The following is a 72,089-nucleotide window of genomic DNA, read 5'->3' on the forward strand; positions in this document are numbered from 1 at the left end:
GAGGCATAAGACAAGGAGACTCGCTCTCCCTGTTTCTTTTCACTCTGGTCATGGAAGGTCTCAGTAGACTCCTCACAACAGACTTAGGCTAGGGCCAATTCAAAGGATTTCCTACGAGCAATCTCAACCTTGAAATAACTCATTTGCTTTTTGCAGATGACTGCATAATATTTGGCCGTAACTCGATCGAGAACACTCACAATCTTAAACATATCTTGGGTACTTTCTGTACAGCTTCGGGGCAAATGATAAACTACTCGAAGAACTCACACCCAAAATTCAAAAGGATGATAATGCGATCTCTCAAAGTCAAATACGCATCCACCTCGGAGAAGTACTTGGGTTCACAACTGTTCATAAGAGCAAAAAACGAAAGTCTTTAACGAGCTGGTTGACCAAATCAATCAAAAACTTTCTAAGTGGAATCACTCATTTCTATCGCAAGCTGGTCGCACGGTTGTTATAGTGGCAATCGCGGCGGCCGTACCCCGATACCAGATGAAATGCTTTGCCATTCCAAAAGGCGTAATCAAATGCATCATGACACTTCAAAAGTCGTTCTTGTGGGGTAAGTCGAAGGGTATATGTACTAAAGCTTGGTCCTCCATTTGCCTCCCGAAGAAGATGGGAGGCCTAGGACTCCACCTGCCGGAGATGGATACCAGAGCTCTCCTCAGCAAACTAGCATGGAGGATAAAGACTGAACCAAAAGCGGCATGGGTACAATTATTGAAAGCCAAATATTATCCAAAAACTGACTACCCAGGACCGACAAAACATCACCACTCGTGGATCTGGAAAAATATACGAAAACATCTTGATCTTATTAGTTATCTTTCTACTTGGGAAGTCCACAAAGGTGATAATATTAATATATGGACCGATAACTGGATCCCGAACATGAACTCACCAATCATGAACAACAACAATTCGAATCTCACAAAGGTTTCACAACTCATGTCGAATAATACCTGGAATGAAAGCATGTTGAATGCAACTTTCGACACCACAACCTCCAACCTGATCAAAGCGATACCTATTGACGATGAAGGAGAAGATAATATGAAATGGTCTCTTACAGAATCGGGTAAGTACACGGTTAAATCCATGTATCAATACCTGAATAATAGGAATATCACTATATCCACAACCTCTCAGAACTGGAACTTCATATGGTCCTTGCCCACCATAGCTCGTATCCAATTATTCATATGGAAAATATGCACCAAGGCGCTCCCGGTTCGAGAACGAATAGGAAAATATATAGATAACAACCTTAGTTTTCCTAACTGTGCAGAAATAGAATCTATAGAGCATGCGCTCTTACATTGCCCTAGAGCGAAGAATATCTGGTTTAAATTCAACATCATCTTAGAAAATATACGTTCTCTAGAGGACTGGATATTTTCATGGAAAGACCCGACCCAACTCAGCTCGACAAGCAATGAAACTTACTTTGCTACCATCTTGTGAAAAATCTGAAAAATGAGATGCGACAGCTGTTTCTAATTTGAGATTACAGAGCTCAAAACGGTCATTAACATGATCAATTGGTTCCCGAAAAACGCAAAAAGTCCTCACACTAAAAGCACTACACCCAAAGAAAAATGGCAACCGCCCACAACACCATATATCAAGATCAATGTGGACGCCTCCTTTAAGACAGTTGATGTAAACATCGGTATAAGTATGATAGCTCGTGACTCGGAGTCCAAATTTATAGAAGCGTGTGGGATGACTTCCAGAGCCAGAAATAGCGAAGAAAGCGAAGCTCTGACAATCCTTCAAGGCCTCATCTGGGCATAAAATAACAGCTACAGATCAATCATCATCGAAAGAGATAATAGTAATCTCATTAAGCACTTACTTGACAGTAGTCATTTAGTGCAATGGCAATCACATATCCATATTCGAAGGATTAAAGAAATACAAAGAAGGTTGGACAGTGTCCGCTTCAAAAACATAAACAGACAACTGAATTCTCAAGCAGACAGACTCGCCAAATGGGCAAAGAAGAAGAATAGGTCAAAGACTTGGAAGACTGTCCCTTATCTTTTAATCAATATGTATTGTAATAGAGTTTTGAAGTAATTATTAATGCAATGTTTCAAAAAAAAAAACCTAATAATATTTGTTTGACAATTAACGTACACGTAATTGTATTTTCAAGTACGGGGCCTTATCAAGTACGGGGACTTGAGGAAGCAAGCATCTATTTTCTCTCTCTCCTAACAACCACGTTATCGGAAAGCTCACTCACCCACTCTGCCATCTAACAATGCTTTCTAAAAGTCAACGGATACAAGTAATGAAATGGAAGTGATGAGATCTCGAGAATGTCGATGCCTTCAATAAAATAAACGCTTAAACAACTTCTAAACTTAGCTTTCTACTCGGAATACTTTATTTCTCACAACACTTACACACACAAACACAAAATAACACATAAACTAGATTTTTTTTTTTTTCACTTTTTTCCACTTTATTTTTTGTTCGTAATAAAACAAATATGAACACTAGTATTCTCAACAAACAACTTTTTCTTCTTTCTCACTTTGCTTTCACATTCTTTTTCTATACTTTTCATGCCTTCATTCTCGAGAATAATATGATGAATGGGTGGTGGAGTCTCGATCCGTCTACCTAAAATTCACACCACTATCGAGCTTCATGGACTACAAGAGTAAGGTTAATTCGCTATCCTCATGTCACTCTTGGTGGCTAAGAAAGTTGAGTTCATGAGATCTTTTAAGTTTTTTTAAAATTTGCGAGGTTGAGTAGCTCTTCATTCTACTCGAAGTTAGCGCAGAAGAGTACACTCGAAAATAATAGAAAGACTCAGATATCTCACATGGGTTTAAGTCTCCACTAATGACTATTCTACGTCCCTTAGAAATATTTCTTCTTCCTTAGGATGTTACTCACGTGATAAGACAACAAATACTAAAAAACTTAACATTCCTGAAAAAGACTAAGAGCATCAATAACATTCACCAAAAAAGAAACACATGCATCAACATACTTAACCATAGCATTAGACTCATACCAAATCTACGTGAAATTTTCAAATATGATCGAATTTATTGGGCCCCATGGCCTTTTCATACCCATGGTGATGAGGCCAAAAGGTCATACCCCCATCCCCAAACTTAAAATTAACATTGTCCTCAATGTTCTAAGCGTACAACTCAGGGAAAGATATGAGGAACATTAATTTAAAACTGTGAGTGTGGAAGGATATTACCATAGCCGGAGGAGATAAAAGATAATACCATCAGAACTCATGTATAAGCAGGTTGGAAGTTGATGTCAAGCTCGCCACCATCTCCAAAACTTGGAACAAACCACGTCTTAGAAGTAAAACAAGTAAGAAATGCTCCTAAGATCAACAAGAAATGTGAGAATGAAGCAAATAAGATCATGACCATATAAAATGACTTCTAACGCGGGTAAACACGATTGTATTGAGCCAGACAATTAACCGTTGATTCTCTTACTTTCACAAGAACACGCGTTATGTCTCGTGGAGGATTTTCATAGATGATACCACAAACATCAAGACCCATCTCAATTAGTGAAATGATCATACATTAAGAGACTGAAATTTTGGGGTCAATCTAAAGAAAGCTATATATCGGTGCTAATCGTCTCACAACCGAGTCAAGAGGTCAGTGGAAGGCAAGAAGTCATCTGCAAGTTTAGTGAATAGAACATCCACTACGTCCATAGACATTCACAAACAGACGTGTGAAATGTCCCAAAATGGATCAACAACCAAGTCTGAGATCATGTGGAAGGTCGAACTAGACTCTAAGGGTAATGATATAGGCTCGGGGACCAAGTCAAGGTCCATGCTTTCCTTAGGTAAATGGTGCGACAAACTATCCAACATGTCTCTAACTAATACGTCATTAATATTCTCAAAAGTATCAGGAGCCTCGCAGTCAATTATAATATCATGCCTTCTTAATGTTGCATTTAAGACTGACTCCTTACAAGTATCAAAACTCGGATAGTTTAGAATCGTTGTTTTATTTGAAATAGTCAACGAGGTTATGGGCCCCGATCCTATACAAAGAAAGAATCTAGATGTTCAAAAAGAAAAAATAATGAGGCCAAACTAACAATGTGTGACAATACTAACGACTATGCTAATAAAAACAATGTTACTCTCTAATTATACCTCACTCTAATCACACCTTGTTTATCCTCTCTTGCTATCTTCATTAGATCGTCGGGAAACATTTCTGGTAGTATCTCGGTAAACCCCGTACTAAGTCTCAGTTTCGAAAGGAAATCCGCCGCCTGATTCGTTTCTCGAAACACGTGTACTATTGAGCACACCTCTAGCCGTGACCACATGTTATGAATTTCTCTAACTATCCTCGTGAGTCGCCAAAGTGGTTCCTTCTGTGGGTTCATAAGTAACTGTATCGTAAGTGCAGAGTCGGTGGCGATCTTTATTTTTGCTTGTGTTGTTGGATTGCCAATTTGAGTCCCAGTCGCACCCATTGCAATTCGTGCATTAATTATCACCGGATGTCTTTCCGTTGAAGTTGCTGCCGCCAATATCGGATCCCCTTCGTTATTCCTTAGGATTGCACCGTATCCTCCCCAAGTATCAGTAAAAGCCCCGTCTGTGTTTATAATCACCTCATCACCTGTTGGGCCTTGCCATCTATAAGTCGTTGGTGCCTTTATCGATAGTGGTATGTCAAGGTTCCAACGTGTAAGGATTTGTTGGGCCTCACTAGTAAATTTCAGAGGTTTTTTCCACGCAGCCACTTTGATTTTTACATCGCTGGTCACTGCTTGTAAGATCTGACTCGTTTGTTTGCTAACTCCTCGAAACACCCTATTATTCCGCTCTATCCAGATGTGGTAAATGTATCCTGTAAAGATTAGACATCCCATTCTAGCAAGCAATGAATTACCTTGGAAATTGTGGACACACCAATTAATTTCTTCCTCCCATCTTCCTGTATGATAGTTTAGAATCGTGTCATCCCCAAACTTGCTCATAGAGCCATCATCTTGAACATCAACGTCTAATGTAGTCCTATCATGGTGAGATGACACCGGTTGAGGAAACAAGACAACTAGGTCACCAGTTCGTTTAGGCTCTAAGGTCCTCTCAGTAGATTCGTCGACATTTAACTTAGTACTAGGGTTAGACGTATTAACCTCGTCATCGTACCTAGTGTTGGGTTTTGTGTCTCCTATTGTTGGTAGCGGAATCTCAGACATCTAGTATGTCTAACACTGGTATCTCCAGGATCTCATGCATAAGCTAATAATACACTAAGAGTTAGAGATTACCTTAATCGCTAAATTGTCCCACAAATCTATCCTATCGAATGCGAAGACCAAGAGCTCCAATTATTGCTTCTCTACTGAAGACACCAGAATAATCAACTTGATCTCTCACCTTGATGCTTGCTAGAACTCCAATGGTGGTCTGATGAAGAATTCCTTCTTCTTTTTTACTAGTTAGATAACTTGGGAATAATCTCTCTTTCTTTCTCTACTTGATGTTGTAGAGTTAGAAAGCTCCTTCAGAATTTTCCACAGCTTATTCAAGTCTTAAGAGACATTATATAAACCCTTAAGTTAGAAACCTTGATTAGGTTTCCTAAAAGTCCCTTTTGAATATGATTTAGGAAATACTGAAAAATAGAAACTAGTTTCTATTTTCTCAACTTCCTAAGTTATGACCGCCCATACCATGCCCAATTGGTCAGATCTGGCTGGCCCATTAGGGCAACCGTCCAGCCAAGGCCGACCCCTTTTTGGGCCCAAAAACTTCTCTTTTATGCCCTGACCCAAATCCCCTTTATTTGGGCCTTTTGTGATATCTTTGGCTGAACTTCTTTTAGGTCTTTGGGATATATTTATGGGTCTTACCCATCTATATATGTCTCATCCCACTAGCCATATCATCCGATCCAATTGTCATTCTTTGGTGTAATCAGATGTAGGATCCGGTCGAACTTTGTCGCTAATTACTTAGTAATTCGACGATCGTTGTTGGTTTCTAGCAAAACATTACGATCCCTAAATCGTCCGGACTTGATGATCTTCTTCATCAATTGTCCTATCTGACAAATTACTTGCATTGCATCTTTGGTCGAAGGGCAATGCTCGATTCCCGTGTCAATTTTCGCTTCTCACCTGATACATCACATCTTTCAGACTTTCTCATCCCGAGCACAACTCTCAAAATAAATTATTAACTTTTAATCCATTTGCGCGCGGCCACGCATTTTTAGTTGTTACTCATCGAGTGGCCTCGAGATACTTTTCTTAATTTAATTAGGACGACACAATCCATTCTTGTACTCCCACTCAGCTTCATATCTATCTTGTCTTTCGCAGTATGCGTTTTTATAATCGCCTTTCACGGTGCACCGTTTGGCGGAACCAAAGTCAGACATTCCTTACATAAGATGAGTGGAACACTCATATTTTAAGGAATCTCTCCAATCTTGTCAATGAGAAGCGTTTGACGTTCATCACTGTTGATGTACTTCTCGTTTGAGGGTTATCCAGTGTATAATTCCTATTATACACCCACGTAGTTGAGTTGAATACACTATTCCTATATCCCATGAAATAGAGCTATCTCGTCGACTCACGTGCTAGTCTTCGTAAGTCATTATTGTCCATAGAATGACCTGGACTAGGGAGATGATAATGAAATATTCGAAGTTCACTTAATAGGGTTTCACTCATCAGATCACGTATCTGACAAACCTATATTAAATGTTTTATTATCTTTGGACTGTCGTTCAAATACTAAACCAAATTTAGACGACTGCGAAATAACTAACTTATTTCTTGATAACGAGAATTTGTAAATTTGAGTCTCTTCCGTAAAACCCTTTTTACCCACTCAATTTACCGGTCAAGGTTTCAGTAAATACCTTATGCTTTAGACCCTTGTATGAATTCATTCGTACTCTGCCTTAGGTGACAGTTTAGTTGACAATTTATGTTGTCAGTTTAAACTTTGCTAATTATCAGTTTAATTGAGGGTCGCTTTCTTTAATATTGATAATCTCTAATAACCCCTTACTAGTGTTAAGGCTTTAATCTCATTCTTTTGTTTGTAGAGTCTGCAACGGTTCCCGATATGAAACACTTTCAAGCCCACTTTTCTCCCATGTCTGAAAGTTTGCAGTGTGTGACATGTTCAACTTTTATACTACTTCATCCTACAACCTTTTAAGATGTCCGTAAGTAGTGGTTCAGACTACCTACTTCTGAACTTGGATGTCGACGTCTCTTAGAGATGTCTTAATGCTAATCATGTCCTACATGACCGATTTTTATGTTTCAGGCATAAAATCTTTCTCATGCGTGCTTGCTCATCAATGCCATTTAGACTCTGACTCTTGCTTTGCTCTCTGTCATGAGTTTGGGTTTAATTTCTCTTATAGAGTTTTTGAGTTCGAATTTTAGAATTTTTGGCGCACCAAGTTTTCTTATCTCAATCCTATCATCCTCTTGATCTATGCTTATATATCCTTAATGCCCAATCGTATTTCATCCTCTTGTATGTGTGATCTTTTATCGAGTTAGTTCTTTAACTATTTACAACATCTTTATGTTGTTCTCAACTGCTGGTACGTACTCTGCATACGAACCTAGAAAAGCATGTTACTCCCACTTACCTTCTTGATACCTCGAGGTTCAAGATTCTCTTCATTCTTTAGGAATAAAAAATCTTTGATTTCCTCGTTGAATCGAAGATTCCAACTCTTCCTTGTTTCAATCCTTCATTGGATTCCCGAAGCATTTATGAATTACTAACTTCTTGAGTCGTATGACCTTATACTTCTATAATATTATTAGGACGATTTTTGACTATGTTAGTGTATACAAAATTAGACTGAAGAGCTCTCGTTCATAGTCTCTTTGTATGAACCTTGTTAGAAGTGACTCGAATATGGATTGGTATCGAACCCGATTTACTGAGACAAAGCTGGTATGCGAAGCAGGGCTGTGAGGCAGAGCTGGACTCCGAGACAGAGCTGGAATGCGGAAGCTAGGCTTATGTCGATCATTAGTGTTATCCGTGTATAATGTCGGTTGTAGAGAGAGAGTCGGTTGTAGAGAGTCGGTGAGGCGGTGGGATTAGGGTTTAGTGGTTATATAAACTAAACCCTAAGAAGAAGTAGCACAATCTCACGAATCTCTTGTGTAAACTTGTTTGCTTATCATAGTGGAAATCATCGCGCCGTTGTCGCCGTGGAGTAGGTCTCACCAACCGAACCACGTAAATCTCCGTGTTCTCTGTTCTTGATTGTTCTTTACTATTTCTATTGCTTGTCTTGATTACTTCTATTGTTCACATTAAACCCCGATTGGCATAACAAACTGGTATTAGAGCTCTGGTTTTGAGGTTTCTCTGAAGGCTAAATACGAGATAGAGAAGTTCGATGGAAGTAACAAGTTTAATATTTGGAAGATTAAGATGCGAGCAGTATTAGTTCAACAGGGTTTGCTGGAGACGTTGAATGGGAAGGCTGCACTCGCGAATCACTTTCAGAAGCAGAGAAGGAAGATCTCATGGAGATAGCTCATGGTCTGATTCTACTCTGTTTGAGCAATGGGGTCTTGCGGGAAGTAGGGACGGAAACTGCAGCCGATGGGCTATGGAGTAAGCTGGTGACAAGGTATATGACGAAATTTCTAACTAATCGTTTGTATCTAAAGAAGAAATTATTTAGTTTTTAGAGATTAGAAGGGCAATCGTTGAAAGACCATATGGATGAACTCAACCGAGTATTCTTAGATTTGGCAAATATAAATGTCAAGTTCGAAGAAGAAGATAAGGCAGTACTATTGCTTGCATCCCTGCCACCATTATATGAAATCTTTGTTGATTCTTTTATGTCTGGAAAAACAACTACAACCTTTGAGGATGTTAAAGCAACATTGAACTCGAAGCAGTTGAGACGGAGTTCAATGGAAGAAAGCAGTTCAGGTGGTGGTTTGGTTGTGAGGGGAAGGTTGCAGCATGTGGTCGATGGGAAGGGCCGTTCACGGTCTAAATCGAAACCTAAGAAGTACAGATGCTTTAATTGTAAGAAGGAGGGACACTTCAAGAAGAACTGTCCCGAGCTTAGGAAGAAGCCAGGTGAGGCAGCAGTCATCGAAGAAGATGATGGTAGTGTCTTGGCAATAATTAAAGAATGTGATGAAGCTGTGGTTTCCTTTTGGTTACAGGCCAAAATCCTAGAGTTGGTTTTCGTCTCTGCGCATGTCTATTATCTCTTTAGTAAGATTTTAATCTTCTTAGTTTGTAAGATAAACTTTTGAACTTAAGGGTTTGTGAACAACAATTTGGAATACTCTCATTTCCCTGAGATAATCTCGATCTAAGTAACTCTCAACTACTTGAGAGTCCGCCTGCGAATCACATTCGTTTTGTGCGGTAGGTAACTGGAGTTATTTTACCTTTTATTTCCTTTCGCAAGGAGCTGCGGTTATCTGTTCTTAACAGTTTTGTTTCTCTTGGTCCAACTTATTCGACCTGTACGTTTCTCATGGTCAAACTAATCCTAAACTTAAGGCATTTCTCCGCAGGATAGTAAATATATATGATATACTCATCAAGGAGACAAATAGTATCGAACATGAAGCTCAAAAAGTAACAATAAATCATCTAATAAAACTTTACTCAGTTTCTTAAAAATCACATGATGTCTCTGAATCATCGACACATATGTCGGACAATATCAAATAAAAGTAACAACGAGTATTTAGGAGATACAACTCCAAATAACTACCTAAAGAAAGAAGGAAGACCACTAAAGAAACTCCTCCAAGGCTAACTATGACTCAAGCAGGTGGCACTTCCCGATTCCCTTGTCTTGAAAAATAAAAGGTTGGGTCAGACCCCAACAAGTAGATTTCGAAACCTCTAAAGCCTCAATAGGCAGTTTTAAGAGCTACCAAAACAAACAGACAACCACATATCATGTGAAGATGTCCAAGTATAGTATCCGATTTGTGACCATTAGAAATAAAGTGTACCACATATGTAACAAACAACAAAAAGCGACATGACGAGTTGGTGTCCACCTTATGTAAGAGTGTGGTCCACAAGGTCATTCATTGTGTTAGCGCCGACCCCATACGCTCCATACCTATATCACATCCGGTAGAGAGGGTCGAACCAACCACAAAACTCTTACAACCCTTCACCAACTCCATCACGCCACACATACATAATATCACACCATTTGTAATAAACAACCAAAAGCAATATGACAAGTTGGTATCCACGTCGTATGAAAGTGTGGTCCACAAGGTAATCCATTGTGTTAGCGCCGACCCCATACGCTCCATATCCATATCACATCCGGTAGAGAGGGTCGAACCAACCACAAAACTCTCACAACCCTCCACCAACTCCATCACATCACACACATATAATAGCATCACACCACAACATACATAAATCAAAATCATATTCGTTAGTATATTCCGACATACGAGTTTCATATCTATAATGTTTGCAAGTAATGAATCAAAGATGATAATAGCCTAAAATTCTCATATTAGTTCTAGGACATGATCATGTATCTATATAAAGAGTATTGCTAAATAGTGAGAGACATCTAACTATAAGAGTTATATGCTAAAATTATGGCAAATAAAGGGGTTTAGCCTTAAATATCATTGTAGTACATGAATGTAGCATGAGAATGTTAATAGAGATTGTATGGTTCATCAAGTATGACATTAGGGCAAATATCCTACAAAACCTCAAACACATAGATGGAATTTCATAGTGATCTAAAATGAATTTGTAGAAATGAAGGATCTACAACTTCTAATATATACATTTGTGTGAAGAACCCTAAACTATGTTCAAGTAATACTAAAACCTAGGGGTTGTAGTGTTATCTAATTTGTCTAGGTTTTCTATAAAAATGACTATTAAAGCCCTAGAGAGATAGAAATCTACCTCAGATCCCATGCTAATCAAGCCCCAAGTAAAGAACAACAAAGAAAATAATCACCAAGCTCTAAACTCCAAGCCCTTCTTCTTCTCCTTCCTTCTTAGCCTTTCTCTCTCTAGAACCCTTAAACTCTCATTCCCTCTCTATACTTACGGCTGCTGCTTGAGAAGAAATAAAAGGTAAGTGGGAAAATGGGGAGTAGGGTTTAGGGAATTAAAAGAGGGTCCTATAAAGACCAATGCTATTTACACCCACTATTTAGGTGGGGGCACTACAGGTTAACTGTTCTTAACAGTTTTGTTTCTCTTGGTCGAACTTATTCGACCTGTACGTTTCTCATGGTCGAACTAATCCGACTCGTACTTTTCTCCCACTTATTTTTGTAGTAATTACGCTGATTAATAGAACAATACCATCACGAGCAACAAACACTTTGTTCTCTGATGGGTCGTGAAAACCCTAAATTTTTCTAAAGAAATTGCGTCTGATTTAGCTAATTTTGTGTCTTTCTTAGATTAGCTGTCAGACGGATTTGGTACTATTTGGGAAGTTGTGTCTAGTCATAGTGTTTTCAAAGGACATGACTTTATCCGTATCCTTCAATTTTATCCCTTCTGGACGCTCCACTTTGGATAGGTTAGTAGTGTAATGAGGATCAACCTCTGTTTTTTACTCAAGAATTCTATCTTGTCAATTGATTATTTGCTTTGAAAGAAACCTTTTTTCTTTCTCGAGGCGTACTTGATTATATTGGACATCTTGCCCACATCTTAAGGATGTGTTTGTTTTATGAGTCATATGTATCTTCTAATTTAGATCATCCGATTCGTTGATGTGTCTGTCATAATCAATTTAGAATCTTTTCCATATAAGTTGTTAATTTAGCACTTTTATGACATCTCAATATAGAAATAAACTTCTTTATTGACTCTCCATAATACTTAGTACAGAGATGATGTTTCAAAAATAAAAACAAATTTAATCTAGACTAGTGCCTAAAGAAGACTTCGATCCCTTTCAGCATCCTTTGTTCCCTCTTGGATCTTTTTTTCTTTAGCCAAATACTCAGTTCCCAGTCCCTCCTGTACATTCATAACGTCAAGAGCATTAGGTATGATATATCAAAATGGGATAGAATTTTTTAAATTAACAATCATTGCTTATACCTGAAACGGTAACCACTGTTCCGTTCTTCTTGTCCTCCAAGAACTTAGGGCAGTCTCTTTTGCAGTGGCACTTGTCATCAGAGTAGAAACATCTGGATTCGGAAGGAATAACCTTGACCATAGCTTTGGCAACTTTTTGCCTTTTCCTTTGGACGTTAGTCTCTTCTTCTGTTTTATCCTTTTGTCCTTTTGAACCATTAGGGCCTCGTTCTTTGGTTCTACTATGCTCTTTTCAGCTGCTATAAGCATTACCTGAAGTTCCTCTAAGGACTTATTCCATCCATCCCTTTCATAGTTCGTCTTAAATAGACTAAAACCATCCTGGAGGGAATGATGGATCTTATCGGCTGCCAACTTTTGGCAGAATAGATTTCCTGGCTTATCTAGTCTACCAATGAGTTCAATCATTTGCTCAACATAAGACCCTACTGGTTTTCCTTTCTCCAGGCGCATGTTAAGTAGTGTTCTGGTGGATATATACCTTCCCAGTCTCAGCTTCTTTTGAAACAATTCCTCAAGTTCTGGATTCATGAGGCGGGCATCCATATTGTTGAACTGTTCTCGACAAACAGTATCAGTGGGTGTCACCATCATGCACGCTACTAGTTCTGCTGCCTTCCGATTATCATCTTCATGTTCTTTCTCCTTAGCAATTGATCCAATTTCGGTATTGAAGTGTCTACGACTTTTAGCTCGCCTTCCAATTTGAGAAGTATTTATCGATTCCTTCCTTCATGGATGGAGTTGCTCAGTACCTCTTTGAGGTATGAGCTTAAGCCGAACTTGTTCTCTTTTGTCATCTTAAAACTACATAAAAGAATTGCAAAGTTTTAAACTCGTTATCGTTTTGGAAAAATTCAGTTTTCCCACATTATTCAATATAAAACCGTCCCTGATTTAATAACGTGATTCCAAGATCCAATTCCTCTGATGTTAAGCGGACTAGGGCCCTGCCCTTAACCCCGTCGTCCTGGGTGAGTGAACTACTCACTGATCATACTCTTATGACTCTTGGTTGATAGTTTGCATTAGTGAATGCCTAATCTATCCTTTTGCCTCGAGTATCCAAAACTCTTTTGCTGATCTCGTTGAGAAAAAACCATTTAGATACGTAGACCTCTGCCATAGGTCTACCCGCATTGTCCCAAGATAAAGGAGGTTCCCTACGGAGGCAGACCCACCTTCCTTGATCGAGGGATCAAAGGGTATCTTAATTTGGGTAGACGTTTTCTCAAAATTACTATTACGGACTTTTACGTTTCGTCTAGTATGTGTTATAGTGAACTATTTACCTAACTAACATCCGCGACATAAAACGTAAATAAATAAGTAAATGCACGCGAGAAAATAAATCAAACACATATGGATCCTAGTATGACCCTAGTCCTAAAATATCTAATCTTCTTTAGGATTCTTCTTATTTCGCCTTTTAGTTCGCATAGATCGCCGTCCTGGAACCTCCATTGAATTCTCCCACTCGCCTTTGGATCATATCTTGAGCTTCTTCAATGGACTCATAGACCCTAAACTTTAATTACAAGACTCGAACGACACGCAGCTCGTATAAACTTGAAATTAAAATTAATACAAATTGCACCCATCCGTGCTTAAAACAAGAAAGAAAAGAAAAACAACTTTCTATGGTCATACTAGTTCCCGCATTCACATCACATGCATTCATATAATATTCAAGACCAACAATTATATATGCATGATTATCCGGGAGATACTTTTGCCGACATCTCTATCTCACACTACGGACCTTAAGGCTATATATTCGTAGAATTTGACTAATGTTACGTTCCGGTTTTATCTTTTATTATTTCCAAAATCAAGTTTTAAGAAAACTTCTGTTTGGGCCTCTGGAATGCCCGGGTCAATTTCAGAAAAATTGGTTTCACTATTACTGATTTCCAAAATCAGCTTTAAGAAAAAACTTTTTCCGGGCCTTCGGGGCCTGAGACAATTTCGGTAAAATTTGGGTGGTACTGGAAGAAAATTAGACTATTGTCGGAAAAACTCCCACTCGGGTCAAGACCCGTAAAATTTCGGCCCATAGACCTAGGTCAACCTCGGAGTGGCTCGGGACATCCCTTGATCAAGGTCCAAGACCATAAGGTCAAGGCCCAACATGTTGGTCCGGGCCAAAGAAACCTAGGTTGTGCATAGGTTCGGCCCGAGCATGTTTTGGCTCAAGTCCGAGAGCTTGGGTTGTGTTTAGCACGGTCTGCCCGAGACTAGATGCGTCAAGACATAGGCCAGACGCATATGAGTCTCGACTTGAGCATAGGACGCTTCTAGCATAAGGTCGAGCCTAGTACGACATCCTAGACGCGTCTAACCGAGATGCATTAGGTCACCTGGGGCACGTCCTAGACGCGCCCATGCCCAAAGACGCTCTCGGGTTTCTTGGGCACGACCAAGACGCGTCTGCGTCTGGCCACGCGTCCTGGCCATCAACTATAGAAACTTCTAATTTTTTTCTTCTTTTACTTCTCCAAGCTGTTGTTCCATCTTTTAGGATACTTCTAAAAACACCAAATTTGATTTTCAAACTGTTTCTAAAATCATCGAAGATCAACTCTTTTGAAAACACTTTTCAAAACCAAAATCGAATCTTTTGACACTCTTTTCAATCATCAACTTTGAAAGTCAATTTGAATAACTTTAAATCACATTCAAACTAAACAAATTGAAGCCTAAAACACTTTTAGACATATCTAACTATCAAAACAAGTATAGATTTGGTCTGAAACTTAGCCAAAATTAGCTATATGCAAGAGGCTCTGACGCCACTGTCGGGTTTGGTGTCTCCTAGTGTTGGTAGCAAATCTCAGACATCTAGTACGTTTAACACTAGTATCCCTAGGATCTCATGCATAAGCTAATAATAACTAAGAGCTAGAGATGACCTTAATCGCTATATTTTCCCTCGAACCTTTCCAATCGAATGTGAAGACCAAGAGCTCCAATTGTTGCTCCTCTAGTCAAGACACCCGAATAATCAACTTGATATCCCACCTTGATGCTTGCTAGAAATCTAATGGTGGTTTGATGAAGAACTCCTTCTTCTTTTGACTAGTTAGATAGCTTGGGAATAATTTTTTTTTCTCTACTTGATGTTGTAAAGTTAGAAAGCTCCTTGAGAATTTTCCACACCTTATTCAAGTCTTAAGAGACATTATATAGAACCCTAAGTTAGAGTAAAATCCTAATTAGGTTTCCTAAAAGTCCCTTTTGAATAAGATTAAGGAAATACTCAAAAACAGAAACTAGTTTCTATTTTCTCAACTTCCTAAGTTATGGCTGCCGATACCATGCCCAATTTGGCAGATCCGGCCGGCCCCATTAGGGCAACCAACCAGCCAAGGCCGACCCCTTTCCGGGCCCAAAAACTTCTATTTTATGCCTTGACCCAAATCCCCTTTATTTGGGCCTTTTGTGCTATCTTTGCCTAAACTTCTTTTAGGCCTATGGGACATATTTATGGGTCTCACCCATCTATATATGTCTCATCCCACTAGCCATATCATCCGATCAAATCGTTATTCTTGGGTGTAACCCGCTGTAGGATCGGGTGGAAGTTAGCCGCGAATTACTTAATAATTCGACGATCGTTGTTGGTTTATAGCAAAACATTACGATTCCTAAATCGTCCGGACTTGATGATCTTCTTTATCAATTGTCCTATCCGACAAATTGCTTGAATTGCATCTTTGATCGAAGGACATCTCCTTCACCTAGTACCCTCTTGAGTTTGGGGCAGTGAGGCCCCTTCCTCGTCATCGAATAACTGTGACTCAACCATCTTTACTTGTTGAGTTAAGGACTCAATCCTCTGACATAACTTCGTCATCTCTCTAAGATAATCCTCAGACTCTGATTGGGATCCATCCTCAAGAATCACTTCATATTATTTCCATTGCATAGTTTTAATCACAACATAATACAATTTAAGAGGAATTGATCGAAAGACCAAATAGTTTTTGAGAAATAAAACCTAAATCCACAGTAGGAGACAAATTAGTTGCAGATCCAATAGATAGTTTCTTGTCAATTAAAAATAGAAATTACAAAACTGTTTGTACTTTACACGATATTTACAAACTTGCCACTAAAGAAATTTCGTGTTTATGGTGTATTTCGGGTAAAATTACATATTTACCATTCACTAAAATAATGACAAGTCAGTTAACAAATGAAAATTATAAAATTGTTTGTACTTTACACACTATTTACGGATTTTCCATTGAAGAAAATCGTGTATATATGTTGTGTTTCTCGTAAAATTACATATTGTCCATTGAAACTTTCTTTCCTTGTATTTTGGCAGATTTTTGATGTACAATAATGTACTGTACTTTACACGTGATTATGTCTTATACACTTTTCAAATTTCTTACACTTTCTTAGAAGAAAGTATAGGAAATTTTAATGTACATAACTAAATGTACTGTACATATGTTTATATCATATACACTTTTCAAATTTCTTACACTTTCTGGGAAGAAAGTATTGAATATTTTGTTATGTACTGCACATTATTAAATGTACTGTAAATATTGTGAGGGTAGGAAATCGCGGGTCAAGAAGTCAGCTGGACCGGGTCGTTGACCGGATGTCGAACCTCCACCTGTTAATATTTTTGCGGGCATCGACGACGTTTTTGGGCTTAACCTGTGTAACACAAGGGACAAGAACACACGTGACCGTAAGTCCCTTGGGACACCGGGATGGTGCTGGTCTAAGGGGGTTCCGACGGTCAAGTCGGTAAGTTTGCAAGAGAAGTAATCGAGGCGTAAATGATCTCCTTGGAAATATCACTGTTGGTTGGTGGTCGGAGTTTAGGCACAGCTCGTAGAGTGGTCGGAGCTTGCTCTCTACGGATTAACTGACTCGTTAAAAAGAGGGTGTGTCACAATACTCGTGGATGAGACAACCTTGTGGAGATAAAGTAATTTGCATACTTCGTTAGGAGAGAGAAAGACGGGTCATCCTCCCTTTATGAGTGGTCATAGGAAAGAGACATGTCGTCCTCCTTTGAATGTAGGTCAACCTCCTTTGATGAGTAGTCGTACGAGAGATAAATATGTGTCGACCTCCTTTTGATCAGTCGTATGTGGTAAATAGATATTTGATTAGTCGATCACAGAGAAGGAATAAGACGATGATAGTGGTGGAAGTGTCGTAGACACCTGGTTGATTCCTCTGTATGAGAGAGAAAGTGGTGATGAATATTCGATGACCGATGATCGATGATCGAGCGTTTTAGTGTGAAGCGGGATGACTAGTAGTCAATGTATTCGCATATGAGAGAGAAAGTAGTGGGGTGTCTTAGGTGATAACCAGATGATATTAGAGTGCTTGATAGTGATATCAGTGGAGTATGGGTATGTTCGGCGATCACTAGATCATCCAGTGTTTGAGTCGGTTGGATGTCCTGCATCATTCTAGGTTCCGTCCTTTTATAGTGTCGTGGAACGACTGTTACCCAGTGATGAGTTGTCATCTCTAAGGGTGGCAACGCATGGGTTGTCATCATTAATATGGATTTCATATCCCCCTAACGGATATATCCAGGATATTGTCATCTTGAATGACTGTAACGTCTCTTCAACGGATATAAGGCAGGAAGTCCGTTGAGGATTTGAGGGCGGACCTCTTTATCCGGGGCCGGATGTGCTTCTGTACTTAGATCTGCTGAGGAGGTGAGGGCAGACCTATTCTCCCAAGGCTGGAAGTGCTTACGTGTTTCAGCCAGGTGAGGAGGCGAGGGCGGACCTCTTCCTCCAGGGGTGGAAGTGCTTCTTTACTATGGCGTTGCTTCGGGGTGCCCGAAGATAAATGGGTCGGGCCCATTAGCCATTAGTTCATGGGATTGGTCACCGAGTAAGCCCATCAATCGTGAATTTTTTGGAGCACTCCTGGTGACGTATTTTGGTCCATAAAAATAAGATTATGTCTCGTACACTTTTCGAATTTGTTACACTTTCTGGGAAGAAAGTATAAGACATTTTGTTATGTACAGTACATAATCAAATGTCATGTACTGTACATATGATTATGTCATATATACTTTTCAAATTTCTTACACTTTCAAGGAAAAAAAATATAGGACAATTTGTTGTGTATAGTACATAATCTAATGAATTACAACTAATGAATAACAAAGCATTTCCCCTTTATTGATCATCACCATCGACATCATACAAAATAAAAGAGGAAAAAAAATACACAATTCTTCTCGATATCATCATCATCCTCGTACATACACCTGCAACTAAATTATTTCATTTTCAATCTTTCAAACTTCCAGATCTTTTACACGAAAAAAAAATCAAATTTGTTTAAATAAACTCTAGATCTGTACAAGAAAAATATTCTTTGTAACTTTGATGTTGAATTCTTTAGATTCTGCTAAAAAGAATCTTTTAAATTCCATAATCTTTGCTTCATCAATTTCGTCATGAAAACTAACGGAAGAAGACCAGTCAATTTTTTATAAAGAAAAAGACATGAAAAAATATAGAGAAAAAATTGCATGGGCTCGACTTTGGGGAATAAAGAAAAATCCCCGGAGAATAAATTCTCTGGGAATCCATGTTTCTTTGTAAAATCTCTCGGGAATATTTTCCTATGGGGTATACATAAAAAATTTACAATTAACTTCTTTCTTTTTCCATACTATTTCTTCTTCTTTGGAAAAAGAACTCTTCTATGTCATCTCCTCTATTACTTCTAGCCAAACTTTTTGTTCTTCTTTCTCCATCACTTTTCTTACTTATTTTCCCTAATCTCCAACCCTCTACCCTTATTTCTCTAAAACCAAAAACAAAGTTAAAGAGATAAAAAGGGGAAAAAGAATTCTAAACCCTAGAAATCATCAAACAAAATCTCTTCAAGCTTTAAATCCATCTTTCATTGGACGTACAAAGCAAGTTTCTTTATCCATTAATCTTCTCCAAAAGAGGTAAACACATTCGAAACCCTAGAAATCAGTTAATTTTGAGTCTTAAACCATATTTTTCATCACTTCTAAACATATTAGGTTTGTTCTCCATGTTTTTAGGGTTTAATGATTAGAAGAAAACAAAGCTTTGGAGAAAAAAATGAAAAAAAAAAATTGGTTTAAGTTTATAAAAGTTCCTTTTAAATTCTTTTATGGGATTTTCTAAAAATTTAACTTTTTTTAACTCCAAAATTGAAAGCCCTATAGCAACAAATAGAAATGACGAAAGTAAAGAAGACATATTAGCTAGTCTAGTTTCCGAAAGGAAAACTAGATTTGGTTTGATAAATATCAGAAACTATTTTAAAGTCTCTCTAGTCGGGTCGTTCCCTAATACCCGACAATTCCAAGCTAGTAGACTCATTGATCCGACGACATTGGGGTTGCCGACACCCTTTTATCTGACTGGTCTGACATTAACTGAATCGCATTCCTCTATTCTGATGCTTCTCTGGTTGTTCATGCACTTGAACCGATTCTGCCCCTTGAGTAGCAGGATTGGACAAGGACCCAATGCCACGAACAAAGGTGGTCTTCTCCATTAGAGTTGTCCTGTCAGAATGAGACGAACAAAGGTGGTCATCTCCATTAGTGTTGTCCTGTGACGAGTGAGTCAATAGTTCACCAAAAGTGTTAGAAATAAATGAATTATTGGGATGAAGTTCAGTAGAGGTAGTTTCATCAGAAGAAACTGATCCACTCCCAGAGAACGGAGTGAAGTCTTTTCCGCATGAGCCAAATTCTCTCGTCAGATTTCAGACGTTAAGGACTTTCAAAGATTCCTTGTACTTAGACACCATGGCCTTTACAACTAATGCTCTTTGAGCCTCCGTTAGTTGTTGTTTCAGCAAATCCCCAAAAGCCAAAAGGATCGGACAAAACTTTGAGGCGTGGCCTATGATTCCACAAGAAACACAAAATTGAGGGAGTTTTTCAATACGTATCTTAATGACAATCAATTTCGTGTTCGATAAGCGGAGATAAACTCGATGGGGCAAGGGTTTAAGACATTCAATTCTAATTTGACCAAATACACTCCACGTATTAGCATCTTTGACGATGGTTGGAATGAATGTACCAATAATGGAGGGCGTCACTCGGTTAACAGTTGAACGGTTAAAAAGGGCAAGAGGGATACCATGGAGTTGAGTCTAAAATCATGTTTTGTCAATTTCATGCTCACTCGGACCCAGATGTCTACCTTTCTAAATAACGACGAGTTCATCTTGTATTCCACATGGGGACTCTCGATAGCAAGATCAAGTTCAGACTTCAGATGCCGTCATGAACTTAGGTGCTGTTTGTTTTTTTATTTGTGTCTGAATCTGAATTGGCTGAATTTGAATTGTCTGAACTGAATTGGCTGAATCTGAATTGGCTGAATTGATATGCAAGTTTGATGTTTGTATTCTAAATCTGAACCAAGAGGTCTGAATTAAAATATTGACATTTATACCCCTTATTGGACAAAAACACCTAATTTTATTTCTTATACTTCTCTCTTAATAAAAAACCTTATTAACCAAAACAAATAAAAAAAACCTATTAACCAAAACAAATAAAAAGCCCTAATCCTCTCGTTTTCCTTCTCTATTGTCTCTCTCATCAGTCCAAAACAAATAAAAAAAACCCTAATCCCCTCTTTCTCTACTGTCTCTCTCATCATTCCAGAACAAATAAAGAACCATAATCCTCCCTTTCTCTTTCTCTACTGTATCTCTCATCAGTTTTTTCTCCCTCTAATGGAAGATCCGACCTCTCTTTCATTCGCCCCCTCTCTCTCTCTCTAATGGAAGAATCGACTCTCTAAATCACTCTCTCTCTTGAAGATCCGGTCTCTTTCAGTCGGTGATGGTCGTGGTGTGGTGGTTCTCTGTTGTCGGTGGTGTGGTGGTTCTCTGTTGTCGGTGGTGGTGGTTCTCTACTGTTAGTGGGATCTCTCTTAACGATCGTGGTTGTCTACTGTTGGCGGTGATTGTCTACTGTTGGCGGTGGTTGTCTACTGGTGGTGGTGGTGGTGGTGGTGGTTGGGTACTACTGGTGGTGGTGGTGGTGGTGGTTGGGTACTACTGGTGGTGGTGGTGGTGGTGGTTGCATACTGGTGGTGGCGGTAAAATATTTAATGAGAAAAAAATTCTAATTAATGAGGGCATAAGAGTCATTCAATACATTTCAGATATTGGGACAATATTTTAGACTTGTTTTTAAGTCTGAAAAATGTCGAACACTTTTCAGCTTTTTCAGACATGGAACAAATTCAGCTAACTTTTCAGTTTTTCTATAACTAAAAATCAAACATCTGAAATCCGAAATAAGATCCAATTCAGATTTCAGATCTGAAAAAATAAAAAACAAACAACACCTTAATGAGAAAAACATTCTGTTCACTTTTCACACCAAAATCGACGTGCACCAACTGCATCCAGGATAGATATACCATGAACCTTGATTGAACCTTGATTCTCAGCCGGATTACTGCTGGAAATCGGAGGTAAGGGACCCCTGACCCAACTGCAGGGAAGATTAGCTTGTTGTTCTCCCCCCAGCCTCGTCTCAGTTCGTATTCTCATAGGTTTAGTGTCTTCGTTCCTCTCCATCGTAGTCTATCTTTACTGTCTTGACTCATCTTCATCCTTACTTTATAGAGTTTGTATTGCCTTCCTCCCATATATATCCATTCTCACTGTATTTGTATTATCTCATCTCTAGTTTCATTCTAAAGTAATTTCAGGTGGGTGCTTGCTCCGGCGGTGTAGAAGACGATGAATCACAGAAGCAAGAGTAGTGTCAAGAGGATTCCACATGTCAACACAACAGAACCACTTCAATTTTATAACTTGCTGACGTCATTAATAGCATGCATATGGGGTTTTGGGATTCACCACAACCCGATCCCGCAAAATCCGAGCGCTACCTTTCTGGTTTTGTTTAAACCAGGGGTATATTCAAATAGTTTCCTGGAAACAACAAAAGTGGAACAACTATTCCTTCTCAAAACCAACCCAACTCCCGAGAAGCAACACGTACTGCTAATGCTATGGACTGCATGCATTTTGGATTTAACCCCACACTTAATTCCTCTCAAAACACACGCTAACTCCTTCATGGCTGCTAACCCTTCATCTTCCTCCTCACCTCTCACCAACCATCCAACCATTAACTCTCAAACAGAAGATCAAACTACTCACAGAGAAATTACTCAGCTTGTTACTAATATGGAAAAACAGTTAAATCTTCCTGCTACTACTGAAACCATTGTCTATCTACCAAAAAAGCTTACTCAGGTCATGGACACCATTAATATCCAGAAAAAACTCATAGGAAGGCTTTGTAGCCATCACTTTATCCCATTGTACAAGATCCAAAACCAGCTTAAGAGAAAATGGGAGGTTTCCTTTCCCTACACTGTAGAACCCATACCCAACAGGTTAAACTATTTCATCTTCACCTTTCAGGTAGCTAAGGATTGAGATAGAGTACTTATTAATAAACCTTATGTGATCCTTGATTACCTTCTTATTCTTCATGCTATGGATGTAGACACAAATCAAGAAACTATTTCTCTCAAGCATGACATCTTCACAGTTCAACTCTCACCTATACCACCCTGTTTACAGTTTGAAGCCGATATAAAAATCATAGCTAGCCATCTTGGTCACATTCTTAGGTTTAATCCTTCTCAGTGGGACTCGCTTCCTGGGAATAAAATCAAGGTTGATATAGTTTGGGATGTATCCAAACCCTGTCCATCAGGGACATCTGTTCAACTGGATGGTGACAAAATTAGAATTGATTATAGGTTCTTTCCATTTCCTAAGTCTACATGTTTATACTGTAGGACTATTGATATTTCCCCTTACCCATGTCAAGATCCTAATGATCATCATCTTCTGTCGGCTGGTACCTCTAGCTTACCTACAACCCTTGAATCCATCTTGTATTCTAACCCTTCTCTCATAACCACCATCATGCCAACCACAAACTGTACTGTTCAAGAACAAGCAACTCTCACTTCAACAATTGAAATCCCTCCTATTGTCCATACTACTAGAGGACATCAGCCCCAAGTACCTATCTTTCCCAATTGGACAAAACCTTTTCTTAAACATCATTCCACTCAGCAGATTATGAACAAGAAAAGTGCAGGTATTACTATTCAAGAACCTAGTTCTCTTGGCCACTCTACCCCCCCCCCCCCCTCCCCCCACATCCCATCATCTCTCAAGGGAAAGGTAAAGAGCCCATGTACTACCCTGACTATTTTGGTATGGACATTCGTGAAAAGAGGAAACTCTTGAGTGATGAAAGCCTTGTTAAGGCCACTATCTTTGATGATACAGAGTCCTTCCTGGTTGGGTTGGAACAACTCTGGAAAAAGCATAAGGACAATTCCTCAATGACTCACTTAAATCATCCTTGGACTACAGAGCTTACTACAACACCAATCACCTCAATAGGAATTGATCGTCCTTTCTCCTGTGCACCATGCAATGTCTCAGACTTACCTTATGTTCCTACCTCTTTCCCTGACATCAATTTTGATACTATTTATGGAGTGCCTTCAGAGGCTGGAAAGAATCAAATCAAGCCAAAATGATATAGAAATTACAAGCCCAAAGCAATGAAAAAGGCTAATAACAGTAAGGTATCTGTTCTGAAGTCTCCAGCCACCTCGACTCAACATACTCAGAGTAACATGAATATCATCTCTCAAGGGCAAGGAAGTTCTGTGATTCAAAGTCAAACTACCACCAGTGGAACAACAAGCACCCCACCAACTACCAACACCCAGGTAAAACTTCATTTTATAATTCAGATTACTATTAACTATCTAAGTAGCTCTTATTATAATTTTTTGATAGCTATCATATATATCATTACTATTCCTGATATGGTAACTAAGTATCCTATCTCCATTCTAAGTTGGAATTGTCAAGGTCTAGGAGGTAAAATAACAAAGCATCATCTGAATTAATTGATTAGGCAACAAAATCCGGATTTCCTATTTCTTAGTGAAACAAAACAAGGAGACCAATATGTATCTCAATACTTGTCAAGCCAATATTTTGATGCTTTTATCACAATCCCGCCGGAAGGACTCAGTGGTGGACTCCTACTGGCATACAAGCAAACCTTGGGTATCAAAATTATAAACCAATGTAAACATTGGATTCACATCCAAGCTACTGTACCTCAAGATAGTATTCAGACATCATCAATTTTCGTGTATGGGGAAAGTAATAGTGCTCTTAAAAAGGATTTTTGGAAAAATTTCAACACATACATGCAGAACTCCAACCACAAAAACTCTCCCCAACTGATCATAGGGGACCTGAATATTATCTTCCATCTTACTGAAAAAGAAGGTGGAAACTATTTGTCTAGTGCCCAAATTCATTCCATGACATCTCATATCCTGGACTTGGGATTTGTTGAGGCACCTTATGTTGGATCACCATTCACTTGGTCCAATAATCATCAAGGTACTACTCTAGTTCAACAATATTTAGACAGAGCATTAGGTACACAAGAATGGTTCAATTTGTATCCTCATTCTCTTGTCACACACCTTCAAAGGTTGGGATCAGATCACTCTCCCATTCGTCTCAGCACCATCATACCTGACACTCAAGGAAAGAAACCTTTTAGGTACAACCCAATTTGGTTTCAGGATAGGGATTTCTCACTTATCATCACAAATCATTGGAACAAGGAAATGGAGGCACCTCCCTCAATTAAGGTTCATCAAAAACTTATTCAATTACAACCCATCCTACAACATTGGAACAAGCATCATTATAATAATCTTCAAACTCAGATCTCCCAATGTTCTGCAAGATTAGATAAATGTGCTAACCACATAGAATATTCAGATCTTCTCAAGCACCTTAATTCTCTACTAGACCAACAGGAGAGATTTTGGAAACTCAAGGCTAGGGATAATATAGTATCACTGGGTGATAGGAACACTAAGTTTTTCCATGCTATGGCTACATCTAGAGCTAGAAATAATAGGATCAAAGGACTTCAAGATGAACTAGGAAACTGGGTTGTACATAATAATGGTATGGAATCCATATTGTTCAAACACTTTGCTTCCATCCTTACAACTATTAAACCCCCTGATTCACCTCTTATGGCAGAGCTGTTCCAACCAATAATAACTGATAATATCAATCAGTTATTAATATCTATACCTATGGAGGAGGAAATTGAATATACAGTTCATCAATTAAAAGCAGATAAATCACCAGGGCCAGATGGTTACCCACCTTCTTTCTTCCACTAAAATTGGGAGACTGTTTCTTCAGATGTAATTAACATGGTCCAACACTTTTTCACTTCTAAGGTTATTGCCCAGGAGATAAACCATACTCACATTGCTCTCATTCCAAAAACAAAAAACCCAACATCACCTTCAGAATTTAGACCAATCAGCCTTTGCAACAGTACTTATAAAATTATATCCAAACTCCTTGCTAATAGATTAAACCTTATTTGGATACTTTTATTAGTCCTCTACAAAGTGCATTTGTTCCTGGTAGACATGGGTCAGACAACATCCTTCTTGCTACTGAAATAGCTCATTCTATGAAGTTATTGAAAGGCAAACATAAGTATCTTTGACTCAAGTTAGATATGAGCAAGGCATTTGACAGAATTGAATGGTCCTTTCTTCTGAACATTCTTACCAACTTGGGTTTTTCAGATACTTTTTGTACATTGATTTCTCAATGTATTACCACTACCACCACTTCTGTTTTACTTAATGGAATTCCAGGTCCTACTTTCAGTCCTTCTAGAGGTCTTAGACAGGGAGACCCACTTTCTCCCTATCTCTTTATAATCTGTATGGAATTCCTCAGTAGAATGCTCCTTCAAGCTCAAACCACAGGACAAATCCAAGGTTTCAAACAATCCCTTCACTCACCAACTATTTCTCATCTCTTTTTTGCAGATGATAGCCTTCTTTTCCTTAAAATGGATATTCCATCAGTGCATCATCTCCTTGATTTACTTAACTCTTTTGGGTCTTACTCTGGGCAGCTAATTAACTTCAACAAAAGTGGTATCTTCTTCAGTTCTAATGCACATAACAAGCATTGTAGAATAGTTTCCAGAATTCTCAAAGTTAGGCCTATTAACCAAGAAGATCCATATGTAGGTTCTAATATATTCATTGGAAAACAGAAGATAAAAACTTTTCTTCCTCTCTTAGATAAGTTGAAGATTAAACTAGCATCTTGGAAGAAGAACATTCTATCTCAGGCAGGCAGAGGAGAGCTCATTAAATCTTCTCTGTCTGCTGCCCCAAGGTATCAGATGTCTATATTTAACCTTCCTTGTAAGATTAAACAGGACATAGCATCTCTTCAGAGAGATTTCTGGTGGGGAAAAAAACCAAACTCAAACACTCTCTATCTCAAAAACTGGAATTCCATATGTAAACCCAAATCCTTGGGTGGTTTAGGCTTTAGAAATGTCCAATTAGATAATATCTCTTTGAGAAGTAAGTTGAACTGGGAATTAAGAAATAAACCTGATTCTACATGGGTTAATTTCTTACGAAGCAAATACAAATTTCACTCAAAGGCTAGGCTCAATTGCCCTCCTAATGCATCTTGGGTTTGGAAGAACATATGCAAAAACCAACACCTTGTGGATTCTTATATTACTTGGGAGGTGGGTAATGGCTCTCTGATTGACATATGGTTAGACTCATGGATACCAGGGGAGCTACCACTTGGATTACCCCCTCTTGACAGAGGATATCATAAAGTCTCTCAACTCATCACAACTACTAACTCATGGAATCAGACAATTCTCATCCAACTCTTTCCTTCAAGCCTCATCAACAAAATCCTGACCATACCTATTACTGGTACATCTGATACTCTAAAATGGAGCTTATCTCAATCTGGTACCTTCTCTGTTTCATCTTTATATAAACATCTCATTCACACTACTAGTGAGTCACCAGACCCCAATACTACCTTTTGGAAACTATTGTGGAAACTTAGATTGCATCCAAGAATAATCCTTTTCTTGTGGAAACTAACTCAGAATATATTACCTATAAATACTCTTCTGAATTCTTACTCAACAAGCATATTACCTCTTTGTCCCATGTGTAAAGAATTAGAAGAAACTCCCCTTCATTTCATCCAGGAATGCAAACATACTAGAGAATTGCTTCAAAAAGTGGGTGTATTTTATCACTTCCAAGCTGAACCGAGCAACACTATTGAATGGTTCATGGCTCATTATAATCTTGATAGTTCAAATGCTCCTTCTAATTCTCTCACTCATCTTGAAAACATCTCTATCACTGCTTGGATACTATGGAAACACAGATGTGATATAATATTCAAAGGCATTGAGCTTAATTTAGATCATCTCTTACCTGTCATTAACAGTTACATTAGTCATCAAACGATGCTTTTGAAGAATTATTCTCAGAACAACTCATTACCAGCTCCTCAATGGACACCCCCTCCTCCAGGATGTCTTAAAATTAATTATGATGCAGCTTGGGACAAATCAACTCTTAATACTTATGTTGCTATTGTTATTTCAGTCTCCACAGGAACCCAACTCGCAAGAGAATCCTGCACCTACTTCAGCAGGTCAGTAGATGAGGGAGAAAGCAAGGCTTGCCTGCATGGTGTTAGATGGGCTATGGATCATCATCTTAAGCAGGTCATTTTGGAGGGCGACTCGACGAATGTAAATAACTACCTTAATCGAAGGAAGCACTCAACTCACTGGACTTCTGTTCATGTTTTGAAAGAAATCAGGAGCCTTGTTTCATCTTTTGAAAAATTATCTTTTGTGTATATTAATCGTAAGTTTAACAACTTATCCCATAATCTAGCTGTGAACTCTAGGAGAAGCAAAACTTGTATTATTAACTGCTTTCCTAACTGCTTGTTATCTCGATGTAGCATCTCCAACAATGACTTAAATCAATAGATGTTATGTTGTTTTTTTTTTTTTTTGTTAAACTAATAGATGTTATGTTGTTCACAAAAAAAAAAAAAAAAAACTTATGAGGACCGTGGATCACTTTGGATAATCGTAACAAAAAATGAGTCAATGGTCCAATTTTTGTGGGGTAAACTAGTTTTCAGTCCAACCATGGCAGAAAATGAGTAAATGGTCCAAATGTCAGAAAATTATTTTTTTCCTTCTTTTTTTTGCTAGTTTTCTTCCCATCTTGCCCTTGGACGGGACCCTCCCCCTTTTCCCTGAGATGTGTGACTGAAACAGGAAAGAACATAAAATGCTCTATCCCATCCCATTCCTGCTACTTCCTTCCCTTCCCTCTTTCCGTTTCTTTCTCTCTCTAAATTTCTCCATTTCCAATCTTTCTTCTCCAAATTCTTTGCTAAAGAACCCTTCTTTCCTTTTCTTTCTTTCTAAATTTCTACATTTCCAATCTTTCTTCTCCAAATTCTTTGCTATTATTGCACCATTCTTTCCTTTTCTTTCTCTCTCTAAATTTTTCAAGTTTATCTCCTCCATCATCTCTGAAATTTCTACATTTCCAATCTTTCTTCTCCAACCTTCTCTTAACTGACTCTTTCTCTCTCTAGATTATCGAAAAACAACATCTTTCTCTCTAAATATATCTAAATCCCGAAAATACTCTGTTTTTTTTTTTGTTTCTCTTTCTAAAACCTTCTCAAAAACGCTGATTCTTTCTTATTTCGTTCAAATTTTGAAAATTTGGGATTAAGTTTTGGCGAAAATTAAAACTCCAGCCCAGATTTTTGAAAGATTCCATCTAAAGTAATTAAGCCCCCCGCCCAGATTTTGGAAAGATTTTTGAAATCTGGGATATTTTTCTTCTTTCTCTCTCTAAATTTTTTAGAGAAACAGAAGAAGAAGATATATAAATTTTCTATCTATATATAAACATTTCGAAATCGATTATATTCTTGCCATCATCTCTATCTTTTTGAGAAAAGGAAAGTAGTAAGATTGGAGAGAGAAAACATGTTTAAACAGAAATAAAACGAATAAAAATAGGAAATATGGGAAGAGAAAAATCTGGAGAGAAAATATGAAAAAGGAATAAAATTTAGAGAGAGGGAAAATAGGAAAAATCTAGAGAGAAATTCGGTGTCTATTACATAACCCAACAAAATTCCTAGTAAATAAAACAATTCCCGGTGAATAAGTCAATTTTGAGTACAAAAGTGTCTAGTAAACAAGAAAATTCTTAGTAAATAAAACAATTCTCGGTAAACAAGAAACTTTTTAATACAAAAGTGTCTAGTACACAAGAAAATTTTCCGTAAATTAAACAGTTTCCGGCAAACCAGAAAATTTCCCAACACAAAAGTGTCTAGTACACAAGAAATCCCCAGTAAATTAAACAGTTTCCGGTAAACCAGAAAATTTCCCAACACTAAAGTGTCTAGTACACAAGAAATCCTCAGTAAATTAAACAATTTCCGGTAAACCAGAAAATTTCCCAACACAAAAGTGTCTAGTACACAAGAAATCCCCAGTAAATTAAACAGTTTCCGGTAAACCAGAAAATTTCTCAACACTAAAGCGTCTAGTACACAAGAAATCCCCAGTAAATTAAACAGTTTCCAGTAAACCAGAAAATTTCCCAACACTAAAGTGTCTAGTACACAAGAAATCCCCAGTAAATAAAACAGTTTCTAGTAAACCAGAAAATTTCCCAACACAAAAGTGTCTTGTACACAAGAAATCCTCAGTAAATTAAACAATTTCCTTAAACAAGAACCAATCTGGAAAAAAAATTGAGAGAAATTAGTTAGAAAGAAATTCGAAATTAGTTAGAAATTGGTTAAAATTTGAGAGAAATTAGGAATTGGTTAAATTAATAAATCTGGAAAGTTAGAGAGAAAAATTCGAAATTTGAACCAATCTTGAAAAATTCGAAATTTGAGATAAGAAACAAATCTAGAAAAAAAAAAAAAAATTTTGAACCAATCTGGAAATATTTGTTTAGATTGAAGAGAAAATTTTGAAAAGAGAGGATTAGAGAGATAATAGGAATTAGAGAGAGAGAAAATCTAAATTAGTTAAAAATTGGTTAAATTAGGAGAGAAATTAGGATTTGGTTAAATAAATAAAGAGAAATAAATCTGGAAAGAGAATTAGAGAGAGAAAGTAAAACAGTAGAGAGAGAAAGTAAAATTCGGAGTAGAGAGAGAAAGTAAAATACGGACCTTCCAAATTTTTCTGAAAATTTCGTGTTCCCGGGCAAATTTCAATGGCATATTCCGTATTCGAGTGGCAGTTTTCGTAAATTTGATAAAACAAAGGTCAATTCGCCTGACGCACGTCCCCTCGAAATCCCGCTTTTTCAGAAAATTTCACTTTTCCCGCGCCCAAATTTTCAGTGGCATCTATCGTAAATTTGAAGCAGATCGATGGGGGCGACAGTAATTTCGCGTGGCTCTCTGACCCATTGGACCTCATTTACATTTTTGGCCAATTGTGGTCTGGGTTTCAGTTTTGGGCCCAACGCTCATTCCCTCTAATCGTAACATGGCAAAATTGATGTCTATTTTCTTCTTACTCTGTAACCAAATGACCCCACTCTTCACTATTTCAATATCGGTATAGGTATCGGATCTTCCCCTTCCACCGTTGGAGTTTCGTGTTCGTCGGTCGTTAAGGCCGCAAAATTGCTGGAGAAACAGTAAACCTTGCGCTTCCGTAGTAGAGAGAAAATAAAGAACAGGAGATGAAAATCGAAAACAATTTTCTCTTAAAAACTCCATCTTCATCTACTGCTCCACCTTCTACTTCTTATCCTCTTGATTCCTTCTCTGTTTTTCTTTCTTCCGAGTTCGATGCGTCCAAATTTTCATCGGACGCATTAAGCTCTGGTTCAGCAGCTGCTCGTGTTGAAGAACTCGAAGAAGGGATTCGACTTCTCGAAAAACAACTTCGATCTGAAGTTTTATCTCGTCATGATGATCTCCTATCTCAATTATCTTCTCTTAAAGACGCTGAATCTACTCTCTCTATTGTTCGATCTGGTATTTCTACACTTCAATCATCTGTTCGTAGGATTCGTCAGGAAATCGCGGATCCTCATCGTCAGATCCGGTTGAAAACGGTACAGCTTTCTAACATTCATCAAACTGCTGAATTTTTGCAATTTACTGTTAGAGTTCTTAGATTGTCGAAGAAATTGAGAGATTTGATGGCAATTGCTGAATCTGAACCTGAGAAAATGGATATCTCTAAGGCAGCACAGTTGCATCATGAGATTCAATGTTTGTGTGAGGAGAACTCACTCTCTGGAATTACTGTTATTGATGAGGAATTAGTTTGGCTTTCTGAGACGGGAAATAAAGTACGATTGGAAGGGATGAAGGTTTTAGAGAGAGGAATGGAAGGATTGAATCAAGCTGAGGTAGGAAGTGGTTTACAGGTTTTTTATAATCTTGGAGAATTGAGATTGACTGTTGATACATTAATAAATAAGTATAAGAATCAAGGTATGAAGAGTATAAGTGTTGCCCTAGACATGAAGGCAATATCAGCTTCGGGTGGGAATTTTGGTCCAGGAGGGATTCAGAGGAGTGGTGCTCCTCAGGTTGGTGGTGGAGCCAAAGCAAAAGAAGGGCTTTGGCACAGGATGAATACTTGTTTTAATGAAATTCATTCTATTGTAGTTGCAGTTTGGCATTTGCAGCGAGTTTTGTCGAAGAAAAGAGACCCATTCACTCATGTGCTGCTCCTTGATGAGGTTATGCAGGTACGATGTTTCATTACATGGGGATTCATTGTAGTATTGCTCTGGTAGTCTGTTCATTATTCGCTTTAACATATAGTAACAAAGAATTGTTGAGTTCTTAGTAATTGAACTGTTAATGTCCTTAACTAAGTTGTTAAACTCGGTCTCGACTCAGAATCGATAAAGAGCCGAGTCCTAGTCAAGGCCGAGTTAATATGGTGGGTGATTAACCTTCTAATCACAACAAGCAAGATAAATTATGAATAATTGGATGTTTGTTCTTCGAAGCATTTGGTGATATGGGTCTAGGACTGATTTTTTCACAAGCTTTATTGGTTTATTACGTTGCCAACATTAGGTGTGACCGTGTGGGGACTAAGTTTTTCTTGGTCTCTTGAAGCTCTTACCAATGTTCAGATTCTAGTCTGATGATGATTTATCGTCCCTGCTTTGTAAGAGGGTTGCAATAGAAAGTGAAAACCATATGTACCTTGAAATGTTGAATGTTAGTTTGTCATGCTTAAACTTATGAGTCTCTAGAACTTGTCGAGGAGGATAGTTCTAATGTACAGGCGTCAAATAACATAATAGACTTGACGTCCGAAGCGGAAGAGAGCTCTTCTAGTTCTAGGTGACATGAATTCATATATAATGTAAGACAATAACTAAAGCTAGCCCAAACAAGAAACATAAATGAAAGATCACCTTCGAAATTGGATTTTTTGGTCCGAGTCCTGTCGTTTATCGATTGATTTCTACAATTGTGGACAACACTGACAAATAATTGAAATGTTAGCTCCGAATCTTTGGATTTTGAATCTGTCTCAGGGGAACTGAACTATGTGCTTCATTTCATGTAAATGTAGATGTTCTTGGTTAGGTTAGCATTTATACACATTCTCTGCTTGCATTTAGTAGAATAGACTAAATCTCAATTGTTGGTTGTTCTAAATCAGTTCTTTCCTTGATGGAATTTTGCCCTTCCAAATTGGTATTGCCTTGAAGTTGATTCGCTATTTCAAAGATTATTACTTTGTTACATCACGAAGATGCTGACATGAAACCATCTGAAATGTTTGATAATTATCCAAAGGCCATCATAAAGAACCTGAAATTGGCCATAGAAAAGAACCCTAATGGTTTAAACATGTCATAGTACCTACATGTTAGATCAAAACTCCAACACTCAATCTGCACAACCATTGGGCTAGTTGAAGTTAATCTTAGTCTTGGTCATGTGGATTACAGGAATATATTGATATATGAGTAGATATTTGAGTTGCAAGAGATGGGCGAAAAAAAAACCCCGAAAAAATCATCCTTTTCTCAGCTTAATGGATTTTTACTGAACATGACATTCATGTAATATGCAACATTTGATATCAATGCCTCATTTATATTCAACCTGCTCGAAAGCAAAATGTATTTTCCAAGTAGCAGAAAATCTTTTCACACAAAAGAAGCACCTTTTATGAAGTTGTACTAAAAAATCAAGAACTAGTTTATATAATTTTTACATTTCAACTGCCACATCTTGCAATCCATTACCAAATCTCTTGCATAGCCACAGAGAATGGAAGAATAATCCTCCTGCGTTTTAGTCTAGTCACAGTTTGATAAGCATAATCTTCAACGCATTCCATCATAAATAGATTGCTAAATTAAATAAATCACTATAACTAGATATTGTAAATGCATCTCAAGGTTGTGAAGCTCTTCTCAGCTTTTTAAAGCTGATAAAACTCGTCTTTTGAGTATTTTTATTCTTGTCGACGTTGAATTGCTGCGTTCTCTTCGATTTGAAGTTCCAGCTGCATATATTAACCTCTTATTTGTGGTTATGATGTACATGTCTTTGTTCTCCTTATTTTTGATAGTTGTCTTTGTTTTTGATAACTAGAACTAATAGACTTTCTTCAGGAGGGTGCCCCAATTTTAACGGATCGAGTTTGGGAGGTACTTGTGAAGTCCTTTGCAAGCCATATGAAATCTACATTTACTGCATCAAGTTTTGTTAAAGAATTATTTACTGCTGGTTACCCAAAACTCTACTCGATGATTGAGAATCTTCTTGAAAGAGTTTCACGCGACACAGATGTAAAAGGGGTTCTACCTGCTATTAGTGCAGAAGGGAAATTTCAAATGATTGCCGCCATTGATATATTCCAGACAAATTTCTTGGCACTCTGCTTAAGTCGACTCTCAGATTTAGTTAATAATATATTTCCTGTTTCCAGTCGAGGAAGTGTTCCCTCTAGAGATCAAATTTCAAGACTAATATTAAGGATCCAGGAGGAGATTGAAGCTGTTAAACTGGATGGGCGCTTGACTATGCTTGTGTTGCGTGAAATTGGCAAAGTCTTACATCTGCTAGCAGAAAGAGCTGAATATCAGGTATTTTGACTTGTTGACTTACTGTATATATTTTTACCTTCTTCCTTTTGCTCTCTTGCTTAGTTGAAATGTTTGAACTGGTCTCCAGGTCTCTACGCTAGGACAATAGTCTATGTTAGTGATCTCTTAGTTGGAGGTCTAGGATGAGGCCTGACTAGTCGAATTGGTCAGACATATACTTCTTTCATTATTTATAAAATACAGTTAAAAACGATTCTGTAAATTTATCTCTCTATAATACAGAGTTTCCATAAGAATCAAGCAAAAGGACTCGCACTAAATTGAATACAACAACGTACAGGATTGCACTGAAGATCCAGTACTACATTATTTGTTCAGAGTTTAACAGAGATGCTTTTGTGTAGAACTGCTTTATATTTGTTCACTTGTTACTATAACGAACATAATTTGTTCTTTAGTGGTTAAAACTTAAAAGAAATTGACATGGATGACTGTTCTGCAAAGTCTAAATTATCAGAACACTCTTTTAGTGGTATGAGCTACATCAAAATTGTGTACTTATACCGATGCGCGGCTAGTTTATTGTCATTTTAGCACTTACCCATTTGCGTTTTGACCCATGAAATCATTGTTAAAGTTTCAGCCATTGTCTTAACTTAAACATAATACAAGTAATTTTAAGCATAGTTGCCATAATAATAGGTTTTTGTGGTTAAACCTTGGACTAACCTATTTCCTGCCCGTCTCATTGCGGTGTTGCCGTCACATGTTTAAAGATCAACAAATCAGATACAAAAACAGTAACAACCCATCTTCCAATAGGTCTTTTAGCTTGTTTTCTATTACTTCACTAACATTCTGATTTCTCCTTAAAGTAAGAGGCTGTAACTGGATCTTTAGTTATGAATCAAGCATGGGTGCTTTACAAACAGTCAAACTAGTGCCAGAAGTTTATATTCTTTACTTTATTATGGGCAAAAAGTTGGATATTTCTTACGGATCATGTACCTTTTCCCTCCTCTTCCTTCTATTTAAGAATTCACTAACAACCTCTACATGGCAAATAATAGAATCATTTTTTTTTTAATTACAGATATCAACGGGACCTGATGCTCGTCAAGTAACTGGCCCTGCAACTCAATCGCAGCTCAAAAACTTCACTTTATGTCAACATCTACAAGAAATCCATACACGTCTTTCATCTACAATGCAAACCCTTCCATCTGTCGCCTCAGATGTTCTCTCTCCTTCTCTAGGAGCTATATACGGGGTTGCATGTGACTCTGTAACGTCCTTATTTCAAGCAATGCTTGATCGTCTAGAAGCTTGTATCCTACAATTGCATGATCAAAACTTTGGGGTAAATGGCATGGATGCTGCTATAGATAATAGTGCATCACCATACATGGAAGAATTGCAGAAATATGTGGTTCATTTTCGATCCGAATTCCTATCTCGATTGCTGCCTTCATCTTCATCAAACACTCATTCTTCCAATACAGAAACCATATGCACTAGACTTGCTCGAACAATGGCTTCTCGTGTTCTAATTTTCTTCATTCGACATGCTTCTCTTGTTAGACCGCTTTCAGAATCCGGTAAATTGAGGATGGCAAGAGACATGGTTGAGCTGGAACTGGCCATAGCTCAAAATCTATTCCCAGTAGAACAACTTGGTGCTCCATATCGAGCACTTCGTGCATTTCGTCCTGTTATTTTCTTGGAAACATCTCAATTAGGAGATTCTCCTCTTCTTCAAGATTTACCACCAAGTGTTATACTTCATCATCTTTATTCTCGAGGTCCTCAAGAGTTGCAATCTCCATTACAGAGAAACAAACTCACTCCAATTCAGTACTCACTGTGGATGGATTCTCAAGGGGAAGAACAGATCTGGAGAGGAATTAAAGCTACTCTTGATGATTATGCTGCAAACATTAGGGTTAGAGGAGACAAGGAGTTTAGCCCTGTATATCCTCTTATGCTACGACTGGGATCTTTGTTAACCGAGAATGCGTTCTCACTATGAAAATCTCAAGGAATAAAACAGAAGGTATTCGTTCAAATTTTACTTCTCACCTCAACTTTTTACTCCAAGTTATTAGAGAGATAGTCTGAAGAAATTTTGTATGTAGAGAAGATTAACTTCTAACTTGGTTTTGGTTCTTGGATTCCATCGAAGCAGGTTATGTCATTATCTTCTTAAAACTTTTCATGTTTTTGTCTCTTTAGTTGTACTTTCACTATACTTAGTAATGAGTATTTTAGGTTTACATTTCAGTTCGAGAACACAATGCCTGCATATTTATCTACAGATTAACAGAATCAGTTTTCCTTATAGAAGTTTTAAAGGTACCTCCCCTGTGTATTAGTGGCGCTGCCTGCACCCTTTTAACATGGTAAATCTAGGTGGACTATATTTGGTTATAGGAGCTTTTAAATCGGTGGTTTCAGGCTGAATTTACAAACTTCAGGTTAAGATTCACTATATTCAACTCCAATATTTTGAATTACAATTGATGGAGTAGACCGAATTTTGTTACAAAACTTGGTTCAAATTTGTAATAAAATTCTGTCCAGAGTCCAGGGACTTGAGTTGTTTTTAATAGATCTGGCCCCTTTGGGGTAGGTGGAATTGAATCGATATTATAACGAAATTGATTCAAGACAGATTTTTAGTTGAAAATAAGTGTAGGGGTGCTTGTTTTGGCAGGGAGTGTATTTAACCATTATCGGAAATACAGGGTGCTAATAACTGGGAGGCCTCAGAATCAGTATCGGGAGGTGTTTTTAAAACGTCGTTTTTCATTGCCCTTCACATTTCGTGACTACCAAAATGTGACTTTGGACATTTAATTGGTCTTATGTTTGTGTATTACAATGGAAGCAATCAAAATAGGTATCATCTGAACAACATTTCCAAAACTGATATACGTTTTGATGCCTTCAATTGTAATACATAAATATAAGATCAAATATGCTGAAGTGACATTGAAATAATAGAGCATGTGTTACAGGGGCGTGGGTGAGGAGGTGCCACAGGTGCAACCGCACCGGGACCCCTCACCCTAGGGCCCCCTTTTTGGTAACCATAAGAGGGGACATATCTGTAAGTGAACAATTCTCACTATGTTGTGGTTGCTGTCTAGTTGGTACCCTAATGAGTTGAGCACATCAAGCGTCCCAGGTTCGATCCGTTTGCCCACAATAATTTTGTGTCACATATTACATAAATATCTCTTTGGGCAGTCCAAGATATTTGGTCACGGCCCAATGTAAACTCTTAAGCAGCTTTCAAAAGTGCCTAAATAATCCATTGCACCTATGCACGTCAACTCTCTTAAGAAATTTGAGTTTTAATCCACTTCATAAATGCGAAATTTAGTTAAGTAATTCTATATTATCCTAAACAAATTTAGCTAGTGTTTGGAAGCGCTTTTAATCCATGAGATTTTAAACAAACAAGTGTTGTAGACAGTAGACACATTTTCTAGATAAAATATTAATTTATTATTTCCGTTTTGAAATACACATATTTCTTTCTTTATTTCGTTTTATGTATTAATGCAAAAAACTATTTTTATAACTTTTATATCTATGTATACCCCATATTCATTTTGGAAACTATGTAAGAAAAGCCCAAGATTTAGGCCCAAATACGAAAAAAACCCACTCGGAAATAGTAATGTATAAAAAACCCAATTTTTAAACTGTTGACAACACTTTTGAAACTGTTACAACACTTTTGAAACTGTGACAACATATATAATTATGTTCTTAATTATGTGTGAACAAAAACAAATTTGTTCATACATTTACAAAATTGTTGAGAGCAAATACAAAATTGTTGAGAGCAAACTGTGCTTTATTCAGAAATTTTCATAAATATTTTGTAATTTCAAATTTTGGGTTTTCTTTGCATTATTATTCCTGGTTGGACTTCATTTGATATTTTGACCCGAATTTTGGGCCTTATAATTTTCCTCTCTTTATTTTGGGCCAGTGTTTTGGAGAAATAAGCAAAGTTTCCGGGGCAATAAGTTTTGGGTGGACACAAATTTTTTTTGTTTCCTCCAAACACTACCAACTTCTAACGTGCCTTTGATTTTCTTCTTCCACCATCTTTTTGGTTTTCCACCGTCTTCCCCGAAATTTTTTTTGCTTTCCCCAAAACGGTGGCCTTATTTTGTTATATGAATACTTATCGAAATTCATATGATTGAATATTTATTTAAATCATCGTGGTTGTCCACTATAGGAGTCTAGTAGAGAATTATACTTTTGATACATTACTGGATTACAAGATTCAAATTTTTTAAGTAAATTAATTATGCAAATAGTATGTTCATGCATAAATTCTTGCATAATACGTTTTTGTATGATTGTGTTCAAGATATTGTGGGCAAACTGTTTCATACTTATATATTATGTGTTTCAATTTCTTTTCATATTATATTGTCAGGGCCTCAATCAAAATCTCACACCGGGCTCCCAAAATCTCAACCACGCCACTGATGTGTTATTATATTGTGATTAGGTTATAAAAATCTGGGTTTATTTCAAGATATATTCAACAAACATTACATCCATCTATGAATGGATTACCACACGGAAAGTAACAATGAAGGATGAGAACAATACACGAGTACATGTTTTCCCTATCATCCTCTGGACCATCTGGAAAACCTGATACAAAGCTCAATTTTAACAGATTAAGATAGTTACTGGGATCATTACTGACAATATTTTAAATTTCTCGAAATTGCACTAAAATTCTCATAAATAAATCCATTGTAGAACACAATTAACTCCTAAATCTTTAGACTACTGGACACCACCTCCTATATATCATTATAAAATTAACATTGACGCATCATTTCACAAACCTAAAGACGGAATAGGCATCGAAATGGAAATTCAAGATCATGAATCTTGTATTATTCATACGCGATCAATAATTTCTAGAGCAAGAAATAACAAAGAAGGGGATGCCAAAGCTACTCTAGAATCCATGCAATAGGGTAGGATTTTTAACATCGACAAGTTGACAATATAAGTAGACAACCAGAACATTATTTCGCATCTACAAAAGAGAAATTCCAATGCGCAATGGACGTTGCAGGCCAATCTATCATATACTAAAGACATGTACTAGCTACCATTTTGAAGTACGAAGTCTATTGGTCCAAGCACAGGGATGATAAGGTCCTGTACTTGATAAGGTCCTATATGATCTTGTATTCGATGAGATGATAAGGACCTTGGTGAATGATAAGGCCCTGTACCCTCTATGAATAATACTTGATAATGTTCTGCACCTGGGTGTAAGACTGTAATCGTACTTGGATCAGGGGAAGAAATCGGGATTATGTGAGAAACCGAAACTTTATGAAAGAGCAAGACTATATGAAAGAGAAAATGGTTCGATGTTTAAATATCAGATATCAGATGATAATCGAAAGTAATGTCAGGCGAATATCGAATGTATTAGTCGATCACCAGATGCTTGTATCATTATCTTCTCAGTCATTTTATAGTGTCTTAGTCGATCGTCACCTGGCAGCGAGTTGTCTCTTTAATGTGGTAACACATAAAGCTGTACCATAAATCTGGATATCGTAACCCCTCCTAACGGGTATATCCGGGATATTGTCATCTAGAATGAGAGTAATGTCTCCCAAACGGCTGTTGATGAGGTGAGGACCGACCTCTTTTTTCAGGGCTGGATGTGTTGGCGTATTTTGAGGTTCCTTCGGAGTACTCGAAGATAAATGGGTCAGGTGTAGGGTTTTGTGTATCCTATACACTACCTAGTGTTGTAAGCGGAATCTCAAACATCTCATGTTTAACACTAGATTGCCCAGGATCGTCATGCATAAACTAATCAATGAACTAGAGAGAGATAAATACCTTAACGCGTTTTTCCCTCGAACCATTCCAATCGCATGCAAAGATCGAGAGCTCCAACTGTAGCTCCTCTACTTGAGACACCGAGTGAATAGACTTGATCTCCCTTCCTTTCAGACTGCTAGGACTTACTAGAAGGTTGAGAAGAACTCTTCTTCTTCACTAGATTGATAGAATGAGAACTTTTTCTCTATATTCCTCTCTCTCCAATAGCTGTATATTCAGAGACAGAGAGAGAGCTGTATATTTTTCCTTAGAGAAAAATCCACACCTTTTCTGTTCTCAACTGACCCAATATATAGACAAACCCTAATTAGAATCTCATTCAGATTAGGTTTTCTATTTTCTGGGTCACAGAAAAGATAATTACCAAAATACCCTTTTTGGGGTATTTTGATAATCCCCTTAAGTGTGGCCGGCCAGGGCAGCCCACTTTGGGCCTTATATGGCCGGCCCACTTACTCTGGTCGGCCATCTCATGGTCGGCCCAAAGAGCCTTCCTTCTATCTTGTCCCGAATCTCCATTCGGACCCTTTCGGCCTTTCCAGTTGAATCCCATCCAACTTTAGCCAGTTCCCGTCTAGTCAAATCTCTCCGATCAAGTTACCACTCTTATGTGTAACCCGTTGTAGGATCCGGTCTATGTTAGCTGCGAATCAACTCCTTGATCCGACGATCGTAGTTGGCTTCTAGCAAAGCATTACGACCCCTAATTGGACCGGACTGGATGATCTTTACGTGTGGTCATCGTTATCCTAACTGAAAAATTGATCGCATTGCCACCTTGGTCGAAGGACACTCCTTCGGAAGGACATCTCCTTCAGACCGAACGGATAAATCCTTCAGTCTCCCACTTGTACTTAGAACAAGTGCAATGCTCGATTCCCATGTCGCTTGGTATCTCATCTGATACGTCACACGTTTCAGACTTTCTTGATCCAGAGAACAACTGTCAATTCAAATGATTAACTCTTAATCCATTTGAGTGCGGCCACACATTTTACAGTTGCTTCTCCTCAAGTGGCCCGGAGATACTTATTCCTAACTTAATAGGAGGACATCATCCAGTCTTGTACTCCCACTTAACTTCATGTCTATCCTGTCTCCCCCAGTATGCTGCCTTTATAACCTCCTTTTACGGCGCGGCGTTTGACAGTACCAAAGTTCGACATTCCTTACATAAGATGAGTGGAGCACTCATGTTTACGGAATCTCTCCAATCTTGCCTATGAGAGTTTGTGACGCCTTTTTCAACTCCTTGAAAAAACTCTCATCTTTGGGTTAATCCGATGTAGATTCCCCAATCTACATCCATGTAATTGACTTAAATACCATATTCCTATAGCCCATGGAACTGCGCTATCAGTCAATTCCCATGCTAGTCTTCTTGAGTCATTGTTGTCCATGCAATGACCTGGACTAGGGACTCAATAATGAATCTATTCCATGTTCACTTAGTAGGGTTCCATTTACCAGATCACGTATCTGATAAACCTACCTGGAATTCCTCATTATTTTTGGACTGTCATTAAACACTAAACCATGATTTAACGACGAAATAATTAACTTATTTCTGATAATAAGAGTTTGTAAATCTTGAGCCTTCCCGTGTAACTCCTTACACCCCCAAGTTTACTAGTCTAAGCTTTTCAGGAAAGCTTAATGCCTACGACCTTAGTATTACCACCATACTTAGTCAAGGTGACAGTTTAGTTAATAGATCAAATCTATATGGATTTTGCTTGTTATCATCCGATGATAATCTTCAGTATCGCCATACCGAATTAAAACTTCCCAAGTTTTAACTACTTTCTTTTATTTGTAAAGTTTGCAACAGACTCTGCCTGGAACCCTTCCAGCTTACTGTTCTTCCAAGTCAAGATTGTCATCTTATTCTGGAAGTTTGCAACATATGGCTTTTCAACCTTTTATTTTCATACCGAGATCACACAAGTTCTTCTCAAGTACATTGTGTGATCCAGATCAGCTTATCTGGATTTGATTGGTGACGACCATAAATACTCCAAGTATTTTGTGACGTCGAGGCGAATGCTAATCATGTCCCACATGACCGATCTTATGCCTTTTGCATAACCATCTTTCTCATGCGTGTTTGCTCATCAGAATCCTTCAAATTCTAAATCTTGCTAAGCTGTGTGCCATGAGACTTGGGTAGAAATACTCCGTTTGAGTGTTTCACATTGGACTTTTCAAGACCTTTTCTTGAACAAGTCTTATCACCTTCTCGATCTATCTCCATAGATCTTTGGTGCCCAAAAGCATTTCACCTTTATGTGGTCCTTTTATTGAGTCAGTTCTAAACTGTTTTCAACATCAGAATGTTGTTCTCAATCTCTAGTATGTCGTCTACATACCGGACCAAAGAAAACTGGGTCACTCCCACTAACCTTCTTAAATTCAAGATTTCTCTTCATTCCCAAAGAAAACAACTCTTGTATTCTCTGCTGAATCGAAGATTTCAACTCCTAGATCTTTAGTCATGCTCTGGGAAACACCAATGTTTCCATCCTTGTCTGTTTTTCACCTTGAAAAATCTATTTCGACTTAACAGGAACCCTTCCTTTAAGCAAAATAGACCAAGTTCCAAACTTGATTTCAGACATGGATACCATTCTGATCATATGGCTCCAAGCCATGTTTCGGAGCGATTCCGTCACAGCTAGCTAATTTTCTTCTTCAGCCGGATCCCCATCCTCTGAGACAGATGTATGAGCTTTCAAGGTCTATAAGGGGTTTGAACAACTTTGAGACGCTCTCAACTCCTTGAGAGTTCTCCTGCGAATCACATTCGCTCTGCGCGGGAGGATCTCCGAGATCTACCATCTCTTCCTCTCTTTCCTTTTCTATCGGCTCAGAATAGTTAGGAATCGCGACTTCTGACATCGGTACAACGGTGTCAGTTTGTTGCTCAGATCGAATTTCTTCGATATCTAATATTTCTCCCACTTGTCTTCTTGAAATAACTCTTATTTCAAGGAAGACACCATCACGAGCAACAAACACTTTGTTCTCTGACTGCTTGTGGAAGAATCCCCAATATTTATTTATCCCATAAATAAATATTCTTTCTTGATATGCAAACTTGGTTCTCGGAAACCATTTACGTTTCATATCTATAGACCTTCAGAAAAGACCACTTTTGGAACCCTTCCAAACCCATACTCTTATAGTGTCTTTTCAGCTTTTGACGGAATATGGTTAGTTTAGGAAGAACGACCATGTTTGAGAATATATCCTAGAAAGCGTTCGGAAGATTGGCCTTAACCCATCACTGATCGACTCATGTCTCACATGTTCGATTACTCCCACTAAACTCATCATCCATATGATGTGTTTGTGGAGCAAGGTGAGAAACTATTTCTCAACTTCTTTTGATGGTCATCAAATTTCTGATTCAAATATTCATCATCTCGATCCAATCGAATGACTTATATTTTCGTCAAGTGGATTCATGTTAACTCTAGTTAGTATATTAATAGTTTCACGTACATCTGTATGTAAAAAAACTATTAGTTTACTAGCCATTTCTCCCTTTCTAAAAGGCGATTTCGTCAAATGGCCACGTTGAACAAAATTCACATGTGTCGTATGATTCAAAATCATTAGACTTAGAAATCTATACCATTGGATCTTCTTCATGTGTTTTATGTCAATTTGACCAATGACAAAACATGAGTTGACCTCTCCGAATCCTTTGATTGTAGCCTACCGTATCATTGTTAATGCTCTTGGTTCTCTAAGAACCCATCGTTAACTTAGCACTATTTTAAAACATCTGATGTTTCTAGAAGAACATAATAACTCTTATTAAGTTCTACCTAGATTAGTGTCTAAAAGAAGACTTTGATCCCTTTCAGCATCCTTAGCAACTCTTGCTTCTGCTCCCTCTTGGATCCTCACTTCTTTTAGTCAAGTATGTTATTTCCACGAAGGAAATCTACAAAACTTGCTAGATTAACTTAGTCAACAAAGATACAAGAATCGGAATTCATAATTCCTTTTCTCTTCTCTTCCAGGTACTCAGGGTAGTTTCCTTGAATGGCCTAGCCAAACTTTTATGTCGACCCTTTAACCTTTTCAATCATAAGAACTCTTCTTATATTCTTTTGGTAACTGAATCTTAAGAACGTTTCTTAGATTCACTTTTCCTCAATATTCTTATCAAGACGACTTTCTTAGAGGCACCATCCTCTCCATTCACGACTTCTAGTGGAACTCTTCCTTTAGTTGTCGAATGGTTGTGCACGCATCCATATCATTAATCCCTACGTTAGAGAAGAATTTTATGGATGTTCACAAAAGACTTTGGATAATCATATCCTCAGTCGTCTGAAGAAACAATGAACATTAGGAATGATATATTCTCGGACGTTTTCTTTATTTCGAATTCGAGAACGCTTCTCGGATTCCTTTCCAATCATGAAAATAATTTTCGTTTAATTCCTTCTAAAGGAATGAACGAAGGTTGGAAAACTATTTTCTAACAGTCATATATCCTCTACTTTTAAAAGAAAATAAAACAAAATCCTAAAACTTATTATCATTGCAAAAACACTTTTTGCCATATTATTCAATGAAAACCGTCCCCCTATGAATAATACGATTCCAAGACCCCATTCCTGTGAAGCTAAGCGTACTTTGGCACTGCCCTTAACTTCACCCTCCTGGGTGAGTAACTCCTTACTGATCATATCTCATATGACTCTTGGTTGATGAATAACACTTATGTGTTAAATTCATCCTTTTGCCTCGAAATCCAAAACTCTTTTGCTGACTCGATGAGAATAACCATTTAGACATGTAGACCTCTTCATAGGTCTACCCGTATTGTCCCGAGGTAAAAGATGGCACCCTGCTTTGGCATGACCCACCATCGATGAACAAGGGCGCAACAGGTGTCTTAATCTGGGTAGGCATTACTCAAAATTCTTTTTGGGGACTCTTACGTTTTTGTTTGCATGCATTACTGTGAACTCTAACATAATCATACACCACACAAAACGTAAATAAGTAAATGCGCGCGAGAAAATAAATCAAGCAGATATGATCCTAGTATGGCCCCTAACCTAAAAGATCTAATCTTCTTAGGTTCTTTGCTTGTTTAACCTCCGTTCGCCTGGATCTCCATCCTCGAACATCCATTGAATTCTCCCACTCGAACCACGATCTCATCCTTTGGCTCTTCAATGGACTCAATTGTACCCTTAACTCTAATTACAAGACTCAACGATTCGCAGATCGTATAAAAACTTGAAATTAAATTAATTACATCGGGCACCCATCCGTGCTTAAAAACAAGATAGAACAATTCTATGGCCATACTAGAACCCGCATTCACATCCATACATACATAATAATATGACACTCACAAAACACCCAAGTATGTATGAGATTCGCTTACTTAGGTCGAATCTAGGTTTGCTATGTTCTAGATAGCTTTTCGGGAGATACTACCGACATCTCTATGTCTAACGTGCCTTAAGTCTAATTATCTCATAATTCTGACTAATGGCTCGTTCTGGTTTTATCCTAAAAGATTTTAAAATCGTTTTGGAAAAACTCCGATTCGGGCTTTGGTGGGCCCGGGTCGCTTTCGGAAAAAATATGGTCAAAGTCGGAAGAAGAAAATAGAGAACCTCCCACTTAAGTCAAGGCCCAAAAGACCCGAGTCTAACTCCAAAGACTTAAGTCAAACTTGGTCAAAGGGACCCTTTGACTAGACCCAGTCAAGTCTCGGTCAAGGTCCGAACCAAGGTCGGACCCGAATTGGCACGTTCCAGACCGTGCCAAGTCCCTCGGGTGGTCGCGTCCTGACCCTAGGCCAGACGCTTCCTAGCCCCGCAGACGCGTCCTAGACGCTCTGCCCAAGTCCATGCTTCTCGGACTCCCAGTCCGAGACAGCTTCTGGTCTCACCAGACGCGTCCCAGACGCGTTCTGGAAGGTCTAGTCCTGGTCGCGTCCGGATTCTCAGTCTGGAAGACGCGACCTCAGGTGCCAGACGCGGATCCTTCGGGATCCCTGTCCGAGACGCTCTCGGACGCGTCTTTCTGTCCGAGAAACTCGGACGCGTCCTAATCCGAGACGCTCTCGGATTCCCAGTCCGGTCTCCTGGACAGCACCCTGTTTTCTTCCAATTTTTCAAAAAATTCCAACTTTTTGCTGTTTTTGATGAATCTCTCATCTAAAAACCAGCAATTTGAAAACTCTTTTCAAAAAACCATCATCTTTAAAATTTTATTTTGAAAACTCTTTTCAAAAACACCAAATTTTAAAGTCTTCCCATTGAAACTCTTTCAATTTTCTATCCGATTGAGTCTAAATCTAATTTAAACTAGTCAATTTCATGTCTAAATCCCTATTTAAACATAAAATCATCTAATCAATCAAGCTCGAATCTAATTCGACTAGTCAGAGATAGTTTCATGCAACCGGCTCGTGATGCCACTGTAGGGTTTTGTGTATCCTATACACTACCTAGTGTTGTAAGCGGAATCTCAAACATCTCATGTTTAACACTAGATTGCCCAGGATCGTCATGCATAAACTAATCAATGAACTAGAGAGAGATAAATACCTTAACGCGTTTTTCCCTCGAACCATTCCAATCGCATGCAAAGATCGAGAGCTCCAACTGTAGCTCCTCTACTTGAGACACCGAGTGAATAGACTTGATCTCCCTTCCTTTCAGACTGCTAGGACTTACTAGAAGGTTGAGAAGAACTCTTCTTCTTGACTAGATTGATAGAATGGAAACTTTTTCTCTATATTCCTCTCTCTCCAATAGCTGTATATTCAGAGAGAGAGAGAGCTGTATATTTTTCCTTAGAGAAAAATCCACACCTTTTCTGTTCTCAACTGACCCAATATATAGACAAACCCTAATTAGAATCTCATTCAGATTAGGTTTTCTATTTTCTGGGTCACAGAAAAGATAATTACCAAAATACCCTTTTTGGGGTATTTTGATAATCCCCTTAAGTGTGGCCGGCCAGGGCAGCCCACTTTGGGCCTTATATGGCCGGCCCACTTACTCTGGTCGGCCATCTCATGGTCGGCCCAAAGAGCCTTCCTTCTATCTTGTCCCGAATCTCCATTCGGACCCTTTCGGCCTTTCCAGTTGAATCCCATCCAACTTTAGCCAGTTCCCGTCTAGTCAAATCTCTCCGATCAAGTTACCACTCTTATGTGTAACCCGTTGTAGGATCCGGTCTATGTTAGCTGCGAATCAACTCCTTGATCCGACGATCGTAGTTGGCTTCTAGCAAAGCATTACGACCCCTAATTGGACCGGACTGGATGATCTTTACGTGTGGTCATCGTTATCCTAACTGACAAATTGATCGCATTGCCACCTTGGTCGAAGGACACTCCTTCGGAAGGACATCTCCTTCAGACCGAACGGATAAATCCTTCATCAGGCCCACTAGCGATTAATTCATGGGCTTGGTCACAATGTAAGCCCATTAATCGTGGATTTCTTGAGGCGCTCATGGTGACGTAATTTGGCCCATACAAATCCCAAAAAAAAATAGAGAGGGAAAGATTAGGGCAAAAACATCCCTAAAAATATCAAGAAGATTGTTGAAGAACAACACCTTATTGAAAATGGAGGGGCTAAAGGCCCCCGCCCAAAATGTTGTAGGCCCCCGGATTACACACAAATTGTGAGAGGCCCCATGTGTAATCCGGGGGCCTACAACATTTTGGGCGGGGGCCTTTAGTCGCACCTTATTGAAAACGTTACAGATTCGTCTCAACAAAGTAAAGCAGATGAAATTTGATCAATTGGTTGCACTTAGAAACTCATAACGAATTCATAATTATATTTTGTTAAACATATCTTCATCTCTCGAAAATTTTCATCTGTTTTTTTCTAGTAGTGGAAAAAGTTGAAACAGATTGGAAGAGGAGGTGATAGCCTTTCATTCTTCCTTATTTCTCTCTTCCAACGTTACAACTATCTCTTTCTAATTTACCCCTAAAAACTAGCCTAATCACAACGAATTGGAAAAGAAAACCAAAATCAAAATTCACATTAAGATTGTAAATGTAATTTCCCATGGAAGAAACACCTTATCTTTATAACCACAACGATTTAAAACACTCTGAAATTCTTCATTCCAATCAACAACTCCATCACTTCTAGCTTGTTCCTCCTTCATGAAATTTCTTATCAGTTATCGCTTGAAAGAACTCAAGGAAAATTTCGATCCTTTCCATCTAATATCGCTACTAAGCTCGGGCGATCTCTGTGTGAAATTCTTTCAAAACCTTCAAGTCTTAGTAAAATAGGCTTCACCTGGAACTTTTTTTCGTGATTACAGACACCCAATGTCTCCATCTCGTCATTACCACCATTATTAGCTCTCTGGTTTTCTATCCAAGTTCAAATCTTTTCTGAAACTTAATAAATACCTTAAATCATTCAACATCATAAACTCTTTTGTTACAGAGGGAAAATCGAAGGGAGTAAGTTTGGTCCGTTAGGGCGTCAGGAGTTAAAGAGTTTTTGGCCGAGTGCTTACAGATTGACCGGCACCAATAGAAAAATTAAGTGTTCGACTGCCTTAGGGTTGGGAAAAACCTGTTGATCGAGAGCCGCCCGGTGTCCGCCCGAGTCCGGAGACACCCTAGATCGCCTGAAACCCGGTCGGGCCAAACCCGGACCGACCGATTAGAGTTGTCGGGCCGGTCTCGGTTTTGAAGCTCTGTCCTGCTGTCCGACCGAGCCTGGACCGGTTGCCATAAGAACCGCTAGATTAAGACGTAAGTCACATTACCAACCGTTGGATTAAGGGTTTTTCCCTAGGTATAAATAGGTTTTCTAAATAAGACAACCTCATAACCTAAATGCCTCTCTCATCTCCAGAACTCATCTTCTTTCTCGTCTCCTCTTTCATCTCATAGACTTCTCTCTAAACTCATAGCTCTCTCGTCTCCTGAATAGTCCCTGTCCATCTCTCTCGTATCTCTCTTTCTTTCGTCTCCTGGGCTCTCTCAAAGTTGAAGAAGAAGAACGAATTTGAAGACAAAAAACTAAGTTGAAAAAGAAGAACAAAGAATAACGAATGGATGACAAAGAAGAAGAACAACGAATTGATGATGATGAAGATCTGTTTTTTGAAGATCTATTGTTTTTTCTTTAGATTATTTCATAATGTTTCTTTAGATTTTTTGAAGATGTAGTAGGTGATGAAGATCTATAAGTAGGTGACGAAGATTATTTCATATTGTTTCTTCTGATTTTTTCTTTAGATTATTTCATATTGTTTCATTTAGAACTAGATCCCTACTTTTTTGGCCTAAAATTTGCCCTAAATGTTGCTGAAATATTTGGCCTAAAATTTGCTCCAAATTTAACCCTAATAAATTTAATAATTTCGGTCCCACCCGGACCGACCCAGACCGTACCCGGTTACCCGAAGAAAAAGTCGGGCTTCGGGCGGGCTTTGGGCAGGTGAGTTTAAGGTTTTGACGGGTCCAGACCGGACCGGAATAAAAGAAAAGATTATTCCAATAAATTTGAAATCAGATTCCAAAATGTTTGGAGTTGCTATTCTTACCAAACAGAGCCTAGTCATTAAAATTGTGAAATTACCTAATCCAAACCTCTGATTAGTATTAAAGGTTTGTTATGGCTGCCCAAGCTGCCCGATAAACGCAACTGAAAGATTACGGGCAGTTTCTCTCACTAGGAGCAAGACGCGTCTCTCTTACTATTTCTATCTACTATATATTTCCTTCTCCTTCCTCGACTCTACGATCAAAATTGGACGGTCGACAATGAGCTACACTCAGACTGCTTGTTTCTTCACGTTTTAGACCTCTAAATTCCCAGATCTACTAATCTTCCCTTCAGATCTTGTTTCTAGGTATTCTTGTATCTCAATCTTACTAATTTTAAGTATATTTCTGTGGATTTCTTGTTTCTCTGTTTCATTTACTATGATTTGAGACAAATCTGATGTTTTTCGGTTTTCAGTGAGTTCCACTCTTCTTTTTCTTCCCCAATTTTCTAATTACTCAGTTGAATTCGAAGTTTTGAGTCAAATTCGTTTATTTTTCTTCGTTTTGAGCTTGATATTGCCCTTTTCCGGCGTCCGACGAGTTTAATCCCTAATTTTAGCTTTCAGTTATCAACTAATTGTCCGGCAAAAACTTTCTCAAAAGATTCTTAAAACCCTAATTTTCAATCATTTTCTAGGTTAAAACCCTAGGAAAATCTGTCTCTTTTGCTTTAGAAGAGAAGCTTCCTTCCTTGTCTTTATTTAAAATCAGTTAAATAACGAACAATCCTCTCTCTTCCCGATATGATTTTTACAGTAATATTATTATTGTATTTGACGTTCAAGATCTAACGACTGATATTTGATCTATATGATTTCAGGTACTAAGGAAGAAAAATCTAGATCGTACGATGAGAACTAACCAGGGTCAAGTTCAGATGATGATCGTTAACCAAGGTTCACTAACGTGCGCCAAGGAAAAACTTGCTTCTTTGCTGACTTTGGCTCTAGTAAGTTTCTCTTTGTAAAAATTATATATGCTTTTCTATGTGTGGCTTTGAGTTAATGTTGTTTTATAGTTAAAACTTATAAACCTAATTGATAGTTATTTATGTCATTCTGGTTTCCCGCTCTGTGAATCTGGTTTTCCGAGCCTCAAAATCTGGTTTTCTGATCATCAAAAATCAGGTTTTCTGACCTTCCTTTGTGGTTTTCCGGTTATGACTCGTGACTCGGTTGCAACACTAGAGAAGGGAATTTATTATTGTTATAGTGTTTGATTATGGGTCCGTTTGATTATCGAATAATTTGTCCTTTAAAAGTGGAAAAGTCAGGGTTCATTTGTTGTGAGAAAAAAACAGGAAGAATTTTTCCTTTTAATAAATGGTTGAAATCTTTTATTTTGTCACCGAATTTCGATTCCTCGATCAACTTCTCATAAAGGAGACATGAAAAAAGATGCTTTATAGTGGTGTACTAATATTTGGTTCCTATTGCTAATAAGAATAGTATTGTTCATCTTACTTTAGGACACTTGCACTACCTTTTGGACCAAAATGGTTTCATTCCTTTGTTAAAGGGCCCCGCAAATCATATTCTCGTTACTAATCACATTGTCTATCGAGCCCTGCCCTAGGATGGGAACTCCGTTGAAGCTTCCGGCAATGTGTTTACATCATAATTGGGGGGCATGACCCCATGAGAGAATGGAGAAGTTGTTTGGGGTTATCCAATTTGCTCAACTTATCCAAGTTTCGGTAGTTTTTACTACAATTTACGATGTAACGCTCATCTCAATACCAATATTGTCCTCGATTTAGGCACTACCCAGGCCTACGAACTTGGTTCCGCATTTACAAGATTTTTCCTTGGAACGGGACTACCCTAGACCAGCCTAGGATTCTACCCCTGACCAGTGACCAATCTACTTAACATACCTTCCTAAAGGCCCAACGGATATGTAAATAAGGTGTTACACTGAGCAATGGGTAGCGACTAGATTTGAGATGGAACTTAAACGATTGGGAGATTCCAATCCTCACCTACCTCTTGTCCTTCCTAGAAGGAGTTATGCTCACAAAGGATCAGGACAAGATGGTCGAGAAAGAGGGCAGAGATCTCTCTGTGAGGAACTATTACAGTAGCGATTAACTTAGATGGGTTTGAGTTTTTTTTTACTTAGGTTGCGTTTCAGTCTGATTGTATATTGATTTCTGTATCTCCATTTTCCAACAGTTTCAGGATTCATTTGGGTTGTTTATACCTAAAGAAACTGAAAGCAAAGGAGACCATCAACACCAAACTCAAGCGAAGGTGTTAGACGCTGATGGAGAAGATGATGATGAAGACGAAGATGGTGGTGAGGAAGACGGTGGTTTTGGAGAAGGAGAAGAGGACATTTCTTCAGAAGACGGAGAAGTTTATGAGAAGAATCCTAATGGTAACTCGGAGGAAGAGAGCCAAGGACGGGGATCTGGTGGAGCAGGAGAGGAGAACGGAGAAGGCGAAGAAGATGATGATGAAGACGATGAAGGTGAAGATCACGGCGGTGATGATGACGATGACGATGATGATGACGGTGGAGACGATGATGATGACGGTGGAGACGAAGATGACGAAGAAGTTGTAGAGGAAGAAGAACCTGAAGACGAGGACGAAGATGATGAAGAACAAGCTCTTCAACCACCCAAAAAGAGGAAGAAGTAAAGACAAAGACAAAGCTTGGCAATTACTAACTTCTCAAAATGGCAGAACCCAAACTGTCCAATTGTCTATTATTTTCTATTTGTAGGTAATTAATTAGTGTATTATCTATGCATTTTAGAAGGAGAGCACTCTGTATCTTGAGAAATGGCAATGCGTTTCTGATTGGGAAAAGGTAATGTTCCCAATGATGTCCTCTAAATGCTAGCAGAAAATGTTTGAAAAGTTTTATGTTGTAAATCCCCTGGCGTTCCTTTACTCACCTCTTTTTAGTGGTAGGCGCTTTGGGTAAATAAGAAAATTTTCCGGGTTGCTGCACTTTGTCAAAACTAGTCAATTTTAGTTGACCGAAATATTTTTTTAATTGTTATGGGAAAAAAAGATTTGTTGACCATTTCTTTTCCATGCTGCCAAGGGTCGTCGGTAAATTGCCATTCCGGGCGACTTTAAATAGTATTATTTTTTCAAATATTTCTCTTTTGTCTCTTCTCTTTCGTTACCAATCCGGCCACTACCATCATCATTTGCACCTTTCCGCCTCTCTTTCTTTCCTTCACTATTGTGTTCCCCCTTCTCTTTGTTGTTCATTCTCTCTCCCGCTGCATCTCTCTCCCTCCCATGACCTCTCTCTTGCTCTTTCTCTTTCACTCAATGTGTCTCGTTTTTTCACTCTCATTCTTTCTCTGTATCTCTTTCTCTCTCGGGTTTCGTCGAGACTCACGCTCGCTTCGTGGTTTCACACTTTGTCGCGACCGGCCATGAAATGCTTTGTGGTTGAGCGACCAAGAGATTTACACATTACATCTCGTCGCCCGGTCAACCACGAAATGTTCGTGGTTGACCAACCACGAAAAGTCTGTGGCTGGTCGACTACAAAATGTTTCCTACTTCCGGCGAAATGTTTCCTAGTCTGTGGCTGGTCGAGGAGGATTTGGCCAAACCCTCCTGAAGGGCTGGATCCTGCGAAGGGAGTGTTTCCTTCGCTCCAACTGTGTATGAGAGAGATACTGTGAGAGAGGAAGAGACTGTAAGAGAGAGATAGACTATAAGGGAGAGAGATAGATTGTGTAAGAGCAAGAGATAGACAACGAGAAAGACAACGAGAAAGACGGAGTAAGAGAGGTGAGACGAGGAAGGAAAAAGAAAAAAATAGTAGAGGTGGTGGCCTGAGTTGAAGAAGAAGAAGAATTTTGTTTCCCTTTAAAATTTGTTTTCCCTATAGACAAACATTAGATTTTAAAGATAAAATTTTATCGAGGGATTGAGCCATTGGTCCAAAAAGGGGGCCAAAATGAAAATTTCACCCAAAGTTGCCTAAAAATGAAAGGGAGGTCCAATGTGTCAGTTTGGGGGTCAAAATTACGTAAAGGGCCCTTAGAAAATAAAGTATTTACCGTTCATGCCATCGAAAATTACAAAATTGCCATCGAAAATTCTCGGGAAACGATTTTTTTTTCTGAAAATTATTTTATTTACTGGAAATTTGAAATTTTCGGGAAATTACAAAATTTGAAAATTTGGGCGGGAAATTATTTTATTAACTGGAAATTTTCGGGAAATTATTTTATTTACTGGAAATTTTTTTCTGTACTAGACATTTTTGCTGGGCGGAAATTTGAAATTTCGTAAAAAAATTTGAAAATTTGGGCGGGAATTTGAAATTTCGTTTGAAAATTTCAAAACTTCGAAAAAAAAAATTTGTGACCGGGAAATTATTTTATTTACTGGAAATTTTTTTCTGTACTAGACACTTTTGCTGGGCGGGAATTTAAAATTTTCAAAATTTGCCCGGAAATTTAAAATTTTTAAAAAATTTTGAAATTTTGGGCGGGAATTTGAAATTTCGTTTGAAAATTTCAAAACTTCAAAAAAAAAAATTTGAGACCGGGAAATTATTTTATTTACTGGAAATTTTTTTCTGTACTAGACACTTTTGCTGGGCGGGAATTTAAAATTTTCAAAAAAATTTCAAAATTTGCCCGGGAATTTAAAATTTTCAAAAAAATTTGATATTTTGGCCGGGAATTTGAAATTTCGTTTAAAATTTCGAAAAAAAGATTTCGTTTGAAAATTTCAAAAAAATTTGAAAATTGGAATTTTTTGTGTAAGGGAAATTATTTTATTTACCGGGAAGAGATGGTTTGCTGGGCGGGAATTTGAAATTTCGTTTTCAAATTTTCAAAAAATTTTGAAACCTTGAATTTTTCGTATACTGGTAAATTATTTTATTTACCAGACATTTTTTTTTTCAGGAAAACGTCAGCATGTCCCGTCCAAGGGCAAGAGGGGAATAAAAAAAAAAATCTCACATTTGGACCTGCAACTAATTTTTGGGCAAGAGTGGATTTTTTTTGGGTTTACCCCCCACTTTTTGGACCCCTGGCTCAAAAATCCAATTTTATCTCTAGTAGTGATGGTTTTAATATTGGCCGTGGTCTCATTCGGTTAGGCCAATGGGGATAAACTTTATTACGTGGACTTGGGCGGGGTAATTCTTTAAAATTGTAGTGTTCAAAATTCTACGAAGTCTGTCAAATCGTTCGAAATGAGGGCACCTTTATGCAATACAAAAAAGAGCGACACCTTCAGTTTTGTCAAGATGAAATTGTCAATGTCGCGGCCCAGTAGGTCATTTGAGCTTGATAAATTTGAGAAGTTTGACCATTATAAATGAAGCCATAGAAACAACTTTACAATGTGGGATTAAACCACTTTTATTACCTCTCTATTCTTTAATGAGCGGACATTTATAAACCGGTGATATTGGGCAATTACACTTGAAATTCCTAGGCTGACTTGTTTATATAATCAAGCTGGTCGACCAGCTTTTGGGTGACCATGGGCTCCAATGGATTCGGGCCTTCGTAACGGCTTCTAGGATTCTTTTTCCTGCCCTGGTGGTAGTAGTACGATAAGGGTGGTTCTATAGGTGCCCCATATTACTGCTATAAGAACCCTTCCACAAACTTCTGGGGGAATCCTTATGTGAGGGGCACTAATAGAAATAGTAAGTGTCAGCCTTTAGAAATTCCTTGCTAAGAATGGCTATTTTTGTGTTGGTAAAGTAGATATGGTAGTGGACATGTGGCGCCAAGCATATGTTGGTGGATGCAGTGGAGATGTGGTGGTTACAGGTTACTGGTTAGTGCTGGTGGAGTAATAAAAATGGCGGTGGTGGTGGTCATGTTGGGGTAAAATGATGTGGGTGGAGGGTGTATTGATGGTGGTATAGTGGTGGTGGTAAGTCTAACAATGGTAACGCCAACAAACCTCATATTAGATGGCTACCTCCCACCAACCCTTTCGTGAAGATGAACACGAATGTCTCGTTTATCGATATTAAGGTACCGGCAGGCATAAGCACTATCTTCCATAATGACAAAGCGGAATTCTTATATGCCCACGGATACTAGAACTGCGTAGGCAGGCGAAATTTAAGGCTATAGTTGAAGGCGTCAATTGGGCAATTCTACACAAGATCGAGTTCCTTCATATTGAAAGTAATAATCTAGTTATTATTCAACATCTCAACCATTCGAGCTATCAAATCCATTGGCAAACAAAGGCGCACGTCCCAGTGATTCAGAAACTCCTCACAAATTTCCAAGCTACGATCTTCACGCATCTTCATATTGAAAGTGATAATCTAGCTATTACACAAGATCTGAGTTTCCTTCATATTGAAAGTAATAATCTAGCTATTATTCAACATCTCAACGATCCAAGCTATCAAATTTATTGGCAAACCAAGGCGCACATCCCAGTGATTCAGAAACTCCTCACAAATTTCCAAGCTACGATCTTCACTCATCTTCCTCGCCAAGGCAGTGCTCTAGCAGACACCCTAGCCAAATGGGTCAGAACGACCCATAGTATTAGTAACTGGGAGCTTGTTCCCATTGTTATTAGATATAAATGTTGTAATCACGTTTTAATTTATTAAACTTTTCTCCTTTGCAACAAAAAGAACGTAGTAATGTAGTTGTGACAAGGGATGTGGTGATCAATGGTGATGGAGTCGTGGCAACGATGATAGTCATGGAATGGAGGTGGTATTGTTTGTAAAATACCGAACAATGTGGTGGAATGGTGCTGGTGGAAGTGGTATGATGTAGTGGTGATGGAATGATTGAGTGGTGGTGAAGTGGTTGTGGTGATGGTCCTGGTGTGGTTGTTGCGGAAGTGGTGGGGTTAAGGCGAAAGTGGTGTAGAAGGTGTTGGTGGTGGAGTTGCAGAGGAAGTGATGGGTGGTGGCGAATTAGTGGTGCAGTGGCTGTGATGGAGTGGTTCTGGCATATATATCTCTTGTAATCTATACTAGGTGTCCCCCGCGTCAAGCAGACGCGACATATCCTTCTTGGCTAAAGCCGGTAGATCACATTTAATTTCAAAAGAAGAAGATGAGGACGACGATGGTTTTCGACCTTAAGTGTATGCTATCGTATCCGTATGCAACACAAGTATTAATTGTTGTAGCATGCATGACTGTTCACAACTTTGTACGCAATGAAATTGCTACAGATTGGTTAGTGCAGGAATATGATAATGATGGAACAAATTTTCATTACGATGATGAAGAAGAACGGAAAGAAAGCTGCGAAGAAACACAACCACATACAATCAATCAACAACAGTAAAAGCAAATGCACATTATTGGAGATCAAATTGTTGACACTATTAACCAGATGAATGATAGCGATGATTAAGTTGTTACTATTCATTCTTATACTTTAACAACATTTTTTTTTCAATTTGTTTAAATATATTAACGTACTTATATAAAAACTAGTTTAGTAATATAAAATTAATAACATATTTATGATTAATGAACCATATTTTAAAGTGGATAAATTTACTGTTTCTTATGAACATCAAATTTATTATCAGATAAAACTATATTTAGCTTCTTTTTACCAAATTTTCTTCTCATAGTTTTTGAAGATAAAAAGACCCATTTATTATGTCTTACTAAACGACAAAACAACTTATTATTAAGCAATCTTTTTATAGGTTAATAGAAAAACTCTTAACACAAGCTACATGTGTACTCAAATGAGACCTAAATCTTGAAAATTTGTTCCTGGATAAAATGACTGATTTACTTTTTTTTCCCCGACAGACTAACATTAGAGACATACACCTCAAATACAGATAGAAGAAGGGAGAAACAAATAAAGAAGAGAGATAGCAAATTGATTTTGAGAGAGAGAGAGAGAGAGATGATCGTCACCAATCGCAAACAAAACTGAAATTGAATCAAAGATAGAGAAAGATAGAGAGAGGGAGCGTCAAAAACTAAATTCAAGAGTAAAGCAAACTTGAGTTTTGAGAGATACAAAGGAGAGGAAGGAAGTAAGAGTCGGTAAGGGGGAGAAAGATGAAGTTGAAGTCAGAAAAAAAATGTGGGAGAAAAAAAAAGATTTGTTGGGCAAATGACAAATAGATTCTGATAGGGCACCTAATTACTAAAACATTTAAAATCGTATAGAAGTTGGGATATGATCCTCTGCTAGATGCAAATTCCCCACAAAGAAATGACGACCGCACTTGAGCATCTCCAATGCAACACTCAAGAAAAACACTAAAAATCTAATATGTCAAGTGTAAAAAGTAGATCTCTAAATGGTCTCTTCCCTATTTAGCCATTTAGAGGTAAGATTTAGAGTTTGAGTGTTGTATTGGAGAAACTCTTATCTCTTGGATGACCGACAAACCTGTATTATTATAATATAATTTTTTATACAAAAATAACAAAGTTGTAACCTCTGTGTTCCTTTTAAATCAAATGAGGTTTTCTAATTTAGATGGAAAGTGCAACCTGTGTAAACAAAATGCATAAAATTTTCATTGTACCTGAATGACACCACCACCACAACAACCACCGCAACCCACACCCACTATGACACTTCAACCACCACCATCACCCTCCTACAACCACCGCCATTGTCGCCACCACCACCCTCCTACAACCACATCTCAACCACCACCACCAATACTCTATCACCATAGATAGCTCCAAGGTTACATCACCTTTACAACTTTTATCACTGCAACTTTTACCGCCACAACCATTACCACTGTCGTCACCAACCACCGCTACTTCGACCACTTTTGTCATAGCAATAACCATGAAAATCACATATACATTATATTAAATCAAGTATCTAGATGAGAAATAAAAATAGAAAAATAAATTATGTTATCAAACTACATTTTTTATTTGTAAATAACTATGTTGACAAATTTTATTTTACTGATTTCTTACATTATTTGTAAACAAATACGTTTTATTTTAGTTGCCAAACCCCACCTTAATTTATTTTTGTGGAGAATAAATTGCAAACACAAACAAAATAATTGAGACATATTTTGTCATCAGATAAACTTGTCTAGACATCCTCTTGGGTCAACAAAAGAAGAAAAAAAAGAAAGTAATAAGTTATCTATATTTTGTCAATGCTGCCGTTTCCAATAAGTCTTGGTCCATTTTTCATCGTGGTTGATTGGGGAAATAAAAAAATTACTCGGGGTGTAAAGTTTGGGTGGAAACAAATTTTTTTTAGAATTTTTCCCACAAAACACCCAAATCCTTGTACTTTTTCAGCTTCTTCACTCTTCTTCCTTTCCCACAATCACCATCAACTCCGGCGACCTCCAGACAAATTCCGGCGACACCTCCATCTCCGGCGACACTTTTCTTATCTTTTTTTTTCCTCTCTTTGTTTCTCTTCTCTCTCTCTTGTCTCTATCTCCGACGAAGGTGAGCCCCTTCGCCGGAGCCGAGATCTAGTCAAAACCAAACGAATTTGGTTTTAAACTAGATGTCGTCTGGTTTTGATCTGGCGAAGGGGCTTCTCCCATTGCGGGAGTAAAGAGGATAGAGAGAAGAGGAAGGATAGAGTGAAGAGAGAGAATAGAGAGGAGAGAGAGAGAACAGAGAAGCAAAAAAGTCGTTGGTCGTTGCCGATCAATTTCGGCCGGCGAGTTTAAAGGGTGTAGACTGTCAATGCCGACTGCCTTACTGAAATATCTGAAGAAAAAAAGATCCATACCACTTCTTCGTCCTTTCCTCCCACCACCTTCTGGCGACCTTTATATAATAAGAATGGTTTCTCTTATTTTTCTTCTCACCACCACCTTGTCATATTCATCATCGCTCTCCCTCTCCTTGTTTTATTCTTCTTCTTCCTTTTCTCACTACCACCATCTTCATCATCTCTCTCCCTCTCTTTTTTCCGGCAAAGATGGTTCTCCCCTTTGCTGGAACAGAGAGAATGAGGGAGAAAGGTAGGGAGAGCATTGAGATATGTTGGTATGAGGTAGTGATAGTGTAAAGAGGAGAAAAAGAAAAAAGACATGAATTTGTTTCAAAGATTGTTGGTAGACATCTGTTTTTCAAGGTTCGCCAACGATCCTTGCCAATGTGAAGAGAATAAGTGGCGATGGAGGCTGGGGGAGAGGAAGGGAATAACAAAAGAAGTTTCCACCAAAACTTCTGTACCCGAAACTTTTTTTTCCCAAAGCGGCCACCTATTTGCAGAACATAATTTTTTGCGGACTGATTCCAAAATTATTTGCGTCACATTTTAAAACATGAATTGCATCAAATCATATATTTATTTACATATTGAAATACTGAGATGATATCTTATTTACACCCAAGGATCGTGTATACAAATATCAAAGCCACCTTGACTTCAAACACTAGTTTACTTCTGCTGTGGTTTCCAGACCTATAAATACAGAGGAGACAGTAAACCAAATCGGATAAGAGAACGAGAAGCCCTAAATATGACTGAGAATGCCAAAAAGCATCTTACAAAACACAGATTGATGATAGATGTGATGATAATAATACGGAAAAGTTGGCTGACCTAACATACATTCATACAAAACAATAAAGCTGAAGCTAAAAAAGAGAAATGCTAAGAACTATTACTAACAAAGAAGGAAGACTGTAAAGCACCAGTTATAAGATATTTGTTCCATCGTTTATATTCGGAAAGTGACTAACATAAGAGACGACTTTAGATGTACGCCTGTCGATGGATAGTGGAAAATCTGTATATGATCCGATCCACATCATATTCTAAATATCCGGAATTTCAGATATAAGATATTTGTCCCCGCTTTGATCTTTATTAGATAAGGTTGACATGTTGTTAACCTATTCCTATATGACAATATATCCAAATTATGACTATATAATATGTATATGTTAATATACATATTATGTTATAGTAGATGTTGTACATATATTATGTTAGTAACCTACAAAGAAAGGAGGACTGCAGAAAGAACATAACAAGACCACCTTCAAAATCTTAAGTATGATGCACGAACACAAGCGTACTTTCTTTTTTCTATTCCAACTACCGTATTGGACATTTCATTTGGCATCTGCATACTTTATAGTTAGACGGACATGGGGCAGAAAATACACTATCTGCTCAGCTATCTATATCTATCATATATACCCGATAATTTTCAAATAAGGATTTCGACTACGTACTACCAATCTGATAACAGTTGGTTTTACACCATTCGTCTACAAGTCTCCAAGCAGGAAAAGACTCAAAGTTCATGATGGCGTTCATCAATCCTGTTCGGTTTCGTTTAAAGAGATCTTCTTTCTTCCTAGATTCATATCATAAATAAGTTCATGAACAATTTTGTATAGAAGTAGTAATTTACAAGATTAAAGACGCAATACCAGATCATCTCTTTTTAGCATCAGTGAACATGGCTTCAGCCCAACGATCAATGTCCTCAGTTTGTGGTAGTTGCGGGGGAATTACCGGATGCTCTACAATATCCCACCCTTCAACCAGGCTATCATTCTTTCCCATATCAGTCGTTTCATTCGTATAAAGAAAAGTAGCTGCTGAGTTTGAAAGGTTATCATCACAAGTTTTCCGCTGCCAAAGAAGGAACAGTTTGGAAAGAAAAAGAGAGAATAAAAAGCAAGCGGAGGTCAATAACTTGAATAGAAGATATCAAATTTAAAAGCAACAGAATAAGCCTCCATATATGTGCCAAGTCTATGTTCAAGACTTACCACAACCGATGACAAATATGCACTCTCTAACAAAGTGCTGGAAGAACCTGCTGAATTTACATTCCATACAGATCTGTTCATCTGTTGAACTTGTTTAGAAGAACTGCAACATGAGTGGAAAACTGTTATCAGATGCAGTAACTTTAATACTTGAAATAAGTCATTTTCATGTCATCAATATATACTGAAATGGTATTATCAGTAATGGATTAAATCTGGTTGAAAAATGTATAATTTGTAGGTTAGAAGTTCTAATTATACATGTGAATTTTGTCTCATTTCAAGTGATCCCCATGCAATAGTGCAAATTCGCGGGATATTGGTCTACTTGAAAGAATTACCAAATGCAAATAGGAACTTTTGTACTTGGGCTTGCACTCTAGCTTGGCTCGGTCATGCCCGAAGATGAACCATCAGGGTGACTCAAGAGTCGCTCGGCCAAACTTCATGAATGTTTCTTTTTCTTCCTCCCCCCGTTTTATTCACAATAATATATACATGTCAGTATGTCACCATAAATATAATATTACTTAAGTGGCAATGCGGCTGTGGTCCGTTCATATATGAGAGGATGTAGAAGAAATGAAAAGGAAGCGGTGAACGAGCCAAGTCACGAGTTACCCGCGACCCGACTACTACGGTAGGGATCCTGTAAGAACGCGAAGAGCAAAACAGCACTCACACATTGATATTTGATAGGGTTAATTCCAATTTGGTCCTTAATTTATGATCAATTGAAAAATTTAGCTCCGGTGTCTTGTCTAGCTTTCCAATTTGCCCCTTAAGACCATAGCTCCGTTAGTCAAACTTAACAGTAGATAATTTCTTTCCCTTTGTTTTAAATATATTTCTCTTGTGCCCTTTCTCTCTCCGCACTCGCCGGAATTGGTGGCCAAAAGGGTTGCTGACAACTATAAGCCTGCCATCGCTAGCGATGTTCAACAAAATTAATTTTCTATCTCCCTCATCTTCTTCGTCTCGCCACCACCATTGTCCTATCCATTTTTCTCTCTCTAAAAACCCCTATTGGGGTTTCAGTGAAGAAACCACAATCTAGGTTTCTTAGAGAGAGAGAAAGAGAGAGGGTGACGATGGTGGTGGTACTGAGAGTAAGAAGAAAATGGAGATAGAATAACGTTATTGAAGGTCGCGGGCGATGTCCGGTCGGTCGTCCCTCGCCGACTCTTCCGGCGAGTATGGAGAAGAAAAGGACATGAGAAAAATTATTTTAAACAACAGGTAAAAATGGAAAGAAATTATTGACTGTTAAGTTTGACTAATGGAATCAAGGTCTCGGGAGCCAAAATGAACCTTTGAACATTATGGGGCCAAATTTTCCAGTTCATCACAAATTGAGGAGCCAAATTGGACTTAACCTATTTCATAAACTCCCCGATCATTACTATGTCATAGCATTAATCAATCCTACAATCAGCAACAAATTGCTTGAAGAAATTACTAAACTAGAGAAGTCTCACTAATTCATAATCCAAACTCCAAAGATAAGTATTATACAAGTTCACAAGAGCAGCTGTACAGCTGTACCTGAACATCCAAGATCGTCCAGATATGTATAGATTCTTGTCATATGATTCGAGTCAGTTATCCAAAGAATTTATTAATTAATTTATAAGAACGGGGGAGAAAAACATGCACAATATCGTACCGGAAAGAAGCCATACCTCGAAGATTTCATTTTCAAAGAGAGCACAGATCGAACTTCCTTAGAAGAAGATAGCATGCTCAACAACTTAGCAAGTGCTTCAAAAGTAGTGGTATTAGATGGGACATCTAGACCCAGTGAGTTGTAAGAGTACGCTGTAAGGCATGCTACACTTTTCTTCAGAAGGGAAATGCCTTTCTGCAGATCCTTATGAGTTTCAACTGAATGTGGAGATGCAGAAGTGTAAATATAGCTACCACTTCCAGAAGCATCTAAATGTGGTTTTTTCATGGATTCCAACGAAGTAACACCAAAGTTACTGGAGCTTTGCTCAGACCATTCATTCTCACCACTTCTTGAACCACCATTTTGACGTGGTATAAAAAGGGGATACTCATTGCTGCAACAGTAAATAACTCACCATCAACAAGCTGAGCCCAAATATTATTGCTTTAGTTTCCGACAGAAGTACCTTCGAGACGATGGGCGTGCATCCCAATATGAGTTCCTTTGCCATATACGTGAAGATGAACCCTAAATTTAAAAGTACGTTTGCATTAATACAGGGAAAATTGACCTCCAACATAGACAAATGATGCAATCCTAGGGTTTAGAAATATAAAGATAACAATGGGAGTAAACCAGAACTTCAACAACTAGCAAATTATATTAATCCCAAAGTAAATAAGCAAACAAAAGTAGTAAAGTTAAGTTCAGGTAACAACCAATAAGTCTTAGCCCTCACAACCTCATTACCAAACAACGACTCCTAAACATAACCAACTTAGGACAAGCACTAGACAACAATACTTGGGTAAGCAACAAGTACTAAGATGTGGAAACAACAAGGTTGAAAGGTGTGAAAGTCAGAGAATAGAAAGAGAAATTGAGAGAAAAGAAAGGTGCTCAGAGAGAAAGTAGAGAGAAGAAGAAAATAGAACTAGAGGAGAGAAAGAAATCAGATGAGAGAGAGAGAGAAATAGAAAAGAGAGAAAAGAAGGTTAGAAAGGACAGGAACGAACCTGGGAAGAAGAAGATGATGGAGAGGAAGAAGAAGACTTGAGAAGTAGGATTTAGGAGGCAGCTATAGCTGAATACTCTTAGTTGTGTTCTGCCCTTTTGTGAAGGTTGAGGTGGTATTTATAGAGTAGAAAACTTGCTGCCCAAGTCTCTAGAAAGAGGCAGCTTGCTGCAAAGTCTCTAGAAACTTCTTCCTTGCTGTCCAAGTAGCCTCTTGCTGTCCAAGTTCTAGAGAACTCTAGCTGTTGTCTCAAGTTAAACAAAAATAATTCCTAACCATTCTAAATACCACAACTAACATAACTAACTGTTAGACACACACACACTACACACTCACACACTACATGACTTATCCCTTGGCTACATCAGTTCCCCCCATGTGGGAAGAACTCGACTCCGTCGAGAATGCTTCTGATAGTCTTTGAAACAAATCTTCACGATGTCGCCGTAACTCCTTCTCATCAATCCACGAGCACTCGGTTATTGGCCTATCTTTCCATCGAACAAGATACCTCCGTAGTATTCCTCCTCGAGTCTTGGTAGTCTTCACGTCCATAACGTCTTCAATAAGATCTGTACTCTTAGTAGCCTTGACAGAAGAAACTGCAGGTACATGTGTTGCCTCTGGCGGATCCCCATTAAACATTGATATATCTGAAATATTAAAAATTGGAGACGTTTGCACATCCTCTGGCAGGTCCAAAAGATATGCATTGTCACCTAACTTTTTGAGAATACGATATGGCCCGAACTTTTTCTTACTCAGCTTGTTATATGACCCCATAGGAAATCTTTCCCGCTTAAAATAAACCATAACCAAATCTCCAACTGAAAAAGAAGATTCCCTGCGATTTTTATCGGCTGCCTCCTTGTATTTTGAATTGGAAACTCGCAGTTTCTCAAGCACTTCTTCTTGCACACTCCTTATGTGGTCAATAATATCGTCTGCTTCAGCACTGTCTTGACCATGATATGGAACTGGGGAACGATCAAGGATATGTGGAATGGGAAAACCATAAACAATTTCAAAAGGAGTCTTGCCAGTTGTTCGATTAGGAGAGTTGTTATAGGCAAATTCAGCTTGCGGTAGAGCTAAGTCCCATTGATGTGGCCTTTCACCAGCCAAGCATCTTAGCAGATTGCCAAGGCTGCGATTAACTACTTCTGTTTGCCCATCTGTTTGGGGATGATAAGCACTGCTAAATTGAAGATTTGTCCCAAGTTTACTCCACAAAGATCTCCAAAAATGACTCATGAATTTGGTGTCTCTATCTGACGTGAATGTTCTGGGAATGCCATGCAACCTAACTATTTCCCTAAAGAACAATTGAGCTATATGAGATGCATCTGATGTTTTATGACATGCAATGAAATGAGCCATCTTAGAAAATCTATCGACCACCACAAAAACAGAGTCCATCTTTCTAAGAGTCTTTGGTAAACCTAGAACAAAGTCCATACTAACATCATCCCAAGCTTTATTAGGTATTGGCAAGGGTGTATAAAGACCAGTGTTCTGTGACTGCCCTTTGAATGACTGACATGTTTGGCACCGACTCACATAACGAACCACATCCCGTCTTAACCTAGGCCAGTAGTACCTTTGCTCTACAAGCGAAATGGTCTTTGTCTGCCCGAAATGACCACCTAACCCACCACTATGCAACTCGTAAATAAGTTTTTCTCGAAGGGACCCATCAGGAATACAAAGGCGTGTACCGTAGAAAAGATAACCTTTTTGAACGGTGTATGATGCAGATGGGTCGGTACCGGACTGAGAGCACATCTCCAAAATTGGCCCAAAATATGGGTCACTCGCATATTGTTCCTTCAGAGTGTCAAAGGAGACAATTGTTGGTTTTAAAGTCACGAGGATGGTCGACCGTCTACTTAAAGCATCGGCTACTCTATTGACTACTCCAGCCTTATGTCGTAAATGGAACGTGTACTCCTGGAGGAAGGAAGACCACTTAGCATGCCTTTTGTTTAGATTCCTTTGGGAATTTAAATACTTCAACGCCTCGTGGTCAGAGTTCAAAACAAACTCCCTATGGATGAGGTAATGTCTCCAGTGCTTTAAAGCTTGGACAATGGCATAAAATTCTAGGTCGTAGGTGGAGTACCTAGATCTTGCCTCGCTCAATTTCTCGCTGAAAAACGCGACTGGACGACCTTCTTGGCTAAGAACAGCTCCAACCCCTATATGGGATGCATCACAGTCAATCTCAAAGATCTTTTCAAAATCCGGGAGTGCTAAAACTGGGGCACTGGTCATCTTATCCTTAACAAGTTCAAAACTTTTCTCTGCTTCCGAGGTCCACGTAAATGTACCCTTTTTCAGACAATTAGTTATGGGAGCTATCAAGGTGCTAAAGTTGCGGATGAAACGCCTATAAAAAGAAGCTAACCCATGAAAACTACGCACCTCGCTGATTGTCTTAGGGCTAGGCCAAGTCTTAATGGCCTCAACTTTTACAGGGTCAACTTTAATGCCATCTGAAGATACAATATATCCAAGGAATATCAAGCTATCGGTGAGAAATGTGCATTTCTTTAGGTTGACGTAAAGCTTACTATCTCTAAGAGCCTCTAACACCTGCCTTAAATGTGCCAAATGATCATTAGGGTTGGTGCTATAGATGAGGATGTCATCGAAGTATACGACGACAAATTTCCCAATTAGTGGCCTAAGGACTTGGTTCATTACGCGCATAAATGTGCTAGGCGCATTAGACAACCCAAAAGGCATTACAAGCCATTCATAAAGTCCTTCTCTAGTTTTAAATGCTGTCTTCCACTCATCTCCTGGGCGTACCCTAATTTGATGGTATCCACTCCTTAAATCTATCTTGGAGAACACGTTCGCACCACTCAACATATCAAGCATGTCGTCAAGTCTAGGGATAGGGAATCTATACTTAATGGTGATCTTGTTGATGGCACGACTATCAATGCACATTCTCCAAGTTCCGTCCTTCTTTGGGGTGAGAAGGGCAGGAACGGCACACGGGCTCATGCTCTCCCTAATGAGTCCTTTCTTAAGTAACTCTGTTACCTGTCTATGCAATTCTTCATGCTCAAAGGGACTCATGCGATAGTGTGGCAAGTGTGGTAAGCTCGCACCTGGAACCAAATCTATGCAGTGTTGGATATCTCGCATAGGTGGAAGTACATCTGGGAGTTCTTCCTGTATAAGGTCTTGAAATTCCTTGAGTAACGATTGAACTTCTTTCGGCACAACTGATGCTTCTTTGACTTCTTTACTTACCAAAAGGCAAACAACATTAGTCTCCTTCATCTCAGTCTGAAATTGAGTGGAGTTAAGAATCATGAGTTTATTTGGTTGACCATCGGGAGGAGGGGGAGCATTCTTCCTTGGTATTCGGGCATCCTTTTGAGGGCACAAAGTTACTTCGACACCATCTTTCTTAAAAGTGTAAGTGTTTCTTTCTCCGTCGTGGTGCGTCTTTCTATCATATTGCCAAGGACGACCTAATAAAATATGGCAAACCTCCAACGGGACTACGTCACACCAAACCTCATCCTTATAGCTCTTCCCTATAGAGAATTTCACCAAGCAACGCTCCTTGATGGGAACCTCGTTTCCTTCCTTGAACCATCCTACACTATAAGGTTTAGTCAAAGGCTCCGTCTTCAACTTCAACTTGTCGACCATTTCTTGGGAGACAAAATTCTCCGTGCTCCCACCATCAACGATGATTGAACATAATTTGCCTCCTGCAGTGCAAGTAGTGCGAAAGAGACTACGCCTCAACCATCTATCACTCTTTTGGATCTTAGGAGTAAGCATGACTCGGTGAATGACTAGGAATTGTCCATCGGTGTCTGCGTTTATCTGCTCCATGGCATCTTCGTCATCATTCGATCCTTCTTGGTCCAAACCATCCTTTTCGGAAAGGTCATTCTCCTCTTGATCAATCAAATTTGATTGTGGAACAAACTTCCTCTTAGGACAATCTGATGATCGATGTCCTGGGTCACCACATTTATAGCAGCTGAATGGTTTTGAGCCAAGAATACCCTTGTTCCTGTCATCTGCTCCCTGGTTAGTCCTTGAATTCTTCGGAGGGTTTGACATTGTGGCTTCATGTGTTCCTCGGCCTACGATCTGAGATCTTCCTAGTGAACCTGACACAGTATTACGAAAGGATGATCGCTTGAGTTGTCTCTCGACTTTTACAGCATAACGATACGCCTCATCTACTCGTGTTATGTCATGAAGCTCAACTTGATCTTGAATAGGGAGGCGCAATCCAGCAATATAACGAGCGACACTTTGATCCTCATCCTCGTTCAAATCATTGCGTGCTTGGAGCAAATAGAACTCCTCGGTATATTCATCGACCGATCGGTTGTTTTGCCGCAGGTTGTGGAACTTTCTGAAAAGTGTCTGGCGATAGTCAGACGGAAGGAACTTCTCTCGAAGTTTAGCTTTCATGCGATCCCATGATCTGATCTTTTCCTTTCCTCTTCGTATTCTCATTTCTTGCACTTGCTTCCACCAAACGAGGGCATGTCCTTTGAGTTTTAAGCTCACGAACTTAACCTTTCTTTCTTCTGGCATGTCTTTCCACTCAAAGAATTGGTCGACCCTGTCAACCCAATCAAGGAACTCTTCCGGTTGCAAACGGCCCTCAAAGTCGCTTACCTCAACTTTAATTCCCTGATCCCAATTCCTATCTGTGGTTATAGCAGGTCTATTGACTATTCTATTTACTCTACGACCCCAATTTGGAATGACTGGTTCAGAATCATCTTCATCGTCACTTTCTGGAGTGACCTCTCGGGGTATCCTATTATGGTGACGATTAGGAGGTGGTGTATTAACATTAAGGCCACGGACCAGGTTGGTTAGTTGGGCTAGTTGGTTTTGTATTTGTGTGATTGCCTCTTGTTGGCGTTGGAAGGCTTCATGCCAAGTCTCTCCTTGAGGATTCTGGTTTTGGTTGGCCATTTGATGCAAAATAGCAATGCAGACTGCCTAAACTAAATGATGACACTTTAGATGACACGAAATGTTATGAGAAGGGCCTTATCTAAACCTAAGACAGCTAACTATGCAATAAATTATAGTTTAAGCTTGCTGGAGTTTTATGTAACACTTGATGTGCAATGCAATATGATGATTTCAGCTAACTAAAACTACACTAAACCATGCTCTGATACCACTTGATGCAATCCTAGGGTTTAGAAATATAAAGATAACAATGGGAGTAAACCAGAACTTCAACAACTAGCAAATTATATTAATCCCAAAGTAAATAAGCAAACAAAAGTAGTAAAGTTAAGTTCAGGTAACAACCAATAAGTCTTAGCCCTCACAACCTCATTACCAAACAACGACTCCTAAACATAACCAACTTAGGACAAGCACTAGACAACAATACTTGGGTAAGCAACAAGTACTAAGATGTGGAAACAACAAGGTTGAAAGGTGTGAAAGTCAGAGAATAGAAAGAGAAATTGAGAGAAAAGAAAGGTGCTCAGAGAGAAAGTAGAGAGAAGAAGAAAATAGAACTAGAGGAGAGAAAGAAATCAGATGAGAGAGAGAGAGAAATAGAAAAGAGAGAAAAGAAGGTTAGAAAGGACAGGAACGAACCTGGGAAGAAGAAGATGATGGAGAGGAAGAAGAAGACTTGAGAAGTAGGATTTAGGAGGCAGCTATAGCTGAATACTCTTAGTTGTGTTCTGCCCTTTTGTGAAGGTTGAGGTGGTATTTATAGAGTAGAAAACTTGCTGCCCAAGTCTCTAGAAAGAGGCAGCTTGCTGCAAAGTCTCTAGAAACTTCTTCCTTGCTGTCCAAGTAGCCTCTTGCTGTCCAAGTTCTAGAGAACTCTAGCTGTTGTCTCAAGTTAAACAAAAATAATTCCTAACCATTCTAAATACCACAACTAACATAACTAACTGTTAGACACACACACACTACACACTCACACACTACATGACTTATCCCTTGGCTACATCAACAAATTAGTCTCTGCAGCTTCAAATAATGCTTAAGAATCCTGGAAAACATGCAAATCTTACAGCGAAACCCGAATTGTGAAGTGCAGGAGCAGCCAAGGCTGGGATGACAAGATTCAGAAGTAAAACCATATACCTGTTTTCCAGTTACAATGATCAGCATAAAAGCGTGGAATCGACCCTTCATGAAATATTTTACTAAAAGAACTCTTCCTTCTTCAAGGACTACAATTGGAGTTATGTTGTTATATTTAGAAAATTAAACATGGCAAATAATCATACAGAATTATCTTCTAAGTAATACTATGTCAAACTAAATGAGTAACAAATAAAAAGTACCCCAGTGAAGCTGAAAGTTCCTCTGGTGGAACAGAATGGGGATCAAGTCCTCTGGGCAATCGTAGATGGCAAATTTGATCATATGAAGAACTAGACCGATCTTTTTCCTCTCCACCAAAACTCATCTGTAGCAGAAAAGAACAATATATAATTCATAACAGATCACTCGTTCAAACTCCTTATAGAGTATAAACACAAAGTGGGCAAAACCAAAGCCGATGAACAATAACAGAGAGGACGATTTTTTTTAATCAAATAGCTGTTTCATAAAGCATATAACAGAAGTTCATATCTGGAAACATTGACCACTATATCCTTCACTAAACACATAACATCATCATTTATCAATGACGACTTATTGCATCAACTGGATAATCCTGCCCTTCCCATGCTTCAAGGTCATATGCATCAGCAGTCATAATTAACATGTTGAAATGACTGTTCACAAATTTCACTTACCTGATGCTGTGGGAGCAGCTTGCAGATCTGTCTAATAACAACTGATTGTTTATGGAGATGTTCTGAGGTAATCGCCATCTGCAAAGCAACATCAAAAAATCTTCTCAGCCACATATACAATAGGAGACGAGGTAAAGCGATAGACAGAGCAACAACTACATGTATAGTTTTTCTATGTTCAATAGCTTATATGAAATCAAAGACGCATATCGAAGAGAGCAACATGTCCATGATGGGCACCAACAGTTGGGTGACACACTGACACAAGTGTAGGGAATCGCACGAGCACATCCTAAGTGGTAGTCCGTCGTGAAGCATTTCAGTATGCTGGGATACGAATAGCTTTTTCTCTAGTTCAACCTTTTTCTCTAACTTCAATGTTATATTGGATCAATAGCATTCATGCACCAAACTAAATATACTCAATTTTTAATGTGGAAAAGGTAAGCATTCATGCACCAAACTTACAACAAAGAATTTCTTTTATATGTCCAGAGGCTTCAAGCCTTCAACTTTCTTTTTTCTCTTTTTGCCAATTAGAAAGTTAAAACCTAGTACTTGTTACAACTAAAAGTACTCAAGTTTTTCTGTTCTATAGCAAAATGGATTCATAAAAGTTACAAACAAAGAGTTTATTTATTCATGACCCATCCCAACCCCGACTAAAGTCACTTGAAGAAAAGGAAAGCAAATGTAGTTATGACTTCGTTTTCGTTGGAGCGCTGTAGTGGGAGGTCGTTAAAGTTTGAATCACAGATTTACGTTTTCAATTAAGCATTAGTTGTAATTATTTATATGTATATTTTGTATATATTAGCTTTGTTGCCTTGTTGGTGACCTACTTCTTGAGATCTGCCATATTTGCTAAGTCTGTAATGTGTTCTGTCTATTTCAGTTATCTCTGTCCAGAAGAAAACACTAAAATTGAGGATCTTAAAAAATGGCCAGAAGAAAATAAACCTACATGCCCTAAGCTCTGTGTACAAATAAGATTTGGGTAGAACTTCTCTAACTGCTCCTCACGGTTCTTTTGCAACTGCGACATGAAAGGCATTAGATTGAACCATAAATAGCAAATAAAATTAAAAGAAGAAATTTCAGAAAATGATGAGAAACGCGGTTGTCAACAAGGCCAGATAAACAAGATTAAGAATCTCGGATGAATGGAAATCATACCATAAGCATTATAGA

The 72,089-nt window shown here is 38.4% G+C and overlaps 4 protein-coding genes across 6 annotated transcripts in view; 3 read left to right on the forward strand and 1 right to left on the reverse strand.

Moving 5' to 3' along the window:
• Positions 1 to 21,510: 21,510 nt before the first annotated feature.
• Positions 21,511 to 36,516, forward strand: LOC147567018 (conserved oligomeric Golgi complex subunit 5-like). The gene is made up of 4 exons (XM_086653644.1): positions 21,511 to 21,555; positions 30,646 to 31,902; positions 33,802 to 34,275; positions 35,330 to 36,516. Exons 2-4 carry the CDS (start codon positions 30,880 to 30,882, stop codon positions 36,263 to 36,265), a joined length of 2,433 nt encoding a protein of 810 aa, XP_086509770.1. The 5' UTR covers positions 21,511 to 21,555; positions 30,646 to 30,879; the 3' UTR covers positions 36,266 to 36,516.
• On the forward strand, positions 24,550 to 25,437 carry LOC147567019 (uncharacterized). The gene has a single exon (XM_086656476.1). It carries the CDS (start codon positions 24,550 to 24,552, stop codon positions 25,435 to 25,437), a length of 888 nt encoding a protein of 295 aa, XP_086512602.1.
• A 13,237-nt stretch (positions 36,517 to 49,753) lies between the features above and the next one.
• LOC147567020 (uncharacterized) lies at positions 49,754 to 52,614 on the forward strand. The gene is made up of 3 exons (XM_086653643.1): positions 49,754 to 50,037; positions 50,553 to 50,681; positions 51,907 to 52,614. Exons 2-3 carry the CDS (start codon positions 50,583 to 50,585, stop codon positions 52,375 to 52,377), a joined length of 570 nt encoding a protein of 189 aa, XP_086509769.1. The 5' UTR covers positions 49,754 to 50,037; positions 50,553 to 50,582; the 3' UTR covers positions 52,378 to 52,614.
• Positions 52,615 to 59,947: 7,333 nt separating this feature from the next.
• Positions 59,948 to 72,089, reverse strand: part of LOC147567021 (uncharacterized) — a 13,681-nt gene continuing 1,539 nt past the window's right edge. For all 3 annotated transcript variants that reach the window (XM_086653646.1, XM_086653647.1, XM_086653645.1), the window contains 10 exons: positions 72,075 to 72,089; positions 71,863 to 71,934; positions 70,899 to 70,976; positions 70,440 to 70,564; positions 70,164 to 70,236; positions 63,568 to 63,629; positions 63,115 to 63,495; positions 61,433 to 61,535; positions 61,088 to 61,292; positions 59,948 to 60,107 (listed from right to left, as the gene is read on the reverse strand). The exon at positions 72,075 to 72,089 is cut by the window's right edge and continues 59 nt beyond it. In XM_086653646.1, coding sequence (XP_086509772.1) covers positions 61,092 to 61,292; positions 61,433 to 61,535; positions 63,115 to 63,495; positions 63,568 to 63,629; positions 70,164 to 70,236; positions 70,440 to 70,564; positions 70,899 to 70,976; positions 71,863 to 71,934; positions 72,075 to 72,089 — 1,110 coding nt within the window. In that variant the 3' untranslated portion in view covers positions 59,948 to 60,107; positions 61,088 to 61,091. The remainder of the gene's footprint in view (positions 60,108 to 61,087; positions 61,293 to 61,432; positions 61,536 to 63,114; positions 63,496 to 63,567; positions 63,630 to 70,163; positions 70,237 to 70,439; positions 70,565 to 70,898; positions 70,977 to 71,862; positions 71,935 to 72,074) is intronic.

Source organism: Eschscholzia californica, unplaced genomic scaffold, assembly GCF_041429995.1.
Source record: "Eschscholzia californica isolate CP2 unplaced genomic scaffold, dmEscCali1.0.p SCAF_1, whole genome shotgun sequence".
Classification (NCBI taxonomy): domain Eukaryota; kingdom Viridiplantae; phylum Streptophyta; class Magnoliopsida; order Ranunculales; family Papaveraceae; genus Eschscholzia; species Eschscholzia californica.

Coding starts and splice junctions, on each gene's coding strand:
- LOC147567019 (XM_086656476.1), top strand. CDS start 24,550: ATGACATCTCATATCCTGGACTTGGGATTTGTTGAGGCACCTTATGTT.
- LOC147567018 (XM_086653644.1), top strand. CDS start 30,880: ATGAAAATCGAAAACAATTTTCTCTTAAAAACTCCATCTTCATCTACT. Junction 31,903..33,801: donor TCCTTGATGAGGTTATGCAG/GTACGATGTTTC, acceptor GACTTTCTTCAG/GAGGGTGCCCCAATTTTAAC. Junction 34,276..35,329: donor CAGAAAGAGCTGAATATCAG/GTATTTTGACTT, acceptor TTTTAATTACAG/ATATCAACGGGACCTGATGC.
- LOC147567020 (XM_086653643.1), top strand. CDS start 50,583: ATGAGAACTAACCAGGGTCAAGTTCAGATGATGATCGTTAACCAAGGT. Junction 50,682..51,906: donor CTTTGCTGACTTTGGCTCTA/GTAAGTTTCTCT, acceptor ATTTTCCAACAG/TTTCAGGATTCATTTGGGTT.